The 68,968-nt window shown below is 36.2% G+C and overlaps 5 protein-coding genes across 5 annotated transcripts; 1 reads left to right on the plus strand and 4 right to left on the minus strand.

Moving 5' to 3' along the window:
• Positions 1-4,539: 4,539 nt before the first annotated feature.
• LOC117314566 lies at positions 4,540-12,918 on the minus strand. The gene is made up of 5 exons (XM_033868632.1): positions 12,876-12,918; positions 12,575-12,665; positions 7,185-7,337; positions 4,809-4,940; positions 4,540-4,619 (listed from the first exon to the last, which is right to left on the minus strand). The coding sequence occupies exons 1-5, from the start codon at positions 12,915-12,917 to the stop codon at positions 4,540-4,542; spliced, it is 498 nt and encodes a 165-aa protein (XP_033724523.1). The 5' UTR covers position 12,918.
• Positions 12,919-19,708: 6,790 nt separating this feature from the next.
• Positions 19,709-20,344, plus strand: LOC117314567 (zinc finger protein 233-like). The gene has a single exon (XM_033868633.1). The coding sequence runs from the start codon at positions 19,709-19,711 to the stop codon at positions 20,342-20,344; it is 636 nt and encodes a 211-aa protein (XP_033724524.1).
• Positions 20,345-27,260: 6,916 nt separating this feature from the next.
• On the minus strand, positions 27,261-32,960 carry LOC117344535 (zinc finger protein 595-like). Its single transcript, XM_033907306.1, has 2 exons — positions 32,879-32,960; positions 27,261-30,322 (listed from the first exon to the last, which is right to left on the minus strand). Exon 2 carries the CDS (start codon positions 30,043-30,045, stop codon positions 27,625-27,627), a length of 2,421 nt encoding a protein of 806 aa, XP_033763197.1. The 5' UTR covers positions 30,046-30,322; positions 32,879-32,960; the 3' UTR covers positions 27,261-27,624.
• Positions 32,961-36,127: 3,167 nt separating this feature from the next.
• LOC117344536 (ceramide-1-phosphate transfer protein-like) lies at positions 36,128-44,153 on the minus strand. Its single transcript, XM_033907307.1, has 2 exons — positions 43,973-44,153; positions 36,128-39,184 (listed from the first exon to the last, which is right to left on the minus strand). The coding sequence occupies exons 1-2, from the start codon at positions 44,107-44,109 to the stop codon at positions 38,671-38,673; spliced, it is 651 nt and encodes a 216-aa protein (XP_033763198.1). The 5' UTR covers positions 44,110-44,153; the 3' UTR covers positions 36,128-38,670.
• Positions 44,154-54,823: 10,670 nt separating this feature from the next.
• LOC117344537 lies at positions 54,824-58,789 on the minus strand. Its single transcript, XM_033907308.1, has 3 exons — positions 58,671-58,789; positions 58,211-58,427; positions 54,824-56,375 (listed from the first exon to the last, which is right to left on the minus strand). Exons 1-3 carry the CDS (start codon positions 58,761-58,763, stop codon positions 55,237-55,239), a joined length of 1,449 nt encoding a protein of 482 aa, XP_033763199.1. The 5' UTR covers positions 58,764-58,789; the 3' UTR covers positions 54,824-55,236.
• Positions 58,790-68,968: the final 10,179 nt, after the last annotated feature.

Below are 68,968 nucleotides of genomic sequence, written 5' to 3' on the forward strand. Positions count from 1 at the left end.
AATGTAACTTCCCTGCACCACTAGCCAATAACTAACCCCCTGAATTCCCATCCCCACAAAGACATATCTATTTCCTAATATGGTCCTGAAAATTACAAAAACATTTTCCCCAAAAATAAAAATATTTTGGGGAGGTTTTTTAAAAGATATATATATGTTGGGAGTGAAAAAACCCCTTTTTCCCCCGCCGGTATTACTGAAAGGGGGGGGGGATAAGTACGAGTTCCCCCCCAATTTTTCCTGGCCCTTAATTTAAAGAATGAAACAGTGGTGTATACCTTTCTTTTGTGTTCCGATATGCCTACAAACAATGGAACTATTTTTTTGTCAAAACTTTATCATCAGTCAGTTTTTTAAAAAAACTTTTGGGATTTTAAGGGCTCTATAAGCATTGTAGAAATTTAAACTTTAAATTTTTTTTTTTTTATAATCTTAAAAAAAAAATTTTAAATTTCCAAACGGGGAGGGCCCCCAAAGGCCCCCATCGTCATAAATTGTTGTATTTTTGAAATCACGATCATTCCCGAAATTTAAAAAAAAATGCCCCCCGCACATCCCCCTTTCCCAAACCCCCCACCCTTTTTACTTTTTTTTCCCCGTGATGTTATAAATTCGACACATATTATATTTTCAGATTGGGTTTAAATTTGCCCATTCTTTTAAAAACAAGGAACGAATTTGTAAATACTAATGTATGTACTTTTTTTGAACCCCTTTTATTTTTTTAAATGTAGAACATTGCAAATTTAAAAAAATGAAAAAAATTTTAAAATAAATCCCGTGGTAAAAGATCATTTTTGGCATTTTAAGGGACCGGGTTTATTAGCCATTTCGACATCTTTTCCCTCCTCAGAAGACGTTTGAAATGCTGGTAATTTAAAAACCCAAAAAGCCTTTTGGAAAATTTTTTTAAGATTTAAAACCCAATCATCGTGTGGTTTTTTTTTTTATCCGGGGTTTTTTTTCTGTTTTTTGTTTTGATTTCTGTTTGATCCCTGTGATTTTCGTTTTTATCCCGGGGCTTTTGTTTTTTCCGTGTATTTTTTTTATCCGTGGGGGTTTTTTGTTTTATCCCTTCCCTCTTGGATGCGTATTTTAAACCCCCAAGTTTGATTTACCAAAAGGGGGCGTGGGAATTTTTAACTCCAAGCTAAAAAAAATGTGGTTTAAAGCAGACTTCCAGAGGGAAATTTTTCCCTTTGTAAAAATTTTTTTTGTTAAAATTTTTTTTTTTACAAAAAATTGCGAAAAAAGGGGTATTTTAAATTTATTTAAACACGCGGGGTTTTGGGGCCCCCTGAAGGCGGAGGGGTCTTAATGTGGAGGAAAAACCGGGGTACCCCGGGGGAAAAAACAACCCCCACAGGGAAAAACCCCCTAAAAAAACCCCCCAAAACAAAAAAAAAAACCAAAAACCAAAACCCCAAAAAAAAAACGGCCAAAAAAAAAAAAGGGAAAAAGTGGCCGGGAAAAAAAGGGGAAATCCATTTTTATGGATGGTTTTTGGAAATTTTTAAGGCCCAAAAAAAAAACCAAAATTTCAAACCCCTTGTGGATAAAACCCAAATTTTTTAAATTTTAAAAATTGCTCTTTTAAAAATTTTTATTTAAATTAAAGACAATTCCTTTTGAAAGGCCAGAAGGTACAAGGGAAAACAACCATTAAAAAATTTTTTGGGGGGAATTTTGGAAAAACAAAAACAAAAAAAAAAAAAAAACAAAAGAATTAAATAAAAGGATAAAAATGCGAAAAAAATTTAAACCTCGCCAAAACCCTTTTTCTTCAAACCCCAAAAGGTATTTTTGAGTTTTTTGAACCCCACAAACAAACGAAATGGGATAAAAAAATGAAATTTGGGAAAAAACCCAAAAATCATTTCTTACAACAACCGAAAACGAATTTCCCCGTCCAAAATTTAAAAAACAAATTGTATTTTATCGTTTTTGGGAAACATAAAGAATAAGGTTGATAAACAAAAGCTTCGGGAACGGACATTAATTAATTTTTAAAGGGCGGGATTCCAGGAAATACATTATAATTTTTCCCCTTCGGTTTGAAACCGTTACTTATAAGGGGTCCCCTTGGGGATAGGTTCCCTTTTCGGTTAAAGTTTAATTCCCTTTTGAACGGATCCCCGGGGGTTTTTACGGTACCTATAAGGGTTTCCTCTTTCGGGACGTATAATTACCTCTTAAGGTTTCGGGACCTAAGGTTACCCCCTTTCGGTAAGTATAGGATTTTCCCGTTTTTATATAATTACCCCCTTTACCGGGCGAAGTAAACCTTTGAAAAGGGGGGATTAAGGAAATTTTCCTTCTAGTACAATGATTTTTTAGGTTCCCTATAAAGAACCCTTGTAAAATAGGTTATTTAAGGTATCCTTTGTTCAAGGGTTACCTTTGGAAGGGCTTTTATTTCCCCCTTTTTTTATAAATAAGGGCCCTCTCCCCTTTTCCCAAGGAACCAAAACCCCCGTTTTGAAAAGGTGAAAAATTGGGAAAAATTTAAAACCCTCAATAAAAATACTTTAAAAATTTTTAGAAAACCCCCACATAAAACTTAAAAACCAAAAATTTAATTGGGGAAAAATTCAGCAAAGGCAATTTATTTGAACTTTATTTTTCATAGAAATATTTTAAAAAACCTTCCCTTCCCAAAAAGGGGAACCCCCTATTAAAATATTCCTACAGCATTTCTAAAACTTTTAATATTTTTAAAAACCGTGAAAATATTAAATTTTTTAAAAGATGCTCCCCCAAAAAAAAAAAAGGGGTTTAAAAACCAAAAAACTTTTATACAAGCTTCCAATGTTTTTAAGAACCCTTGGGAAAATTTTTCCTGAAAAAAATTTTTTGGCCCGCTAAATGGCCTTAAATTGAAAAAGGGGATTAGCCCCTATTCCCTTAAAAAAAATTGAAAAACCTTTTAATTAGGTTTTTTGTTATAAATTTGGTTAATAAGTGTTTTTGATTTCTCAAAAAAACGAAAAGGGAGTTTTAAAATCAAAATTTCCTTAATCATAAAATTTGGTTTAAATTCCAAAGGAAAAGTAAAACCCCGGAAGCCCTGGGGATTTTGGTCCCCTAGGTCTCCCTTGGGGAAAACCCTTTAGTCCCTTTTCCCTTTTACCCAACGGGTTAAAAATAAATCCTCAGTCGGGCCTTTTTTAATTTTAAAAAAATTTTTAAAAAGCCCTTTAACCAATTTTCCGGGCATTTTTTTTGGTTTAATTTAAAGTGGCGGTTAAAACTGGGGGAAAAAAACAAAAGAACAACTTTTAACGGATAATTCGGGAACTCTCGGAAAAAATTGTTTTTCCCCCCTTCCCTGGGAAAGGCCGTGCGATTTTAGATTTGGGGAGGGATTGGGGTTTAACCAAAATTCCTCAAAATTTTACTTTTTTAATTTATGGGCCCCCAACTTCGGTTTTCCACAAGGTGAATTTTCCCTCATTTGCTTTTTTTTGTCAAAAAAACTTAGGGAAAACATTTTTAAAATCCCAAAAAGGCCTCCGGAAAAAATGATGGTTTCCCAAATTTTCAAAAAATTTTTTCTTTGGTAAATTTTAAATGGTTCACCGGAATTTGGGAAAAAACATTTAAAAAGGAAATACAAAAACGTACTAGATATATTTTCAATTAAAAACCCTTTCCCCGGGGGAAAAAGGTTCCAAATTTTAAAATAAAAGGGGCCCCGTTATAAATGGTTTCAAATTTTTTGTAAATTTAAGTTCCCTAGTATTGGGAATTTCCTTTGGGGGCAAATTTTTCCTTTTTTTTGGCCCGAACTTTTTAAACCCCATAGGTTTTTACCCAAAAAAGCCTTTATTTAAAAATCCCGTTTTTAAAAAGGGGAAAAAAAAAACACGAAATAACTAAAAGTTAAATAAACGTTTGGAAATGGGGAATTTCGAAGGCCTATTAGATGAAATTTTTATTAAAACCTGGTTTACAAAGGAAATTTTTGGGTTTTTTTTAAAAAACCCGGGAAAAGGATACCCGATTGGGGGAAAAAAATAATAAAGGGTTTTCAATCATTTATCGAAACCAAATTTTGGGGGAAAAATTCCTATTGGGAAATTGAAAAAACCTGTTTTGGGCCAAATTTTGAAAAACCCTCTTTTTTCCTCCACCCCCCACCAAAGCCCCCCCAGGAACCGAAAAGAGGCCTTTTATTTTTGCGAAAAAAGGGGCCCCAAAAAATTCGATTGGGGGGTTTAAGGGTTTTGCCTTACAGACGTACGGGATAATCTGTCAATTCTCTTTCCAGGGCTGTTGATTATAATTTGGACGTAAAATTGACTTCAATCATGTACATTAGTATAGATTTCCGTGGGGCTCAAATTTCTTGCTGCTTTTCCACTGTTGGCATTGAACTTTGTGTAACGATAGTTTTCACGAAATCATTAGCGTTTATTTAAAATCCTGTCAAATCGAAACAAATCATAACTACGTAAATACACTAGATAGTAAATCTAAAAGTAGCCACAAAATCGTGACCTTACGGTTAATAGTTCTAATTATGATGAAGTATTGTTATTACCTGGTGTGCGGCTGACAGAAGTCGTAGTTACTTGTGTTTTTGTACGTTCCATGTGGACATGGTATACACCGGCCACCTAGGGTATCAAAACAATACTACAATGGAATGCAGTAAACAATCTTACTGTACTAGTATATACTTATTCAATGTAAGGACGGACTTATATCCGTGATTAAAGGTTCATATTAGTCACAACATAATAGGGCACCATGTCATCAAATAGGCTATATAACTTTTACAGCCTGAAGTATTCAAGATTCCATACTTGTATTGGTAAGTTCCAGTCCAGGCGCGCAGCTTTTCACTTTTGTGCAGAATAGGTTATCCCCAATAAACCCCCTTGATAGGTCACAGGAACAGCGGACTGCCTTTCCATTTTCAAAGACAGGTGCTGTTTCTTTAGAAAAGAGAGAACAAAAAACACGAAAATATTATTGCTATTACAATTAAATGGAACGTTAGGAGGAATGTTATATTTCGAAAGCAGCTATTCAGAGAATGTAATAAACAATTGATTTACAAGAAATACACGTTTTAAATAACAGGAACAGATACAGTATTCGTCAAATAATAGAATAATAAAGCGGTTTCTCCCGTCAGTGATGCAAGGGACCAAAATTGTGAAAATCTATTGAGTCGCACTGTCGCATTGACACCCCTCTTCCTCCACGACAAGCGAGGAGCGACGAGGCTTTGCGACAAAATGAGCGTATAATTCGATGCAATAACGTTGCAGTGTGACGTATAACATACATTAAAGTTCTTAGTATACAGAACCCCCCCCCCCGACCAGTGTTAACCCGGAACAAAGGCAATAATTGTATACTGTCGCCCTGTCACATTTGCGAAATACTTTTGTCGTACGGCGCTTCGTCCGTAACGTCTTCAAAAGTAGTCGAATCAGAGGAGTTCCAAGTATTCGGCTTGACAACAACAATGGCTGCCGGCGGACGCTATCGTCTGCCAACAGGGAGGAAATGGCGAAATTATTGCAAGAAAAGGATTCTAAAAACACCAAAATGGTCATCAATGGGGCCGTGGATTCCTTTAGACATTTCCTATCTGCAACAGGTAGACCAAAGGATTTTGAAAACTTCGACGTCCATACATTGAACGTTCGACTTGGAGAATTTTATGCCGGGGTCCAGAAAGACGATGGGGTACCTCTTGAACGATCTTCGTTGAACAGTCTAAACTATGGTTTGAAGAAATACAACTTATTGATACCAAAATTGATTCACTTATGTCTTTTTCGGTATAATAAAACAATTACTGCCCTTGCTCCGGGTTGACATGAATATTCATGTCAACCCGGAACAAGGGCAATAATTGTATACTGTCGCCCTGTCACATTTGCGAAGTACTTTTGTCGTACGGTGCTTCGTCAACACAATGTACCATGCAAGAAGCAACAGTATACCCCTACGCCAAGCGAAGACCTACAGTGCGCAATGTGAAGAGCGACGATGCGACATTCAACAAAACTTCTCGCCCATGCGAGTTTTTGTGTCGCACCGTCGCGTGATTATGTCGTGCTGGCGCGTTCATTATGTCGCTGGACATATTGTCGCTCGGTGCATGGCGCACTATCGCTCATCGCTTGGCGGGAGCGCCAATCAGCCACACTATAAATCCAATTTATTATATCGACGGGTAATATTATAATTGCTTCTAACATTAAGTATCCAATCAAGATAAAAATAAAGATCAAACAAAGTAAGTAACCAAAGCAAGGTCAGTCTTCGTGCAATTAGAATTACACACCTTAGATTACTCAGTTAAATGAACAAATAGTGAGTGGGATCAGTACTCCCAATCCGTTCTGAAATAAAAAAAAATGAGGGGGGGGGGGGGGGGGGGGGGGGGGGGGGGGGGGGGAGAGATAAATTTGTTTGTGAAATATGTCGGTCCAATATCTTCTGAAAAGAGTTGACATGGTCCCCTTTGAAATAAAAAATAAATCCAAGAGTTAGTGAAATCAAATTACTCCATCTCTTTTGAAATAAGATAAATCCAATATATTGTGAAATAAGCTGGCCTCATCAATGAATCCAACAGTGTGTAAAATCAACCGGGTTCGCCCTTGACTTCAAAGCGAGAATAAAACAAAATCCCAGATTTTGATCCTTGATTCTGGTGTCCTCCAAACCACAGTGTTCACGCGCGATATAATAAAATGGTTTTGTCCGACGAAGAAACATTAACTTTAACGCCATTTAAAGTTTTACCAATAGAAGTCATCCCTGCAACTTTATAATATTGCTTCAAACTTAAACCAGCATATTTAATATACAAATGTCATAGCTTTACATCTTTAAGTCCCTTATAGGTTATTTGTATCTAGCAATCATGATCTTGACTTGATCCCGACGCTTTTTCTGTTAAAGAAATCCTGCAATGGCAAAATACAGCCTCAATATCACTCAAAATAATTTTCCAAAGATTAGTGTCATTTTGGTTTAACATATTGATATAAGGACAAGATCAGCTTTTAGAAAAATATCGTTAAGGCAATCCTATAGTTCTTCAGAAGTAGCCGACTAAAGTACAACAATGACGGACATGCTCATTTCACCCCTTTGGAGTTAAACAGTACGTACAGTAACTACATGCAACACAAATGTTGATATTCTAGGCATACCTGGCAAAAAACACGCGTTGTCTACACGAACGCATTTTGGAATGTCTTTCTCGTAATGGACGATTCCGGAGTCAACAACTTGATCCTGCTTGCTGCCTTGAGGGCACAAATGACAATAGTCACTTGTGCTGTTCTTTTTGCAGAATGACGCCTCTAGAAAATAGAGAAAAAAGCAAATTCTTAGATAATGATTGAATGTCATAAAACAATCGGCTATACCATACCCCGGAAGAGTCCGAGTTTTCCATGTGTTTATTAGTCGGCCGATAATTCAATTTCTCCCGCAAATATACAGTATCAATTATCAGTATTAACACCACTAAATAAATAAACAAACAATATTTCCAGCTCTTACATGAGTAGTGCATGTTCTTAAACGGAACACCTCGAGCTGTATAAACTAACTACCAGTGGTGTATCGTTTGTTATGATGAATGTCTCTAAGTACAATGTACATGCTGTACACATATACACAGTTTATTTTCCAATGGCCAAATCGACCTTCGACGACGCTTTATAATATCATATTATAACCTCAAATATATCAAGTATATCAAGTGTATCACAGGAGCTGGCCATATAAATAGATAAATAAATAGGAAATAAATGAATGAATGATTAAATGAATATTGCCTATTCAATTGATACACTGATTCTTCAAAGTACATTACATGGATATTCTAATAATCGTTTTGTGTGCATTTCTATCTTACCTTGTAAAGGAAACAAGCTGGGTATTTCTAAAGCAATGCATGTCACCTAACGGCCCCCACTAAAAATAATAACAGTGACCTTGACCTTGACCCAAAAACCCTGCAATTCGAACTTGAACTATGGTTACTCATACTGAAGTTACATACCAACTTTCACCAACATACCTTAAAGCAAGGCTTCTTTTACAATGTAATTAGCATTGAAATTACTAAATTTTAAGTTTAAACCACGCATTTCAGTGCGAGATGAAAAGAACAAACATATGTATCATTTTATATGGTCTATTGAAAGTTGTGTGGATTCCCTGTAGATACAAAAAGACAACCGCAGGAATGAAAAAACAAAAACAAAAACAAAAAAAAACAAAAAAAAACGGTGTGTTCTCCTTTCTCCAACTTTAAACAAGAGGCCAAGGGCCACGTAGTTCTCTGGGCATGGTATTAGTATTCAATTCATTGTTGTCAATTTTCTTGCATTTGGTAATTATAGTTATAGCATTTATTATAACTTTATTTAGGGCATATGCGGGTCAAAATGGCCTTAGAAATCGACAAGCCGTCAAACAATTTTGTTTTAATGCGCAATATACGTTATGTATATATCATCTCATTTTCGTCATGTATATTGTGAGAGTCAAGACGTACAGATTTGGAATTAATTACCAAACCAAACAAGTCCAGTTCCAGTATCCTGGCTGGTATGTGTCTGTCAACGCTGGGGCAGAGAAAGGGGAGAGTTTAGGTCACTATAGAGGTCAATTTAAACAGCTCTAGTGTGATTAAGACCCAGAGTAACCTGGCAGTTGATTTAGTAAATTTTAGATTTGGTGACCATATAGTTCTAAGTTTCGTATGTTTTGATGTTATGATGTTCTGATTAGGACTTGTTGATGTGCGCACTTCGGTGAATGTGGATATGTACTAAATAAACTGTAAATAGTGTATTAACGCTTGTTTGTGGTTTGAACCCCGTCACAATATTTTGATGCAAACCTTCATATTCCATATATTGTCATTTACCAACCATGAATATCTGGTTTCGACAGATTATACTTTACTTTCTTGCATGATATCTGTTGATTTGCACATTTAACTGATATTTCCCTTGACAACAATACTATGAGTTAAATAATAATTAAAGATAGCTATCTCCTGTTATATTTCACTCACAACTTGTAGTAAACACTATTATGATAAATATTGTATAGAAATTATACTATGTTATGCTCTAAGTATGATACAATTATTCTGATGCAAAATATATATAATATTTGTAGTATGGAATCATATAATGTAAGGTAGCAGTGTACAGTAAAAATGCCCAATTTTGAAAAATATGACACATGTCTTAGATATGTAAACATTGCCAGTTAACCCTACATATAAACTCTAATAAAGTATATATATTTGTAATCTGTACAACATTTGCAATTTTAATACAGCTCTGAAGGATAAGTTAACTGATATTTTCTGTGATTTTTAGAGCTGTGAATACCATGGTAACAGCTTAAAAATTTCTCAAAAATTGCAAAATATTATGATATTTGACCCAAAATACCATAATTCTCTACACAATTTTTTTTCTGAAACCTATTTAAAATTAAATATCTCTATCCCAAAGACAGAATTAATCTGGTTTTGACATATGTTGTGAATTAAGTTTTTTCGTTATCTCACCTTTATTGTGGGCATCCATTTTTCGCTGTAGGCAAAACTAAATTTCCTGTGTAAACACACTTGCGGAAAATCCGGAAATTTAAAATCCGGAACCAATTTATTATTTTTTGTTTTAACAAATGTGAAGCCTGTATGTACTTCTTCATACTGAATATACCAATTATAGTGTACATATATTTTTTTTCATTTTTTATGCATATCATAATACAGGGGTTATTTGCTTAACAAAAAAATTGCCCATGGCCAGGCTGTCCTACTGTAGTCTGCTACCTAATGTATGATACTGATTATATGTGAACCACATACAATAAATTCGCTATTTATAACTTTGTCACATAAAATTATATAAATTTGCTATATATAATTTTATGTCACATACATTATATACATTTGCTTTATATAACTTGATGTATTTTATTTTCATTAATTCTTCAATTTAGTTGTATCTGTATGTACCACGACAGAGGTATTTGTCCACAGACACATTCAGGACTTGTCCCTTCACTACACTGTAGACCACAGACACACGTGTGTGTTTCCCCTTCAGTGTAAACTATACCTTAGGGAGCAGTGATTGAAGCCCCCCTCGAAAAAAATAATTGATACTGTCAATAGTCCAGATAGCACCAACATACACAAATTGCACTTAATCTCGGCCCAACGATGCCGCCTAGTGGGAGGTATAGCTCGTATTTCACCGTTGTTACTAAAAATAGACATTAAAACTTAGTTTTTCTTAAATTAAACGAATTCCAGTTGATATTGAATATTGTGATTGTTATCAACACAGCAACTACACAATACCTATAATCTGGCATCACAACATACTGTCATGAATGCACAGTTAGGCTTAAAATCTGTTTACAAGGTGCAAAGCACATTTGTAGTTCTCGGGGCTATAAATAGCCCCAGAGAACTAAAAAAAACACCACAGGGACAGGTATGTTGTGACAGTCATTATAGTCTGCTTCACATCTTCCCTGAACACCAACTCTGGTTAGGGTGGAGTGTTTACATAGGGGTTAAGGTGTGTTGATAGGGAGTTATAGTCTGTTACAGAAATATCCTCAGTGTAAGAACATAGATAAATCAACTCACTTGTTGGGTGATCAGAAAATCATTAGCTGTTAATAAAATATTATTGTATTTCATTGTATTGTATTGATGATTGTCAAACTGTTTAAGAAAGAGTGTATAAAACTGAAGCACACTTTGGAAAAAAAACATCATATTTTGCTTTGATATTTGAATCATCTACATCTCGGCATACATATGTACTTACTGAATCTTGAATTGTAAAACAATTGTATCGTTGGATACTTCACAAAACTTTATCCTTTTGTTAAATTTTGTGCCGTTTTGATTTGTGCATCTTAAATATTCAATTCATACTGTTTCATTGTAAAGCAATATTAGTTAGACTTCTTATTTTTTTTCCTATTGATTAACTTTATGTTTTTCAGACTTGTATGAATAATTAAGTTATTGAAGAATTATTGTAATATTCTTTTAAAAGTTATATCGGTTTCATGTTTATATTTAGTTAGCAGTAACATTTTTGTTTATATTTTATCTTACTTAGAATAGCTATACATGTACATTGTATTTGATTTTTTTGATATTTGTTATTATATAACACAATATAGATCAGTAACTCATTTCTAATTATTTAATTATTTTTTTATTTGTACATTTAATCTGATATTGTCATTATCAATAGCAAAATATATAATTTGGCATAGTGCTTTTAAATTTTGATGATTTATTTATTTTATGTATATTTGTTGATTTAATATTGTCATTTCAATATTACTAGTAAAATATTCCTTATGATAGTATATCTGATTCAAATACCTGAGCTGACCCTATTTTTTTTTATCTGAGTTGGTATTTCATATTGAAACAGACTATAACTAAACTTCAAAGAACTTCCTACAATAACACCTCCCTTTGACTTTACCTGAGTTGGTGTTCGGGGAATGAGCCGTTTTTTTTTACCTGTGTCATGTGTTGACCCACAATACCTGAATTTTAAAAACAATGGCCCGTATAAGATACACAGAAATTGGAAACTAAAGCGGAAATCAAAATCAGATAAATTTGAAACACTCGTAACACCTGAAAATAGCATTACTCTAATATATTTACATTTAATAAAAATATCAAAACCGGATATAGATTGATTTTTTAAGATATTGATTTAATTAGCTCACACATTGCATTGGTGAGTCATCTGTTTTACATTACAATTTGGCGTCGTTCCAAAAGGACAACAAGTGTAAGTACAGAAATCCTGTATACTGTACAGTACGAAAATAACAGCACACTTATAATGTTAACGTTTTACCAAGGTCAAGGTATAGGTCATCAAAGGTCACAAAGGTCAAAGTGTCTCTTAATACGTGTACTGATATATATAGCAATTTCCATTTGCACATCTTTAACTGTTTTCAATTAGAATTATAAAATGTTAATATTTAAGTCAGCAATCGTCAACTTCATCATTGCTGTACTGTTCATTTACGTGTCATTGTACTTTAAATTAATTATAACAGGCAAATTGCAGGATGTAATTGCGCCTTATGATACAGGTTTAGGTAAATGGTCGATTCGCAACAAGCTGGTAACATAAAACTTGTTTTTAAATACCTTTATGACTGTTGTGCACACTTATTAAACCCCCCAAAGTTGTTGGAGTGGCACAAAGCCAGAATGTGTTTATAGATTATAGCGAACACGTCAAGTTTGGTAAGTAGCCAAAACAATCTAAGGAATTTCTTTTAAAAGATATAGACTCACTGCTATATCTTTATTGGTATTGCCATATGCACAATGTCAAGCAAAATCAAACAATAGAAAACGTATTCTATATGGTACATACATTTTGCTTACTGGCAATTAAACTTTGATGATACCCAAATGACGCAGGAAGCTTAAAAGAATACTAGCTCTTACTTATCAACCCTGTCCTCTCAGTCTTTAGAAATAGTAAATACTTACGAAATCCTATCCGACAAATTACAGGTTTGCAATAAATAGGTCTTCCAGATAACTGGTGTTGAACCAGGTGGACGGAAACTGTTTTGGAGACCTGCAAATACACGTGAAACAACACATAACATTCCTATTTGCAATAACATAAACGTATCGTGTCAATTCAAAATCCGAATCACTGTATGCTACACTGTACGATATACATTATGGTGAATATAACCAGTACCTGAATGTACAGATGTAAGCAGAGCCTTACAAAATCAGTCAATAGATGAAAGAGGTTTTTGATAACTGTTACTGAACTTACTTGCAGGAGCACAACACAAATATGCAAGGAAAACTGCGCCATTCTGATATAAACGAAAACGAAAGTAGAATATAAACGAAAGTACAGAAAAAGAAAATACCGTAACAGTTGCTAAATTATCTTCCATTCCTTTATGACTTCCTTATACAAATTTCTGGGTCATGAAATACTACATGACCGAAAAATGTCCGATTTTATAGCTGGACCCAACTGAGATCCGTTCGGTATACCTCGACGGGTTTGGTAGATCATTGTATGATGGAACAATCGAAACACCTCGCCTCCGTCTGATGATAGCATTGCATGCCTCCTACGTCGAATACATGTAAGGGAACAGCATTTTGATGTCATAAAGCTTGTTTTAGGCATTGTCACTTACATACTTACCTGTATTCTTAACGTGTACCGCATCGAGATGTAACAGGAGCGTGTCGGGCCCAGTTTGTTATGTACAAACTGCACCCGGCACACTACCCTGAATCGCACGTCAACCCAGGTTCGTTGGGTCTGCTTGTTAACGCTGGTGAAGGAGACTCGACACAATTAAACAGTTAACAATATTTATTACATTTCCACAAAAAGTACACAACAGAATCACATACAGGGTAAAGACAGTTATCACGTCTGCTAACCCCGATCAACGTCAGATCAGACTAATACATGGGTATACGTAGAGTGACACTAATTGCCGAAAAGATGTCTTATCGCGCAATAAAGACAGAGTATAATGTATACATTGGTAACGGTTGAACTGATACACCCTCTCATATTGTGGTATGATATTCAGCATGCCGGGTATAAATAAATTTATCTCCATACCTGGAACTGATTAAATACAAAATATTTAAGCATCTGTAAATCAAAAGCCATGGCTGAACATGTATCAGAAAATAGACAGCGCTGTCGATATCAAGGGGTGAGTAACACATTAACTCTCTGGACGACCTAGGAACTCAATAATGGGCCATTATGCTCTTTTTAGTAGGGCTATTTAATTTGAACAAATGATTTATCTTGACCTACTTTTAAGTTTACATATGGGTCAAATTCTTATCATTTTCAACAATAGGCCTAGGCCTACCTAAGTAACCAAGAGACATCGATGTTTAACAAGCTGCATGCAGGGATGAACATTGATCAATTATATTAAATTGAGGTCAAAGAAATAAGACCATTGTCTGATGTTTAAAATGTTATGTTAGGATTATATCGTTCATGAAATAATGTCCCGATTCGTTTGCCCGAGATGTCAAATCCCAATTATTCTGACTCATTAAAGGGTTTTAGGCACAAAAAGGTTACAGTTTTCTATAGGTTGGTTTTCTGAAAAGCCCATGGCGGAGTATCTGTTGTGTCATGGGTGCTTGTGGTTCGTTTTGGGTCAATTCTTTCCATTCTTCATTAGATATCTTATTTGCGAGTGCCCAACACACGGCTATGGATCGAGCCATACACATGCTATCCTCGTTGACGATTTGGACAAGAGACGTCTTCTTTTTGATGGAATCATCTCCGCCGGATATGTCCGTACTCCGTCTCCTACCACTCCCTTTGGGGACGTTGATCATGCCAATGCCAATATCGAATCCTTTCGTCACGGTGAGCTCCTCGTGACTCTGCAGCACCTTTTCGACATGTTCCATGACCAGTTCGGCAACAAGCTCTTCTAATGGATGTAATGGAACCACGATAGCTTTGTCCAAACTCGGGTGATGGATGAGGACACGCCCCACATCGTTGTCTGCCGCTCCATCTTTAGCTTCATCTAATACATGTTTAAACATGTCATGGATGTCGTCGTGTATATCTTTTAGTTTTTTATTGTTCCAAAAATCCTTGTCTAAATGAACCTGATATTTGATGTCAACGGTCGTCTTTGTTTTGAACTGTTTTTCTCTGACTTTTTCTAAGTGGTCAGGCCTGGGTAGTTGCTGGCCGCCATACTGGTCAATTCTTTGACGTTTTGGTAGTGGTGGTAAGTCCAGTTCCATTTCTATTTCTCTCCATTTCAATTCCTGGGGTTTTTGTTTCACGTAGTGATTGTCTAGGAATCCAGTAATCTCGGCAAATTCTCCCAATTCCTCGCTATTATCGAAGGAATCCACGATGTCTTTTAAGTCGGAAAAATGATTCAATTCTGAAAAAATACGAACACGTTCAAATAACAGTAACTCCAATATTTTTAATATGACCGTATACATAATTTTCGCGTCGTAGGCCCCTTTCATGTTTTGACTGATATGTAAATTTGGGGGAGCGTTAAGTGCCTTATCGTAAAACCGAGTGTGTAACAAGATACCCCCAATTACAAGTGGAGGCGCACGACACTACTGTGTGAAGTGCTAACCCGAGATAATGAAAAACACATTGGAATCTATTCATATGTTTATATGAAGGGATCTTGTTTGAGCTGTGTATTGATAAACTAAATGAAATATAAAAATACACGGATGGATTCACCGTATTTGTGATGTAGTATCAACAACCAATAGGTTGATAACATATTTATAGTAAAACCACAGCGTGAAATGTCACTAGAGATAATGAACAACACGTGGCATATTAGTAATCCTATGGACATTTATACATATGAAATTTAGGAAACGGCACCACTCTTAGTTAAAGCCCGGTCTGCGGTAGTCCCTACCGCCCAGTCCATGACTAATTGTTAGGGAGGAGCTATCTACTGGTGATAGCATCAGCTGACCAGCTGCAGTGTTTGTAAACACAGCCATGCCTGATCCCCCAGACTGATGGTGGTCAGATATTCAGTAGGAGATGTGCACAATTCACAGTAACTGTTTTATGCAAGTTTCAGTATGCCTTGTGATATAATAATACATCAAATTCATCAATGCATTTGTAAAAAAAGTTTTTTCTTCCATAATGATAAATTTGCTTAGTTGTTACCCTCGTATTTCTGTATAACTTTTGTTGTTAAAAAAATTTGCAGAATCTTGAGTGAGTGGCCAAATACTGCTACATGTGACAAGTCAGGGTTATTTCATTTAATTTATTTTTTGCGTGGGGGGGGGGGGGGGGGGGGGGGGGGGGGGGGGGGGGGATGGTGGTGGTGTAGGAGTTTGGATATATTGATATTGTATGATGTATTGTCAATTACGCCATTATACTAATTCTATATTTCTATACATTCTTATTATCTCAATTATATTTACATTTTAAGTTAACTATTGACAAAATACATCCTGCACAGATGTTTCAGCAATACCATAATACAGAAGGTTTTTCATCAAACACACAGACGTAAAAAATCCAGTAAGCCTTGGTTTACACGAGAATGTCATCTTAAGAGGTTTGATTCATAGAGCTAAACGCTGTTATAATGTCGAAAAAAATCTCACAAATAAAACTATTCTTAAAAATTCTGTAACAGAATATAGAAAAACTTTAAATAAATCCTACAGAACTCATCAAGAGAAAATGGAAAAAGAATTATGAAACGCTTCCAAATCAGAACCGAACCATTCTGGCATATTCTAGGTGAAATTGACGGAACTACAAAGGGGCAAAATATTGATAAAAAAATATAAATGAATTGTACAATTACTTTAAAGGTCTTAACAAGGGAGGTAACTCTAATGAAATCTTTGACACAATCGCAACATTTCGGGGAAATTTCCGGCAACACTCGGAAATCCATTCCAAGAACTTTGATAGTGAAATTAAATATGGAGATGGAAGATTCGATGATTTACTGAATGGTGAAATTACTGAGTGTGAAATTTATACTTTAAGCAACAATAAGGCTCCAGATGGAATCTTAAATGAATAGCTAAAAGCCACTGTAGAATTATTAAAACTATTATATTATAAATTATTTAATGCCATATTTAATACAGGCTGCATTACCAATTCCTGGAAGGTAGGGGTTATTAAACCCATATATAAACGTAAAGGTGATCCTGATAACTTAGACAATTATAGAGCAATAAGCCTTGTCTCATGTCTTGGTAAAGTGTTTACATCTATTCTTAATAGCAGATTAAATAATGAAATAAATCTTATAACTTATGCCCAGACTGGATTCAGAAAAAAATCATTCTACTACTGATACTAAATATTTTAATTCTTCATGTCTTAACATCCATCTTTTTCTCACTTGGAAAAAATGTTATTTTGTACATTTGTACACTTCAAAAAGGCCTTTGATTCGGTTTGGAGACTTGGGCTATGGAAAAAGTCCAGAAAAGTAATATAACCGGGAAATATTTAAAGTTATTTATACTTTATATGCAAATATCAAATCCTGTGTAAAAAATGGAAATGAGGTATCTGAAATGTTCAATTGTAATATCGGGGTACGTCACTGAAATAGGCGAGCATTTGAGATTTTAATCGGTCTGAACGAAGTTCAAAGTTAATCGAAGCTCACCCCGACTTCCGGTTTCTCGAATGTTACACCTTGTTGTTATAGTATGAGTAGGGTCAAATATTTTCTATTAATATTTACCAGAAGCAGACGCATGTGCATAGTGTGAGATAGCCGGTTTCACCACGTATGTGTAGTGATTATTCCTGTTTTTTTCTATATGTTCCAGGTTTGCTTGAACTACTGCAGTTTGGAGCAAATTTTCTTCGCCTTCGACATTTGAAATAAAAGATAAAAGAAAGAAAGAAAATAACTTCGTGAGAATTCGGTGAAGAGGACATGGATTTATATCAAAACTTATCAAAAGTAAATCCATTTGTGACAAAGGACAAATACACAACCTTGTTTATTCAGAGAAACGTCTAAGGTCATCGCATATTAAAGGTGGGTGATCCATATCTACGATGTCCGTGAGAGCTGAAGAGAATCCCAGTAAGTTGGATCACATAAAAAAGGCCAAAGGGACGAATCCTTCTTACAAATGCGATGTATGTGACAAGGAATTTAAAAACGCACCTAACCTACGGGTTCATCGAAAGATACATTTGGCTGAGAAGCCCCATACGTGTCGTTTTTGTAATAAGGGGTTCGTTACCAAACGGAACTTACAGCAAAACCTTAGGACACATACCGGAGAGAAGCCATACAAATGTGAGATTTGTTGCAAGTGTTTTGCTACAAAATTGATTTTAAAGAGACACTATAGGGTCCATACTGGGATGGTGGTGGTGTAGGAGTTTGGATATATTGATATTGTATGATGTATTGTCAATTACGCCATTATACTAATTCTATATTTCTATACATTCTTATTATCTCAATTATATTTACATTTTAAGTTAACTATTGACAAAATACATCCTGCACAGATGTTTCAGCAATACCATAATACAGAAGGTTTTTCATCAAACACACAGACGTAAAAAAATCCAGTAAGCCTTGGTTTACACGATAATGTCATCTTTTAAGAGGTTTGATTCATAGAGCTAAACGCTGTTATAATGTCGAAAAAAATCTCACAAATAAAACTATTCTTAAAAATTCTGTAACAGAATATAGAAAAACTTTAAATAAATCCTACAGAACTCATCAAGAGAAAATGGAAAAAGAATTATGAAACGCTTCCAAATCAGAACCGAACCATTCTGGCAAATTCTAGGTGAAATTGACGGAACTACAAACGGGCAGAATATTGATAAAAAAATATAAATGAATTGTACAATTACTTTAAAGGTCTTAACAAGGGAGGTAACTCTAATGAAATCTTTGACACAATCGCAACTTTTCGGGGAAATTTCCGGCAACACTCGGAAATCCATTCAGAGAACTTTGATAGTGAAATTAAATATGGAGATGGAAGATTCGATGATTTACTGAATGGTGAAATTACTGAGTGTGAAATTTATACTTTAAGCAACAATAAGGCTCCAGATGGAATCTTAAATGAATAGCTAAAAGCCACTGTAGAATTATTAAAACCATTATATTATAAATTATTTAATGCCATATTTAATACAGGCTGCATTACCGATTCCTGGAAGGTAGGGGTAATTAAACCCATATATAAACGTAAAGGTGATCCTGATAACTTAGACAATTATAGAGCAATAAGCCTTGTCTCATGTCTTGGTAAAGTGTTTACATCTATTCTTAATAGCAGATTAAATAATGAAATAAATCTTATAACTTATGCCCAGACTGGATTCAGAAAAAAAAATATTCTACTACTGATACTAAATATTTTAATTCTTCATGTCTTAACATCCATATTTTTCTCACTTGGAAAAAATGTTATTTTGTACATTTGTACACTTTTGATTCGGTTCGGCTTGGGCTATGGAAAAAAGTCCAGAAAAGTAATATAAGCGGGAAAATATTTAAAGTTATTTATACTTTATATGCAAATACCAAATCCTGTGTAAAAAATGGAAATGGGGTTTCTGAAATGTTCAATTGTAATATCTGGGTACGTCACTGAAATAGGCGAGCATTTGATATTTTAATCGGTCTGAACGAAGTTCAAAGTTAATCGAAGCTCACCCCGACTTCCGGTTTCTCGAGTGTTACACCTTGTTGTTATAGTATGAGTAGGGTCAAATATTTTTTATTAATATTTACAAGAAGCAGACGCATGTGCATAGTGCGAGATAGCCGGTTTCACCACGTATGTGTAGTGATTATTCCTGTTTTTTTTTCTATATGTTCCAGGTTTGTTTGAACTACTGCAGTTTGGAGCAAATTTTCTTCGCCTTCGACATTTGAAATAAAAGATAAAAGAAAGAAAGAAAATAACTTCGTGAGAATTCGGTGAAGAGGACATGGATTTATATCAAAACTTATCAAAAGTAAATCCATTTGTGACAAAGGACAAATACACAACCTTGTTTATTCAGAGAAACGTCTATGGTCATCGCATCTTAAAGGTGGGTGATCCATATCTACGATGTCCGTGAGAGCTGAAGAGAATCCCAGTAAGTTGGATCACATAAAAAAGGCCAAAGGGACGAATCCTTCTTACAAATGCGATGTATGTGACAAGGAATTTAAAAACGCACCTAACCTACGGGTTCATCGAAAGATACATTTGGCTGAGAAGCCCCATACGTGTCGTTTTTGTAATAAGGGGTTCGTTACCAAACGGAACTTACAGCAAAACCTTAGGACACATACCGGAGAGAAGCCATACAAATGTGAGATTTGTTGCAAGTGTTTTGCTACAAAATTGATTTTAAAGAGACACTATAGGGTCCATACTGGAGAGAAGCCGTATTCCTGTGACACCTGTGGTAAGAAATTCAGTAGTTCCGGTGGCTTGAAGGAGCACAAACGTACACATACAGGAGAGAAGCCATATAAATGCGATATTTGTGGTCACGGATTTACCTGTACAAGTAACCTCTACAGACATTTAAGGAGACATGCTGGGGACAAGCCACACAAATGTGACTTATGTAACAGGGGATTCCTACTTGCTGGTAGCCTAAAGACCCACATCATGACACATACAGGAGAAAAGCCATTCAAATGTGACATCTGTGGCAAAGATTTCAGAAAGATACAATACCTTCAGAAAACCTGACAATACACGATGGTGATAATCCACACAGATGTGAGGTCTGTGGAATAGGCTTTAGACGGGACTACGATCTGCAGAGACATAGACGATCGAGGTACGGACAAAAGCCCCCCCGGACATTAGCCCCCCCGGACATTAGCCCCTAGGACAAAAGCCCCCCCGGACATTAGCCCCTTCACACTAATCAAAAAGTGGACAAAAGCCCCTTCATAAAAAAAATTATTTTTATTTTTTTTATTTTTTATGTTTTTATTTATTCGGTTTTTTTTTAAATTACAATATATGTTTTAGCAGTGGTTATATTAAGTGCTACATACATATGTAAGTGACTTCAGTCACCAGTGGCTTCTGCAATGTAAACAACTACTTGAACTGTTACATAAACAATAAGCTGTTACACAGGTGTTTGGTAGGTTTTTCATTGATTTTACTGTTACATAAACAATAAGCTGTTACACAGGTGTTTGGTAGGTTTTTCATTGATGTTGTATTCTCCTCGAAGGAAATATATCATTAATGGCTTCATGTGTATCAACAGTGAAATTTCTATGTTTGCACAGGTATAAATTGTTTTTATATTGTTTCTTTGATTTTAATCATTCCTAAAATTAAAATTACAACACAGAGCAACATGTTTGGTTAGGTACTTATTATGTTATAATTTGAGACACTGCAAATAGGGATCAAATGTTTATTGCTTTTGTAGGCATTTCTTTGATTATCAATATTTGCAGTATATTAGGAGGTCAGAAATTATGTGTAATCAGTAACAATTTATTCAGCATGGAGATCATACGTACTGCCAAAGGTGGAGTGAAACTATGTGTAGATGGTTATATGTTTACGAAGAAAGGTACAAACAAAACTACAGTACGATGGGAATGTTCTCAGAGACGAGCTCAGTCATGTAAAGGTGCCATTGTAACAGATCTACAGATGCAAAGAATAGTTTCGTCAACTGATCACCGCCATGAGAATGACATCAATAGCGTAAAAGCGACAAAGATACGTGTAGCTATGAAAGACAATGTTGTAACAAATCGAGGACGACCAGGACAGATTGTTGCAGATGCCTTACAGCAATGTCCAGTGGAAGTTCGTGTTGCCATGGGGAAAATAGAGAGTGTTAAGAGGGCCATTCGTAGACAGAAACGTGGTACTCTTCCCAAGGAGCCAGCTACCCTTCGGGAATTCATCATTGATGGCGAATGGACGACAACAGGAACTGATGATGACGAACAATTCCTCATTCATGATAGTGGATCAGAGTCACATAGTCGTGCTGTTGTGTTTGCGTTTGCGTCATTATTGTGTTATACTCACAGACTAGTGTGTTATGCATGAATCGTGGTACCGTGGTACCAAAGACTTTTCAGATATTAAGTGAATGAACCTTAATGTGTTGTAGCCACATTGCTTGCAGACTATGCCCAGCTATGTTATGCTATTCGTGAAGCGCGTGAACTGTTTAGTACATGAAATATTTATCATTATGCAGTTTGATATCATGTGTTGTTATATGGCTGTGTGTGATATTAATGAATAATAACAAATTAAAAACTATGAAATCTACACCATGTTTTTGTATTCATTAATTGAAGTATGCAACATATATGACAGAAACTGTGAGTAAGTTTGTGGGAAAACATCATAATTTATTGTACAAACTTCAAGACATTTTGTTTTAAATGATAAGCTTTCCTGAAATGTTCAGCTTACTTAATAATATAAAGTTTGAACAAATAAATTATGATGTTTAACCACAGACATATAATGCAGCTCTGACATTGAACCAAGGACCTTCATTTTCCACACAATTATTCTCCAAATTTCAGAGATAAAAACAGCAGTATATATACAGTTTTTGTTTTTCAAAAGTACAGATTTATATAAAGTATACCAGCTAAATTTATAATGAAGGGGCTTTTGTCCGGGGGGGCTAATGTCCGGGGGGGCTTTCGTCCGGGGGGGCTTTTGTCCTAGGGGCTAATGTCCGGGGGGGCTAATGTCCGGGGGGGCTTTTGTCCTACACTCAGACGATCACATGCAGACTTAAATACATTAAGGTGTGATATATGTAATGAAAGATTTAACAATGTAGAAGACCTGCATGGTCATCTTAAAATACATACATGGGGAAAGCCATACAAGTGTGATGTGTAGTGAACTAGGAAATAGACAAGTTTTATATATTATGTGTTCAAAGTTACCTAGAGTAGTTAAAGCTGTACGCTATAGTCAGCCAAATCTATGCGAGTTGCTTCCCTTAGATTAGTTGTTAATTAACCCGTTTTAGGTTTACACCCTTCATTCTATATCAAGGTAAAATATAACCAAACGATAGAACCTGAAAGTCAGTCGTTATTAGGTAGCACACGGTCTGTGGGACCAGTGGTCAGTGCCTAGGGCTATATTTGGAAATGACGAGATAGGGGTTTAGATACGCCCATATTTCGGGTTAAAAGTCAGGATTGGTCAATTGACCACATCCTCAATTCATACATATTAATTAACCCTTAGGGGATATAAAAGGACTTGCGCGTTTTGCATAAGGAGTTCTCCAGCAGCTTTCAGTCTAAACGGACTTAGTGCCGTTTGGATGTACATATTTAGGATGTGAGGACTTAGTTAGTTTAAATGTGTGTGAACTGTTAAGTGTGAATGCGCCGGCGATAGCGTGGAAGATGGATGAAACTTCATTGGATTGTATTGTACCTTCGGGATTTTCCTGTGGATTAATAAATATAAGTAAACTTTATATCCAGTGTTGAATTATGTTTATCACACCACAACCATCCCAAAAAGAACTTTCACGTCCCGTGTTCATGGAGAGCGGACGTTACAATTGGTGGCAGCGGTGGGATGGTTTTAAAATGTGGTTGTGATAAACTGTAACTAACACTATGGATGTTTGAATTCTACGAAAAACTGTGATGTCTTTCGTTCGACGGAGTTTGGTACGATTGGATTCATACAACTCGTCAAATCCTGTAGTGCTATCGAGAGCACGAAAACTGTGTGTTTTAAGTCCGTTACTCTTAATTTACAAAGGAACGGCATATATTCGGAAACTTTGTTCGGAAATGGATTTTAACCCTAGAAGTGCTTGCCTCGAGCTTGTGGATTTATCTCCGCTACCCACATCATATAGTTGTGTGTTTCACAAAGAAATGTTGAGTAATGGAACGTTTTGAATGTGTGTTTAGCAGTTGTGTTCTCTATTATATTGAAGTTGTAATGAGATATCTATTTACTCGGAATATGATGCAGGACATAGGTCTGGGATTTTCGGAGGATATTTACCCTCGGGAAGCTGAGGATTTTTCTAGTGGTTTCCGAGTTACTATGGAAGTTAACTCATTGTGTTTTCTCGCGTTGATAGTGCCTAACGGAGAAGTATTTAGGAAATTAAAAGTGAATATTTTCGCTATTTGGAAGTTAAAATCCGACAATTTTCCGGGATTATATACAGGATATATACAGGACATGTATAGGACATTTTATCCAATGAACCGTGAGTACATTTAAAAATCATCGAAATATTGTCGAATAACGGTTATAAAAGCTATGACGGTGTCAAAGAACTTTCGGATTGCTAAATAACATAATTAAGCATTTTAGACACATGTTTTTGACCTTTTAGGAAACTATGATCGTTCAAAGATTGTGACAACTCTCGGACTAAGTAGTAAAATGAGCAGGAACTTGATCAGTGTATCGTGTGTCAGTCCTAGATTCGGGAAGGTTCAAATCAGGGAATAACCAAGGTCAAGTATCGCCAATTTCTGGACCTAAAACAGTAAGGTTGATGGGGTCGACCATACGGGGAAAGCGAACGGTGGTGCTAAAACAGACATTGGGAGAAAGTGGAAAAGTTTAAAATCTTCCGCGCAAAGTCGCAGACAGGAAGATGTAAAAGCTAAATTCGTGATGTTCGAAGCAACGCGGATAGAAAGTTGATAGCAAAATAGCCGTTAACTTAATTGGAAATTAGACATTTTTTCCTGACTTAGCTGTTACAGATATGGACATAATTTTAGCATAGATTTATAGTGCAATATTTAATCTAGTGGCAGAATTTTGTTTTGACACCATTTCCATGTTTGTTTGTGAGGCAGGACACGGGGAGTTATAAGGCTTGAGTAGTAATATTTTGTGATTTTCCGGATTTTCCTACAATATAGTAGGGTGGTTACACTTAAATATCAATATCTTTCTTAAATGCCGGTCATGGGGTACTTTCCAGCTCACTGTATGATCAGTTTGAACAGTTCTACACGTGATGTGAAAACCAGATTTTTTGCAAAATTCTGAAATATTTTAATTACGATTTTTCTTTGGTAAAACAAATAGGGAAATTAATTGTGGTCTAAGCCTGCATATACAGTGAACTGCCCCGCTATCAGTCTCTCCCAGAGTGCATTGCGGTAACCCTTCATAAAGGGGAATGGCAATGCACCCTGGGACAGATTGCCATTAGTGTTTTGCGACCCAACAGACATTTATTTAGGAGCTAATGGAAACTACGATACTTTGTAACTGTAAATAATGAACGATTGCATGGTACAATAATCCGAGTATGATTTTAGTAAATGTATGTATAAAAATCAATGTTACGACATTCCAAGTATGGTTTTGTGATTGTAAATATTCTCCACAATCATGTTTATGCCTGGAAATGTGATGGAACTATCGCAAGTTACAATATTCACATATTATATATCTATGTATCAAAATTAACTATAATTTAATCTGATTAACATTTCAAAATTTCCAAAAATATTCATTTATCTCTACGTTGACATAGCTTAGACTTAAATAAAATTGAAATAAATTGAAGACGCCAAACCGAGGTGAACATGACTCAAAAGCGTAAAAGTTAAAATTGCGCATTTTTCACCCCGGTTTTTTTGCATCATTTAGCTATTTGTATATCGAGTTTTCGTCTTTTTAGCCTTCTTGTCTGGCATCTTTTCGCGGGCAACATAGATACATGTATATATTTGTTTCATTACCAAAGGATTGAAAGGTTATTAGCGTTGATTTTGTATTTGGAAATACATATGTATATCTTTAAAACAGAACAATGTTTAGTATACAAAATTGTAACAAAATTCAGAGATAAACTGTATCTATACAGAAGAGATACCGATATACATTTCTTGGCGAAACTGATATATTTTTATTGAATAAACATATTTTTCTAACTGAAAGAAATATTTCAATAGATTGCATATGGAATATGTCTATTTCACATAAGATTTCAAGATGAATCTTTGTTGTATAAATGTATTTATAGATGTCCATGTATTTATAATGTAGTTGACAACATTCGATAAAATAAATCTGCGCTGTTAAATCTGTCGTGTGTATGTGTTGTTTATGACGAAACCTGGAACTTAGTATTTTAGTGCTCAGAATACACAAAACAAATTGATATATGACTATTTTTCTCCCGATCAGTAAACACACAAAAAAGAACATATAAACACGTATTTTGAGAAAGACATCAATACTTTCGGGAAAAAGCCTTGAACAAAATTGAACAAAGCAAGTAGATGTTGTGTATCAGATTATAGAAGTTCCAATAAAGTATTTTCCGAGACATCGTAATAGCAAATATCAACCGTCAAAATCCAAGATGGCTGTCTCTCCGCCATTTTGTTTAAACAATCGGTCTCGTAACACCCATAAGTTGAGAGACCAAGAGTGGTCAATGTATGAATTCTGAGAACTTCTCTACAAATAAAGATAACATGAAAATGAGCATTTTGACAGTTCACCATCTGATGACTTGGGATAACAATGGGCCCAGAGGGCCTGTACCGCTCACCTTGTTTTATTTGACCAAACATAAACATAATGTTTATGTTCTATTTGTTAATAGCTTTACTTGGTGATCTTGAACAATGCTACACGTGGTTATGACGTGAGGATCACAACAAGAGATCCTAGAGGGATCTTCGCGCTCACCATTTAATGATCTCTATAGGTTCCATGTCGGATTGATCTCTCTATTTTTCCCTTTCTCTTACTAATACCGTATTTGACCTAAAACATCCCTGCAGTACTTTTCAAACAAGGGGAACCTATATATGAAATTGGAAATTTAGCGATTAATGACTGTCTGTTGGCGATGTTGCTTTCAGATTCGTCCCAAAATGAAATACGAGGCACCAAGGGGAACCGATATATGAAATTTGAGAAAGATACCTTCAGTGCTTTCTGAACAATAGCGATAACAAACTTCAATTGTCAAAATACAAGATGGCTGCCTGTCGGCCATCTTATTTCCGATTGGTCTCAAAAATGCAATATGCATAACAAGGTACCAGGGGGGACCTACTTTTGAAATTTGAGAAAGATCCCTTCAGTTATGTTTGAGAAATGTCAATAACAAGCTTCAATTGTCAAAGTCAAAGATGGCTACCTGTCAGCCATGTTTTTCCAATCGGTCCCAAAATGGGATATGCACAACTAGGGACAAATGGGAACATGCATGTAAAATTTGAGAAAGATCCCCCAAGCACTTTCTAAGCTTTAGCGAAAACAAACTTCAAATGTCAAAGTCCATGATGGACACCTGTCGGACGTTCTTTTCTGATCGCTAGCGACCACGGGAAACCTGCATGTGAAATTTGAGAAAGACCCCTTAAGTGCTTTTTGAGATTTAGCAATAACAAACTTGTCGTCAACAAGTCAAAAGCCAAAAGCCAAGATGAACGTCTGTCCGCCATTTTGTTTTCCGATCGCTAATTAAATCGAATATATAAGGACCAAGGTGAAAGTGCATGTGAAATTTTGTAATGATCCCTTCAGTACTTTTTTGGAAATAGTGATACCACGGATTCAAGGCGATGTGAATAGCCCACCATCTGATGATGTTGGGCTAAAAGAAAAAACAAAAACTCAACACAAGTTAACATAACAATCATTAACAATTTATTTAACAATATTTCAGTTTGAGCACTTGTGGTTTTTAGATGCACCTTATACTTTAGGTTACATGTGTACATGTATAAATTGTGTCCAGATAGGTATACAAGACAATTGTACATGAGTACAAGACCCACAGTTCCATACATGTAGCTGTGTGTATACACATGTATACATATAAACTTTTTTTTTCATTTGGAGTATAATTAAAGGCAAGTATTAAAATAAACACTTATCCAGTATACATTATGTATTGTGTCTTGTCTTGTGCAAAATGTGTTTGACATTCTATGTGATGCTTTTGGCTCTTCCATTTTTATTTTCCATTTTATACTATATGTTATCATCTACAGATTTTCAAGTAAGCTGTCTCCAATAACATGTGTACTTAGAACTGATGGTAGACTATCTTCTATATCAGGTGTCATAGCATGTGGTTGTACTAGTGATAGGCTGTCCCCTGTAATATATGTCTCAAGTTGCTGGTTGTCCCCTATGATATGCGTATCTAGGTGAGATGCCACTTGTGGCAACTTATCTCCTATGATATTTATTTCTAGAGGTGATGCCACTGGTTGTTGGTTGTCCCCTATGAAATGTGTCTCTAAGTGAGATGCCACTTGTGGCAACTTATCTCCTATGATATTTATTTCTAGAGGTGATGCCACTGGTTGCTGGTTGTCCCCTATGATATGTGTCTCTAAGTGAGATGCCACTTGTGGCAACTTATCTCCTATGATATGTGTTTCTAGAAGAGATGCCATTGGTGGGTGGCTTTCCCTTATATGGGTTTCTAGATGTGATGCCACTGGTTGCTCGATATCCTCTATGATATGTGTTTCAAGGTGTGTTGCCACTGGTTGCTGACTTTCCCCTATGATAGGTGTCTTTAGATGCGATTCTACAGGAGGGTGGCTATCATCAATGGTATCCGTCTCAAAGTGTGATGCAACCAATGGCTGATCATGACCATCTCCTGTAATATGCACCTCGAGGTGGGGAGCCACTGATGAATGGCTGTCATCTATATCATATTCCATGTCTCCTGTAACCTGTCTCTCATTATGAATTTTGCAGGATTTTTCGAACGTCTCAAAATATGTGAGTAAACTCTCTACTGTATATGTGATATGTGTATCAAGTGTTGGTGGTAAGCTGTCCCCTTCATCATGTGTCTCAATGGGTGGTGAAACTAGCTGAATGCTTTCACCAGTAAAGAGCGTTTTAATGTTTGTTGTCACAGGTGACTGACTGTCCTCTATAAATATAAGTGTCTCCAGATGTGGTGCCAGTAGTGTTCGACTGTTATCTGTTGTGCGTGTCTCAAAGTGAGGTGCCATCAATCGAATGTTTTTCCCAGTAATATGTGTCTCCACTAGTGTCTTGCTATCTCCTGAACCTTGTGTCATGTTTTCAGTCACATAGGTTATTTCCTTGGTTTTATGTGTCTTTTCTTCTGTATCTTGTATCTTATGTATGAGAAAGCTTTCTACTGAGACAGGCATCTCGGTTTGTGTTTGTGGACGGTCTTCTGAAACATGTGTCTCGAAGTGAGATGATACACTGTCTTCTGTAACATGTGTCTCGAAGTGAGATGATACACTGTCTTCTGTAACATGTGTCTCGAAGTGAGACGATACACTGTCTTCTGTAACATGTGTCTCAAGTTGCGTCTGTAGACCATTCTCTGTAACATGTGTCTGGAGATGTGTCAGTAGACCGTCACTTGTAACTGGTGACTCGAGTTGTATTTGTGGGCTGTCTCCTGTAACATGCGTCTTGCGTGGAGTTTGTAGGTTATCTCCTGTAACATGCGTCTTGCGTGGAGTTTGTAGGTTATCTCCTGTAACATGCGTCTTGAGTTGTGTTGGTAAACTGTCTCCTGTAACAGTTGTCTCTATGTGTGTTGGTAGGCTTTGCCTTATATTATGTATGTTAAGGTGTAACTCTAAGCTTTCATGTTTTTTAAATCTTTTACCGCAGATTTCACACTTGATTATTTCTGATGGCTGGTATGTATACATCTTGGATATATTTCTTGTATGTGTTCTAGAATGTACCTGTAGATATCTTGATAGACTAAACTTATCCCCACAGATTTCACACTTGAACGGTTTTTCTCCAACATGCACTTTGAGGTGTTCTTTGAGTTTGTCTGCACCAGTAAAAGTTTTCTTGCAAACTTCACAAATTTTCTTCTCCAAATGTGTCTTGCTATGTCTCTTGAGACTTTGTGCCATTCCATATTCTTTTCCACAGATGTCACACTTGAATGACTTCACTCCTGAATGTAAGCCAACATGTGCCTTCAAGCTAAGTGCACAATTCAATGACTTACCACAAATCTCACATTTGTACAACTTTTCCCCAGTATGAATTCTTTTATGGATAATAAGATTCCTTGCCATAGTATATTTCTTTCCACAAACATCACACTTGTGTAGCTTCTCCCCTGTATGTGACCTTGAATGCCTGTGTAGGTCGGTAGATCTAGCATACATCTTGCCACAGATATCGCATTTGAATGGTTTCTCGCCTGTATGTGTCCGTAGATGTGGCGTCATGTAGCTGGCTTGTTTAAATGCCATTCCACAAATGTGACATTTGAACGGCTTTTCTCCTGTATGTGTTCTAGCATGATCGTGTAGGTCATTTGTACGACTGAACAACTTCCCACATATATCACACTTATATGCCTTCTTGCCTTTATCTGTCCTAACATAATCCAGCATAGACGAATGTTTTAAATGAAGAACTACCGGCTTCATTGTAAAAAATATTCTTGATAAAGTTTCTCTTTAAACTGAATGATGCCAAATATCTTCAAAATCCCTGCAGGATGTGAAGAAATTTTATAGAAGTGTTTTCCAGTCTCAAATTAAATTTCTTGCCACTTTATTATGTATGTCTTCTGATAGATAGCTCACATTTGATCTCATCAATACCAAAGATTTCAATTTCATTCCCTTTGAAGAAGTCAAGATCATCTTTACATCAACTAAGGAAATCTGTTTCTGTAGTGCAACATTTCTGTCAAAGCCATACCTGAAACACAAATAAGAAACACTTATATTACAAAATCAACTTATTATGTTCACAAATTAATGGCAGAATATTACAACCTACTGGTAAGTGACCTAGACCTACATTCAAGGTCACAGAGGTGATATATATGTTAAACTACTTAAATAACTTCTCACTAACAACAAAGCCTATAGCCTAAGGCCATGATACTGGGCCTATAGCATGATTGCTAGTTTAATTATGTAGGTTGAAACTCATTTAAGAGGATCAACTGGTGTCAGTTAGAAAATAAACATCTTACCAGTTAATTAGGCTAATGAGAATTTCCTCTTATCCTAGTGGTAAGATTTTCACTTAAGTACAGAAATGTGGCTAGTAGCAGTCCAAGTGATATTTTTCATGGTTTCATCTCCCAGATTGGTGCTGTTGTTCACTGTTGTACATGATAAACATAAACTATTTGACCACAAAATGCAAAGTGGGTCATTTTACCCTAACTGGCTGTACATGTGTTACTACATATAGATCTGACTATTGGTCATTCTACCCTAACTAGCTGTATTACTCCCTGTAGATCTAACTATTGGCCATTCTACCCTAACTAGCTGTCTTACTCCATGTAGATCTGACTATTGGCCATTCTACGCTAACTAGCTGTCTTACTCCATGTAGATCTGACTAGCTGTCTTACTCCCTGTAGATCTAACTATTGGTCATTCTACCCTAACTAGCTGTCTTACTACATGTATATATGACTATTGGTCATTCTACCCTAACTAGTTGTCTTACTCCCTGTAGATCTGACTATTGGTCATTCTACCCTAACTAGCGGTCTTACTACATGTAGATCTGACTATTGGTCATTCAACCCTAACTAGCTGTCTTACTACATGTAGATCGGACTATTGGTCATTCTACCCTAACTGGCTGTACATGTGTTACTACATGTAGATATGACTATTGGTCATTCTACCCTAACTAGCGGTCTTACTACATGTAGATCTGACTATTGGTCATTCTACCCTAACTAGCTGTCTTACTACATGTATATATGACTATTGGTCATTCTACCCTAACTAGTTGTCTTACTCCCTGTAGATCTGACTATTGGTCATTCTACCCTAACTAGTTGTCTTACTCCCTGTAGATCTGACTATTGGTCATTCTACCCTAACTAGCTGTCTTACTACATGTAGATCTGACTATTGGTCATTCAACCCTAACTAGCTGTCTTACTACATGTAGATCGGACTATTGGTCATTCTACCCTAACTGGCTGTACATGTGTTACTACATGTAGATATGACTATTGGTCATTCTACCCTAACTAGCGGTCTTACTACATGTAGATCTGACTATTGGTCATTCTACCCTAACTAGCTGTTTTGTTACAATACATGTAGATCTTAACACCAAACGTTGGTAACATGTTAGACCATTGTAGAAAAGATGCATGACTGACCATGCTCTATAAAATTATGCCATAGCAAAGTTGCCATACACCTAGTTGGCCGCGACACCATGGATGTCCTGGTGTAGTGCCAGAGAGCACTACTATATTAAAACCATCAACCCTTAAAAATCTGGTTCCCACATTAAGATCATCAAGACATGCATACACTCCTCAAAATTATTTCCAAGCTATCCTATGTAAAACGTCCATGAGGAAATAATCACTTTCCCCTGACAATCATCAATTGGAACCCATTACCGCCTGAAAATTTCATCAGCAGACACAGTATCCTTTAGAACGAATATTGATACCCTGCCTACACTGCTCTGCAGGCAGGTGACGACAACTATCTGTCACAGGTACTTGGGGTAAGAAATTATATATATTGTATACAATATATAGTATACAATATATATACTATATAGCCTCGTATTACTATACAATATATAATTTCTTACCCCAAGTACCTGTGCTATCTGTCAGAAATTGTCCGTAAATTATCTTCTACTTCTACCATATAGTGACAACTTTCAATCAACCAGTTGAAGATTTTGTCACGTGAGGGGTTTGGTTTTACAAGTGACAGACTATGTTTATACATAATAAATGTATTATCTGCAATCTTATTCTTCAAATATTTAGTTCTGTTTTCTCCATTTCTGACCACAATCATTTCATATATGATATGTTGTGGAACTGGACTTGGTCGATCATCGGTGACCAGGTAGCTCAATTGGTAGAGCACCCAGCTAGTGTTCGGAGGTCCCTGGTTCGAACCCCTGTCTGGCCGCTACATTTTCTCCTCTCCTGTTACAGACGTAGTAAACGTTAACCTGTTGTAGTCAGTTATTACTAGTAAGTAGAAGTAGAAGTATCAGCTGTCTGTTAGCCAGCCTATCGTAACTGTTAAGTGATGACTAGCCCGAGTTTCCTCTGGTCCTGAGTCCTGACACCATATCTGGGCTACATCATCATACATGCAAGTGATGGCGAGATCAGCTGTTAGTTGACATTGCATCAAGTTGTTAACATGCTCAACGCCATTGAATATAATCTACCTCTTCATCAATTTCATATTTTCATATACGTTTGACTATCTGAAGCACGTTTTGTGGTTTCGTTACCTTTCATATATTGTTTCAACATCCTTAAACATGATTTGTACTTGTTATCATCGTGGTCAACATGCTGTGGACACCATCTTTATTACTACTTGGAACACCTTCGACTGATGCGACTCTTGGAATGGAATCATACCGAAAGTTCCGAATGCATTCGCAGGTATCACTAAAGTACTGCACGTAAATGATATGATTATGCGACAACAAGCGTCTAAAAGCATCGTCAAGAAATATCTATTAGAATTTATCGAATAAAGTAAGAAACATAAAATATGTGATGTTCAAATAAAAACAAGATATACATCCGGACAGAAGGACCAAAGAAACTGTTTTTTATAATGGGAGTTTAATTTTATTTTAAAACACTGACTGTACGTACATTATGGAAAATCCCGGAACTTTTTAACAGGTATATTTGTCATGCATGTCATCATGTGATGGTACTCTGTAGGTATTTTATAATAATTATATTTTTCATGATTTTTTTTTCTTATTTATTTATCTATTTATTTGGTGGGGGGGGGGGGGGGGGGGATGATTATGCATTGATTGAAATACATGAATAGGCAATAAATAAGTTATTAATGTGGGTTTTTTTTGTGTAAGTTTATTCATAAATATATAAAAAGTCCTTACACGCATACATTATTTTCTTCTTTGCTTTTGGATTGTTATCATGTGTCAGTTTGATATTTTTAAGAAGATAGAATGTACAGTTTTGATAATGGGACGTCTTCTGACAAAATCTCTCAACAAACAGAAGTCAACGACACTAGAACATTTTAGTGAAGATCGTGATGTGTCAGTCATGGTGTGTACGCATAGTACCGTAAAAGGTATAGATTTTATGCAATCTAATTAAGACTTGTAATTTCCGCTCTTCTACAACACTCTACGATACACTTCAATACAGTGTATTGCAGTGTATCGTAGAGTCTAATTTTAATTAGATTGAGATTTTATGTTTTATCTTAATGTAATGTCTAACTACTATTAGTTGAATGTTTTTCTTGGTGGTATTGTATAATACTATGAACTGAAGGAATTTCTACTATTACTGAAAATTTTAACACCATGGTTTATATTATTTGACTTTAGATTAGTTACGATATAGTTTACATATATGTATTTCACACTTCAGCAGCGTTGATACACGAAATACATGATTTTTTTTGTAATCATATTAATATAATCATATTATAGAAAAAATATTGAAACCATGAAATCATAGACAATGACCTGTTTCATCCCAGGGCATTTCGAACCATTTTCTGTAAATAATACTAGAACTTGAACAAAGGGAAGCAACTCGTGCTAATTATTACAGCATCTCCGATGGTGGCTACCATAATATGAATGGATGCCTATGAACTAATTGGCACTAGTTTTTCGGCATAAGCCCTATAATATTATTTTGGCCCGGATATGACGCGACAGGTGGCGTTACTGGTCAAGATGAAGTATGTGATTGATCAATGTAGCGGTAAATGCAAAACGCAGATATGCAATTAAAAACGAAACAAAGTTAAGATATTAAAATGACACATTAATAAAATTATATTCCTGATTCAAATGCAGTCTTATTATCACCAAAAATGATTCAAACTGATATAATTCTGTTATCCTTGCTGAAACGCATTAGTTCGTTATTTTTTTTCACCAACAGTTTAACATTATAACCACCAGCATTAAAACTATGGCGTTTATCTTTTGTACAGATATTTCTTATTACTTTTGAAAACATTAAACCTCTAGGTCTTTTGCTGTGTGTAATGTAGATGAAAATTCCGTCAAACTGTTAGCCAACAATTCTTAGTTGTAATCGTATTGGTAGGCAAGCAGTTGTTATATGTAACCTTTGTTTTCGGCATAGCCGTATAATATTCTTTTGGTCCCGGATATGACACGACAGGTGGCGTTTCTGGTCAAAATGAAGTATGTGATTGGTCAATGTAGCGGTAAATACAAAATGCAGATATGCAGTTAAAAAACAAAGTTAAGATTGAATGCAAGCTGAATTGATAAAATTATGTTCCTGATTCAAATGCAGTCTTATTATCACCAAAAATGATTCAAACTGATATAATTTTGTTATCCGTGCTGAAACGCATTTAATTTAGTTCGTTAATTTATTTCACCAGTAGTTTTACAATAGCATTAAAACGATGCCTTTTATCTTTTTAAAGATATTTCTTGTTATTGTTGTAACTTACTACTAGCCATAGTATTGTTTGTACTGTATGGATTTGTGTAGCAACGACAATTCTTAGGGTCACGAAACAACTATAAATCATATTCCTGAAGTTTTTAACCAATCAGCCAACACCCTAGACATGCATTAAAGTGACTGTAAGTTCATGTAATTAGATTATATGCTCATCAAACGGCGATTTCTTTGATAAATAGTGAAATTGGTTTAAGATACACTGTACAGCGTCACACAAGCATAAACACGTTTTCCCGGTTCTTGTTAGTCATTATAATGAACATAATGAACACCGGGGGTGTCATATTTACCGAATTTTAATCTAGCCCTCCAAAACGCTAGGGGAGGTCCAAATACATGTAGACTGTAACTAGTTCTCAAGTCCCTGTGCTTTAGAGTACCCGACTTGTAACATTCCACCTTCCTAATGTCTCTCTTGACACGCCTCACCTTTGACCTTCAGTTGAGCGTTTGACCTTCCGAGGAAGGCTTTGGGAGTATACAATGTCAATGGTAGTTGCTACTCATGATTATAGTACTCAGAAATATTGGGAGGGGGACTACTGGTTCGCCCGTTGTCAGTATAATGTGACCGGGTGGATTTTTTTCTTAAATGTAAACTTTATTTATTTTACAATTGCGAAACAAGTTAAATCAACTTATATCAATCAAGGAAGCGCTCGAGGGGTCTTACAGTTGGAGCAAACCGGAGTACCCGGGGGAAACCCACGTGATCGGGCAGGTGATCCCATACCTTTTCACGTTCGATCAGGGAATCGAACCTCAGCCGCCTAGGTGAACGACACGTATAGTTCTTTGGTAGTATGCTACAGTGAGGTAGCACTATAAAGTCAGCATCACTTCCGCACTATCACAGGAAGACAAACACGAATATACCTCCGATCTCTCTTCAGTCGTGTAAGGATGGATTTTTGGCTTTCATTGACGCTTAAAAATTAAATGTAGACTCGTCATGGCGTGATCTGATGCATTGCCATCTTAAAATTGTAAACATTGTAACCAAATGAGAGAAATTAACACATTACTCAAAGAAGGACTCGTCATTTTAATCAATCTGATACAAAATGTTTGTCAAAGTTGCTTTGTAACTATTAGAACCGGTCTTTACAACACACATACAATTTGACCGTCCGTTCAATATATGGATATTTTTAACATTTGTGGAGGTTTGAACACCACCATATATACATAGTGCTAGCTTCATCAATTACGTAGTATGTATGTTGTGTAAATATAAGCAACTACAATGTGCTCCCATCATATTCCTGAGCTACCTTTAAACCAGGAGGATTTTGGCGCCTACCATTGAATTATCCTTTCTTATGCAATATTGTTCTTTTCTTTATTTTAATTATTAGGTACAAGAGGAATCAAGCAGGAAATCTAAGATAGATCTAAGGAAACATTTCTGTCAATTAAAAATAGCAATGCCAAACTTCAACTGTCAAAATAAAAGACGACCGACTATTGGCCATTTTGTTTTCTGGGTCAGATTGAACAAAGGCACAACATAGGGACCATTGGAAACCTTAGTATGAAGTATTAGAAATACTTCTCAAGAAATAGCGGTAACACCTTCAACTGTCAAAATCAAAAATATCCATCTGGTGGCCATTTCGTTTTCAGGATCACAATCAAAATCAAACGGGCAAAACTACATTTGCCCACCATACATCTTGCTGCCATATCGACTATAACAACATTAAAACCACTGTTCAATATTTATATTTACATTGTCTTATCATTTCCTTCAACTTTGAAAAAAATCTAAATTATCACAAAAAAAACCCGCCTCTTTTCAACTGCCTCTTAGCATTGTGTCAATGGGGAAATGGGAAGCAAATGTAAATATAGAAATATATCGCACAAAACGATGCTGGATATGCAATTGATTGATTTATTATGAATAATATTTGAAACAAGTATTTCTATCATCCAATAACAATAAATGAGTCAGTGATTGTAACATCTGCATTTTATCAGAGTACCGAGTCCGTTATAATGTACCCGGGTATATCTATATGTATAACAAATACCGAGTCATATCAATGTAGATCAAAGTATTAAAAAATGGTTTATATATTTTGGCACCAAACCGCAGACAATCCCCTCTGAAGAGAGTATAGTATAGTCCACATGTTTATGTTAGGGCTCAGTGATGTTAAAATCACTTAGCTATACAGTATGTAAGTGATGTTCAAACATAAACATCTGGCGGATGTAGTGAGACAATGACAATATATGAGTGAACTCTGGAGTGTTTTGTAACGAGGCAAATAAGTCGTCCCCGAATTTAAAATAAAAGCCAACTCATCTGAACACCAAAGCTGTCAGACTGTGACACGAACTGTATATTTGGAGTTCACAAGTGACAGAATATAAAGAACGACAACTCTGTAAATGGATGACTCGATATAAGGAACGACAACTCTGGAAATGGGTGACCCGGTATAAGGAACGACAACTCTGGAGGATAGATATTGATAACCACATACAATAACATTTCTCTTTAAAAAAAAGTTCATGTCACGAGCTTGAATTTAATAAACCATCAACCCTCTCAGAGCATTACTGTGATTCGCTCACTTTTGAAAATCTTGTTAACAAGTGTGACACTAGAATTGTCTCCAGGATAACTCCAATGTCAACACAGATTGCCTTCCCGCCACAAAAGGAACAAAATACAATAAAATAAAGAAGTTTTCAGAAAGAAGGATTAAAATTTATCAGCATTCTAGAACACCCAATGCTTCAGCACATAGCATTTGGAATGGATTTAAAATGTTAATTGTAAAAATATATCAAAGTTTGAGACAAAAGTAAAAATGGAAATGACATTTTGGTAGCAGTGAATGGATGGTCTGTTCCATTCTGGTGCCATAAGCATCTACAAATCTTTAACTTTTAGATAGAGTCATAAATTGTGTTAAAGTCTGAAAAAATAACACCATTTGGCAATATTGAATCAACGTTGTACACTAGAAGAATATGGACGCTCTAGTACTGGCATTTCCAACTGACAAGCCTTCACAATACTTGCTAAAAATCGACGTTGCGTCTGCCGAAAGAAGAACGAACAGCCTGAATCCAGTAAATCACCCAAACATTCGATTGTCATGCGGGGGTATAATGATTGTAAATTGGAGGCATCAAGATACATGTTTGTAAAGTTTAGTACGGAATTTTCAATAGCGGATATCAAAGCAAATTCTGAGTGCGGCTCTGGGCTTTTGGAACATCCATATAGGTATTGTATTGTACTTTTCCAATCGACAATTCGAGTAATTTTGAATCAAATCAATATATGGTTGTTACTCTTAATTTTCTTTATGGTGGATAATATGAATTCAAGAACCCTTCGCACATGCATGATCTTTGACAAAATGGAGGCAATTGCAAACAATATCATCTTTCATAACTATATATGTATCTTCTTACAAGTTAATACTGCACGCGAAAAAACACAACATTACGGCAGAATTGAAAAAAATAATATTGTGAAAAATATCACAGAAGACTCAACAGATTGCTAGTTTCGCACAATTTAAGAAATAACATTTTAAAGCTATCATGGTAAATTCAACAAATCGTTAGTTTCGTACAATTCTTGAGTTATAGAATAGATTGGCTTCATGGTTGCGACAACATGTGGTAATGTATTTAAGGCTTTTTCATAGTTTTGTTTGCACATTGTGTCAATGAGTTGTCGTCTGCTCGGTAGCATATACATCGCTAGACCAGCCATTTTTTGTACAACCCACGGGTGGTACAGCCCGAGCGTTTCTTTGTACACTTCCGAAGCTATGACTGAAGTTTTTGCATCATCATCGCTCTTTGCAATTCTGTCCATGAATTCACTGATGAATCCAAGCGCCCTGTGGAGACGCAAGAGTGTTCGGGACCCAGATGGGGGAGTTCTGGATACCTTTGTTATTCCGTTCGTCACTTCAAAGTCAATCATGGACTGAATTGTTTCATAAGCATTTCCGTTTTCTGACTTCCGATGGGTTTTCAGGATAGTTATCTTGGATTCCAGGTCACTTGCTACAAACCCAAACAGTTTCCCAGACAGTTTGAAAAACCTGCAACAAACAAAATACAAATAATTAATGAATGAACAATTAAAACCCCATCGCTTTAACGAAATTCAAAAGAAAAAAATAACAATAACGAAGCTCTAACTTGATAAGTTGACAAAATAACTACAAATTAAGCTAGGTTATAAACACTACCTATGAACACGCTTTCCTTTCGTAAACAGTGCGATAATTTACAACCAGGAACTTTTTAACTTGCACATTTCCGTAAGTTTTTAAAATACAATGTAAACTGTGCTATGTACAGTATAAATGGACTTAAGCTTATGCTAGTCCGTGCGCTTTGATATTACATGTACTTATTACAGTGGAACATTGTTAGTCAGGAGAGAACTTAGTTGCCATGTATAATATTACTCAGAATTTCTCAGGTCCCTGTGGCCCATTCCACAGCAGAATCATTAAATCAAAATCACGTGAAAAGTAATGTCTATGCCTGTACACTAACCGAGTATCGTGACTGTATTATGTGTATAATATGGGTGTGTCATGTACCTATAACCGTCAGGGATGAACACCCACAAACCGGATGTATCTGGTTCGTATCTGCCGATCACACATCCCATTTTGCGTCAAAACAGATGCAAGCTTGATGATTGAGAAAATGAATGCATTGGTTGTTATCGATAATTATTTATTAAACGAGCCATTTTAATGTTCACACGTCAAGTGCTTGAAATGTAGGCTTGTCAAAGAAAATGTGAAAGATATCAAAATACATGTTATGTAATTTTACATTAATTTTACATATAATTTTGGACCAGAACATGACGTCATGGATTATATTTTGCATACATCATAAGAAACTCAGACTATGAAATTCAATCCATATCAAGAAATCTAACAGCGCAGGTGAAATATCGTGGGATTTCATGCATAATTTATTACCCTTTGAAATGCTACCGTATATATCGTGCCTGACGCCTCCATTTCAAGGAATGATAAAAGAATACATTTAAAAGATTGCTTCGTGCGGGAAACCCCCTGATTCGGAAATTCGGCTTTCTTTTTCTGACAAGCAGGCGACCAAATCTGCTGTACATATATTACAACAATATAGATATTAGTGTTGTCCAGATGATCGATTATAATCGAGATCTCATCGATAAGACAACCGACTCCTGACAATCAGTTATGAATTGAAATGTCAACATCGTTGACTCTTTTCAAAACCAGAAGTGTGAGTTATACTTTCATTTTCACTAAGAGAAAACGGGAGTTTTATGTTACTTAACTCTAACTCCAACTTGTAACCAACCATGTTATCTAATCATAGTTAATTGCAAAAAAAAATTAAAAATACATTGCGATCCAGGTATTCTATATCACCTTATAGACGACTTACACAATGATCATGTTAGGGTATCGGGCCGACCATCACTGCGCCATTGAAACGTTCTTTTTGAACGCCGATGTGGCGCAGCGGTATAGGCTGCCGATATTTCTGGCTAGGCGATTGGGTGCCGTAGATCGTAAGTTCGAGGCCCGGTCAGGGCACGAGTCAAAAGTTGTCTTCCTTCGTCATTTGTGTTTCTAAGCTATATATATATATATATCACATATATAAATGTAACTATTTATCAATATGATAAAGATAAAGAACTATAGGATTTAGTTTAGGTACTATAAAATCTAAATTATTTGTTGACAACGTCTTCATAATTGACATTATTTGTTCCGGGGAGGTATAACCCACACATTAACAAACACTTAGTTATAATACTCACTAGTATCTATATAAAGGTGACTACCGGAGACGTAATATGATGCTTACCATTTGTTATTATTCAAATAGCACTCAATATAAAATTTAACATTCTACGTACATGTACATACTCGTAGGCGCGTTTAGCCAACTAAAACCTGACTGACTTATCCAATAAAGCGATGGGGTTACCTAGTAAAGAGTGTCAACGTATCCAATATTCCTTAATGCGGTGTATATTACCGATATACACCCATGCACTATCATTGTATCAGAGCTCTCACACGACGTCAATTTGAATCTTCTTTTTTATCAGTTAAATTCGGGCGCGTGATGAAGCAGACATAATTCACGCGCTCTTGTACATGATTTCCTAACATTATATAGTACGTACACGTTACCGTTTTGACAATCAAATTTTCAATGTAGCATGAGAAAGGAATATGTTGCATAATTTTAATTCACTTCGAAAACAACAGTTCAGTAAAAATATTTGGTCCATTATACCATATTCCGGAATGCCCTGACCCGACCCATGGACTACTTTCGCTGTTTTGTACGGGACGTCATTTTAGTTTTTAATTCCATTTAGGGATGTCACTTGGATATTTAAATAGTTTGGTTTGGTTTGGTTTATTTTGTTTAACGTCCTATTAACAGCTAAGGTCATTTAAGGACGGCCTCCCGTGCGTGCGACATGCATGCGTGTGGTGTGTGCGTATGTGTGTCTTGGGAGGCTGCGGTATGTTCGTGTTAAGTCTCCTTGTGATAGGCCGGAACTTTTGTCAAGGGAGACATTAGGAAGAAGAAACTTGTTCAGAAAGAAGAGAAAAGATAAGATCCCAAGTTTAGTCGCCTCTTACGATCATGCAATGGGGGCAGCAGGTACAATTCTTACATAGGCGATGTCACTGTGTTTTGAATGAGTGACATCACATCATAATATGACATCACTCATTCAAAACTTTTACGAGTTATAATTTAGTGGTTTAAGTCAACACAATCAACACTTGAATAGGTGATATCGCTTAGTGATTAAATGATACCACTTACACGACTAATTGATGTCATTAAATGGGAATAAAATGCAAAATGCGTGATACCTAACGTACGAACATTAATATTGTCAGATAACAGGTGTATCTAGCCCCTGAGCGTAGAGGGCGTGTACCAAACCTCCATCGCCACATCTCTGACAAATGGTATGGGAGTGAAACCCTTGTATTCCGATAATATACAGTATATTTGATTAATCAGTTTTTGGAGTGGACTCTATAAATCAATATATCCTAATCAATACTCTCATTAATTACTACAGCTTGGGGTTGTGTGTTTTGCGTCCCATGGTGTCTGTGATCGTCGGGTCAATAATTATACATGTGCGTTATACGATTAATTATTCATTCGGCTATAACGATTGTGTATTTTTGTTATTGTTTTACGTCATTTTAACAGCTTTGTCCTACGTGGAGGCGATGCTATTGTTCAAGACTCCTTACGAACCAAGGGCAAGCCACCTTCGGAAAAGAGGCAATACAACATTAGCACAACGTGTCACTATCAATATAAGTAAACAAATGCTGTAAACAAATAGATAAGGTTGTTAGGGAGAACGATAACGATACCTGTCCAGTTTGTTTTGAATTGCATTAACATAAATCAAATGTAATTCTATGTAAACCCACCATTATACATTGCGGAAGTCTGCTGTTGTTGGAATATCATGTTTCAATTATACTCCCGAGGTGTATTGGAGATCAAGTATAAGATGGAATCGTACTGGGTTATACGGAGACCTTGTGCTAAATTTACAGGCGCCCAATCAACTCGTAAAATGTTTATCTTGTGAATTTTTTTTTTCTTATTAACTACAAATTGTACATGTAGTGTACGCGATATTCGTCCATGTACCTATTATATGCCGTACATCTGGGAGAAACTTACATGAAGTTTTAAGTGTAATTAAATTTTTATTATTATTAACTATAAATTGTACATGTAGTGTACGCGATATTCGTCCATGTACCTATTATATGCCGTACATCTGGGAGAAATTTACATGAAGTTTTAAGTGTTATTAAATTTTTATTATTATTAACTATAAATTGTACATGTAGTGTACGCGATATTCGTCCATGTACCTATTATATGCCGTACATCTGGGAGAAATTTACATGAAGTTTTAAGTGTAATTATTTCTTTGATTTGGTTTTACATCCTGTGTTTAATGTAACACAGTTATATCTGTTAAGCCGTGGTAAAAGTAGTCTGTTTAAAAAATAAGAAAATTGTTCAAATTATTATTTTCTTTATTGATTCAAGATTTTTCAATGTTGTATTGATGTATCGCTCTGACACACTATATAACGTGTGTAACAAGCTGGTCACATATATACAATCTAATCAAAATATATATATGTCTAACGACATCGCATAAGGGGTCACGTCAGGATGACCTTTGTCACCTCAATATTTCACTTTCAGGTCGAATTGACTATTTTTCGATGCCATCGATCTCACCCATTCGTCACATCATTCATCCGAAGCTAGCATGTATATATAGCTATATGCTTTGTTGGACGAAATGACTTGTTCAGATTGACAGATTACAAGCCATGCAATCTAATCATGCTATTTCGTAGATACGAAATTCACTCCTAAATTCTATAAGTAGTAATTTGATTGGTTAATCCAAAAGGTCATCTTGACGTGACCCCTTATGCGATGTTGTTAGATGTTCATGTCAATAATAAGTGATTAACGGGTCGAAACTTGGGGTTTATTTTTCATTGGGGGTCATCAAGCACTAGCCCGAGTTTCCTCTGGCCCTGACACCATGTCTGTACATCAGACACGGTGTTGGGAGTCAGAGGAAACTCGGGCTAGTCAAGCACCTGCACCCCATCCTTTGGTCCTAGGTATCCGAGTCAAGTATAGTGATATTGAGTTAGAGGAACTAGTCAAGCCCCAGAGAGACTATATCGCTAAGTACATGTGTACCTACACGCGATCAGCTGATCTGAACGTGACCCATTTCTCAACCTGTTTTAACAACACACACACATTACCTGCATAACTCCTGATACCCTGTCACATATGGGTCAAGCTTTAAACTGTTGTCCTGTGAACGACAGTTTTTGAAAGAATCCAGAACAACTTCTAAATCGAAATCATGCTTCACATCCGTCCTGAACTCCGCGGCCATGGCTGTGTGTTGTTTACCTTCTGGTACGAATGTATACACACATGTATTCGAATCAGTTATACAACGTACAGAAACACGTGACACTGTGTGACCCTTGATGACCCTTGGATTGGTGTAGTAGGATGTCAAATACAACAAAGCAAACAGCAGATGATCACATGGGCTCGGTTTTATCTATCGATAACCGCGATTTGTATAAGGTTTTAGAACGAACAGTATATGAGTTCCTAATTGATAGTATTGTGGTCGTTAATTGATGTCGTATATGTTTCCTTCAAAATCTCGAAACCTAGCCCCTGTGGTTCAAACAAGCGAGGTAATTATAAACAAATGTAAATTTTGCGACTTATATCATAGAAAACAATATATAATGTACAACTACGATCTTATGTATACATTTTATTAAGATAAAGTTGTGCATTGTCAACTTAAGACGCCATGATGTTGTATTATCAACGCGGATTTCTATTTTATGAACCTTATGTAATGCCCTCAACGGGTTTGTCTCCATTATTTGTACATTTATATAACGACGTACTCCTTGTGTGGCAAGCTCCACCGTGTGCTTCAGGTAGAAAGATATCATATTAGCAGATAATTTATACATTTTCTTAACACCAGAAACATATTTATTAGGTTATATGTTTCTGATAACACGAAATGTAAATTTGTACAATGGTTTGAATTTATTTTAAAATCTTCATGCTCAAGGGAAAGCTTTTTATTCGGGTGCGGATACAAACATCTGATTAATTATGTTCCGTGTCTAGACGGAAACCTCTCACTATTTCTTTTTTCAATATCTAAAATGACTTAGAAGAGTATCTGGCGTCTGAGGGAGTTAGCTCCCTTGAAACCATTACACAAAAATTATCTGATAATCTACGCATATTTATGAAAATCTTTATACTGCTGTACGCGGAGGATATTTGTTTCTGACACACCAGAAAACATACAAGATGCGCTAGATAAATTTCAGAAATAGAGTGATATATGAAAACTTCAGGTAAACATAAACAAAACAAATAGTAAAAGGAAAACCGACGAGTCTTTTAATTTTGTTTCAAATCACAAATATGTGCAGTGTATATGAAATCAGACGATTTAAAGTCAAGACAATGTTAGTCACTTGAGGACCAGCACTAGCCTATGTTTTTCCTTTGTTAGATTTTTTTCTTTTGTGTGTGTGTATGTTTGTTTGTTTGTTCTTGTTGGTTTTTTTTTGTGGGGGGGGGGGGTTGTGTGTGTTTTGCCTTCTCTTTTTTTTTTTATCCAAAATTATTATCATAATAATTTTGGATAAAAAAGAAAGAGAAGGCAACTGTTGTCTCTACAAATAAAACACAAATGTCATTAAAATACCTTTCATGACAGCAATATCATCAGCGATGGACAGTGATAATAATTAAAAGTGTGTTATGGTCCATTTTTATTAAAACAGTGACGAATCGATAAGATATTGGAGATTACATACATATTCATCGACAATTCTTTTTTTTTTTTTGTTCTCCTATGTAATTGTTTTATGGCAAAAAAGTTGATGATACTCAAAAATGGTGACAAACGCCCGAAACACAGTATACATTGTCTGTGCACTTCGCTTTTGTGTTGATATACTTGCCTATTAAGCAAACATGCAGTGCTTTGGAAACAAATCTATAATTTTTAATCTGCGACACACAACCTAATATCAGTTAATAACACTGGGATATATGTTGTTTTCCAGAATTGATAAAAAGATTTTCGAAATTCAAATATTTGTCTAGTAGAGTGACGGAAACAAGTTGTACAGTATGTAGATATTTATATATATAATACTTGTCCTCATATGGGATAAAAAGCCTAAATATTTCATCACATTTTTTTATTTTGATTTTGTGGTTTTATTTCGTAACTAGACATTAATTTGACTACAGAAATGTTTTTGATGATAAAACCACAATCCAACATCCATCAATTATCGTTTTAGAGAAAGAGTCAGTACGCCATACAAGACGATATAGTTGGCGAAGACAGACCACTGATACTGTCTTTGTACATGTATAATGTTCTATTAACTCAGCATTCTTTAACAATAATGTATGAAAAAAACACAAAACAAAAAACAAAACAAAAATAAATAAATAAATAAATAAATAAATAAATAAATAAACAAATTAAAAAAAAAATTAAGTACATGTTTATGCTAAAGATAAAACAAATGTTTCATTTGATACCAAACAATTTAACATCACAAAAATGTATATACTAGTAGTAAAACAAAGTATCTCGATATCACCGTACTGCTGTGGTAGGTATAACTGATGTCCATTTAACATTTGTAAAGGCTGATGTACAAATAAAACAGGAAACTACTCGTTACCGTAAACTGGATGGTAAATAGCAGCTAATGAAGAAAAACAGAAAAAAAATGTCGATGAATGTGACAAAATAGAAAGAATGTCATTCTCTTTTATATTTCATTCTTACTGGGAAAAAATAATATGAGAAAAAAATATTTAAATATTTGTATAGACAACACAGCATTAATTTAATTAAGAGTTTTCTCGCATATAACGGATATCCCATAATTGCTTGGTTCAGATTCTTGGTTTTGCCATCTGAAATCATGTGCTCGTCGAATGATAAGGAAGTTGTATATCTTATTTTCCCTTGGCATACCAATATACCAGTTAAAATATGTCATGGCGGTTCCGTCATCAAACCTCCAGACTCCGTCATCTAGAGTGCTATTTCCCTGGATATAGGCCCTTTTCAAGTCCTTACCTGTAAAACACGTACAGTAGTACAATTATGATATATATATAAAGTAAAGACCTTGGTAATGTCTCATGATAGTAGTTGTATTATATCATACAAAGTGATCTTGCCTTATTGTGCTGTCATTAAATGACAATAGAAAGACGCGTCATTATTCACTGCTATTGTATTACCATTATGAAATGTATTATAATCATGCGTATTTCAAGAATTACATGAAATAACGTATTTTCTGCAATGTTTGTAAAGATTTAAGTTCATATGAAATTCATAAAAACTCGCAAGAGGCTCGCTAAAACGAAAAAAAAAGGTAAAATTGTTTCTTTTTACCGAGGAAAATGGAAATTTAGGTAAAACAGAGCTTTTTAAAATTGCCGATTAAGGAGGGAAACATTCCACGAAGATGTTGGTTTACTCACACTACATGTACGTGTTTCATAAACAATTGATGACGCTGTGCATTACCTGTCATGTCATAATATTATTATATGACGAATTCAATTGTTTCACTGTTTCTCTCACTTCATGAAGCACTTGGCGATTCAAATCTATTGTTTCTGGTATGCTGAACAATGAACCAGGCGACGCTTTGTGTATTGTTGTATACAAGTTATTTACTTTTGTATATATTAGGTGTGTATGCTACTGAGTATTACACTCCATTACATAATGTGTTTGATTTTCCTTAACTATAAACATAAGCTATATTTTGAACTATTGCATGGCTAATATGATTATTGCACGGTCACTCTGATGTCAACACTGCCGACGACAGTCAAGCTGAATTCTAGGCCTACAGGAAAGTTGAGATGTCCAACTGTGTTTTAGTGATTATGTAATAAAACAAGTATATCACGGGTGTCTGTGCAATAGTCCAGAATATTTGACACAAGGAACTGGTATTTTACCCTCGGTAATGGTAATCGACCGCTGTTCTATTGCACTCGGCCTTCGTCCCAGTGCAATAGAACATCTGTCGATTACCAGTACCTCGTGGCAAATATTCTGGACTATATATTGCACAGATACCCAAATATAGTTGAATATTATAGGAAGAATGCATGTTTATGTGTTCTGTCTAGTGATTGAGTGATACTCTGTAGTGTTATCTGGTTTACCTACATTTTATCTATATGCTTATCATATCTAGGTTATGGCACTGCCGATATCTCTTTTTTCTAACACTTGTCTTAATTTGTATTCATGAATATGCGAGTGAAAACTATCAATTGTCCATTCATATTGTGGAAGCAAGGGAGGAATTGATAGTGGGAGGATCGATGTATTTATTGAATGTAAGAACGATAGGAATGCTCAGCTTTTGGTTCTATCTGATTTAAATCAGATATGGTATTGCATTCCGTAATGAAGTGCCATGAAGTTTCTAGATTTAACCTCTTCGAAGAATTTCAGAAGGTTACACGAGTGTTTCAGAACTATCTTTTTGACGTTATACCATGACTTATATAACAAGATCTTGTAATGTTTCAAAACATACCCATCAGGTCCTCGACAATGAACTGCTTCATGTCAGAGTCAATTCTAACTAGATGACCACCGTTATCCGCACATATATCGATGCTTTCATAAACAGAATAGAATCCCTCGGGAAGGTGCCAATAGCATGTGTTCAGCTCCCTCACATACATCTGACTGTTGGAGGTCGAACAATCATCTGCATAAAAAAGAAACACAGAACAGCATAAGGTCCCTTGGGTACGAGGTAATAATAATAACAAAGCGAACAAACGTTTTTATCTTTATACTGTTAAGATTACTTTTACCCACAAATGGATAATCACCCTAAATCTACTAGTCATTGATTTTTTTCTCAATATATACCATCATCACTCTCATCTACCCGTCGAGTGTATTTTTTCACTGGAAGGATGAAAACGCAGCACCCACCCAATATTCCGAAAAGGACCGATGGATTAGCTTCAAAGTTCAGAAGATGTTTATAATTAACTTATATGAAAGACCTTACTAATTCGATACTCGTGTTACCGAAAAGCGAGTACGTGCCCTTCAACGAGGATCGAACCAGAGCTATACGTTACGATGTATGGTGAGGTCTCGTCGGGAATGTGAGAGAATGTCACAAGCGTACATATATCTACTCGATACTAACTTTTCTGCCACCTCGTGTCATCGGGCTATTTCTGCACCAAATTCGGTTACAATGCACACCAACCTAGTACCATTCGATTCAAGATGGATATTTTGCTTTAGTAGTTGACTTCGTTGTTCTCCTCTACAACTACTCTATATAACTGTTGGGGCTAATAATTGTATCTACTGCCTTCAATGCATGATCCTAAGATGCGACTAAACTTGGAATATTAAATCAATCCCAATGTCTCCCTTGCCTCAATTTTGGCCTTTTGTTAAGCGATTCGCCCATGTAACGAAGGCTTTGGGTTCTGTCTCCTGGCCAAGACATCCTCCTTAAAGCTCAGCCTTTCCGGGAGTGGAACGACTGGTTCGCCCTTCATCAATATAATATTATCGATGAGGTATCCAGCTAGGCTGTCTTCAGCAGTATACTTCAGTGAGGTAACACTATAAAATCTGCATCAGTTCCGCGCTATCACAAGGATACAAACACGAACATACCATAGCTTCCCAAAATACACACGCACACACTTCAAGCCTGTATCTCGCAAACAGGGGAGGCCGTCCTAAATGACTTCAGTGGTTGATAGGACGTTAAATAATACTTAACCAAACCCAAACAGGGGAGGCCGTCCTAAATGACTTCAGTGGTTGATAGGACGTTAAATAATACTAAACCAAACCCAAACAGGGGAGGCCGTCCTAAATGACTTCAGTGGTTGATAGGACGTTAAATAATACTTAACCAAACCCAAACAGGGGAGGCCGTCCTAAATGACTTCAGTGGTTGATAGGACGTTAAATAATACTAAACCAAACCCAAACAGGGGAGGCCATCCTAAATGACTTCAATGATTGATAGGACGTTAAACATTACAAAAAAAACCATTCCTCTCTACAATATATATAATGATCGTTCATGACGCTCTTTTTATCATGGCATTATCAATATTCTTATGTTAAAATCTTCTAAGGTAGCACACCACAGTAAGACAGCCTGGCCATGGGCAATTTTTGTATTAAGCAAATAACTCCTGTATTATGATATGCATAAAAAATGAAAAAATAAATGTACACTATAATTGGTATATTCAGTATGAAGTAGTACATACAGGCTTCACATTTATTAAAACAAAAATCAATAAATTGGTTCCGGATTTTAAATATCCGGATTTTCCGAACGTGTGTTTACACAGGAAATTTAGTTTTGCCTACAGCGCAAAATGGAAGCCCGCAGAAAAGGTAAGATAGCGGAAAAACTTAATTTACAACATATGTCCAAACAAGATTAATTCTGTCTTTGGGATAGAGATATTTAATTTTAAATAGGTTTCAGAAAAAAAATTGTGTAGAGAATTGTGCCATTTTGGGTCAAATATCATAATATTTTGCAATTTTTGAGAAATTTTTAAGCTGTTACCATGGTATTCACAGCTCTAAAAATCACAGAAAATATCAGTTTACTTATCCTTCAGAGCTCTATTAAAATTGCAAATGTTGTACAGATTTCAAATATATATACTTTATTAGAGGTTATATGTAAGGCTAACTGGCAATGTTTACATATCTAAATCATGTGCCATATTTTTCATAATTTGGCATTTTTACTGTACACTGCTACCTAAAAGGATAGTATTACTGCAAAGTTACTTTTCAGCATTTTGTTTCTTCCATAAGTAAGGTTAAACTTTGTTGTAAATTCTTACCATGTCCGGCTTCGTAGTTAATCCACCCAGACCCTCCGACGTGTGGCGATCCTTGCGTTGTCCGCGTCAACATCATACAGACATTGTCGCTGGTCCTTACAGCTAAAGTAGAACATAGGGGATTCATCAAACACCGTCTGGCACACTGCAGCTCCATATTTGACGTGAACGACCCAATGATATTTTGAACATGATCTAAACTACGATTACTAGTTTTGAAATGAAAGCTTGAACTGTTGTATGCTGGACGGATTAAGTGAACTATTATGTAAAAAACACAGAGAAATGTACGTCCTGTGTGATAAAACATCATAGCATTTCACTTAACTGGTACATTTATGCTGTTACGTCCATGTAGTACAGGCCATCTGTTCAGCAGTGTTGAGCATGTGAGACAATAATTACAATTATAGACAGAAATCCAGAACCGTACACATCTCTGTCCTGGCCGATCGTTGTAAGGATCCTATAAACACTGCCTCACATTCATATCGTCAATAAATCAACTTATACATACATCCATGGCCTGTATCACATTATAGGCACAATAACCCTGAATTGAAAAGGTATTCACTTGATCGTGCTTCCGTTGTATTAGTGCATTGTGTTGCAATAGTGTATTATGTTGTAATTGTGTATTGTGTGAATTTCAAATATTCCCTTTTTGTGCAAACGCTGATTTGGTAATTTATTGGTATTCATGAGTATAATCTAGTTTTACCTGAAATTGATTCATTAAACAAGAACTGCCTTGACACATAATTATTATATTTGTGCTTACTTTGCATATTTTACTAAAGTATAACGTTTCGTGCTTTATAATAACCAGTCAGATGTCTTATTGACGTCAACTAGACATGTACAATGCTACCTTTTGTTTGCGATCTTAATCGTCCAGTGAACAACTGCAACGAGAGAAAAAGTACCAGCTAGACAGGGGTTTGAACCTGGGACCTCCGACCACTAGCCGGATGCTCTACCAATTGAGCTACCAGTCCAGTTCCGCTACACGACCATGGTAATTTTAGGCTGGTGTCCTTGTAGTAGTTGATGACTACATCCCTGGCCGTATGAGGCGTCTCATGCTTAACACAGCAGTTCGTATAAAGTGTTTTGTCTAAGGACAACTACGAATACACATACGCATTAGTATAAAGAGTAAATCATAACAGTCACCTCTGATATTTAACTAGGGTCTTATTGTCTGAAATTGATCTTCTGCCATCTAAAAAGAACAATAAACTCAAAATAGTTACAGATAATCATTTCTCTTCAATTTAAAATGTTTTAAATAGACGATTTTTTAGAGAGTGTCAAATAAATGATTGTTTAGTTTTATATGTACTAACAAATATATGTATTGCTAACGTTGTTCAGAAATTCTAGTTGCATTGCTCTCTTATTAGGTATAGATGTCAAAAATATATAAATGAGACATGTGTCTTATGAAAATTAACTAGTCACGTGTCTTATGACAGTTAATCAGTCACGTGTCCTATGACAGTTAATCAGTCATGTGTCTGATGGAAGTTTACTAGCCATACGTCGTATGGAAGGTTACCAGCCATTTGTTTCATAAAAGTTCGTCAGTCATCTGTCTTATGAAAGTTTGTTAGCCATATGTCTTATGGAAATTTACAAGTCATTTGTCTTATGAAAGTTTATTAGCCATATGTCTTATGGAAATTTATAAGTCATTTGTCTTATGAAAGTTTATCAGTCACGTGTCATATGAAAGGTTATCAGTCACGTGTCATATGAAAGGTTACCAGTCACGTGTCATATGGAAGGTTACCAGTCACGTGTCGTATGAAAGGTTATCAGTCACGTGTCGTATGAGAGGTTATCAGTCACGTGTCATATGAAAGGTTATCAGTCATGCGTGTTAAAAAGAACGTCCTGTGCATGTATACATTTTGAAATGTGTCACTATTCCATTGAATTAAAACACGCACTTGATTTTAGCACCTTACAAAAAAATGGTAGTTAGATACAATCGAGAATTTAAACTGTATTGAACATCTACAATGTATGTCGTCCTTCTAGAAGACTTTCAAGTCATGATAATAATAACAAAACTGTTAATATATGTATATCAGGTTTTGTTCAACTTTATGTGGTTCTATTATAATTCAATCAGAGGGAATTTTTTATCGATTTCCTTCAGGAGAATTGTGACTCATCTCTTTGTTGGTTAACATCTTTAGAATGCAAATATACCTTCCGTTACATATTATTAACATTCAGTGCTTATTTCAAAATCTGTCATGTTGTTAGTTACATAAACTCAGCTACATACAAAAGTTCTCTGATAACCTTTGGACCGGAATTCAAACAATCCAGAGAATTAAGAGTCAATTTACAACAAAAAAACCCATCAATAAACTAGTATTACACAACGATACTCACGCGGTTGGCGACCTTAACTATTCTACTGAACGCTTTGAAGGTTTGAATACTTACGTTATGTTTTGGACCAATCAAGGCCTCACTGTTGTGATTATTAACTGTTGATGGTGTTATAAATGTTCTATTGACCAGGGCAAAAAAAAGTCGTCGTCCGAGGTCGATATTTTTTCAATGGAAAAACCCAACAAATTTAAACAGAAAAGCAAAAAATATACACCATGTTTATCTTTGATGTAGTGGTATGAATGACAACGACCTAGTTTGTAAAGCTTGATGGACTATGACTATTCAATGTGGCCACGTGAGGCTTCGAAGCTTTGCAAAACAATCTATTATCAAACCGATTGCTTGTAAAGGACATCTTTTTAGTCCATAATTTCATTAAAATTATTCGTTTTATTTACCGAGGTGCATTGTAGTGATATAAACAATTATGGTAATTGGTCTTTTTGTTATACTACGACATTTTATTTCCAGGACTAAGTTAAGTCCACTTTTATGTTTTTTACTTCTAACGAGTCTCCGACGAGCTAAACATATTACAGGTAGTAATGATAAATGGCATTTATATCAAATATTGTTTTTATTTGTATAAAAACCCAAGCATGAAGATGAAATACGAACACACACCACGTGTTGGCTCAAAACCAGTTTTTTTCGTTTTAGATGTCACAATGTTTACATGACTATTTGTAATTATCACAAGTCAAGAAAAAAAAACCAAACAGTTATACATATGAGGATTTTGGTCCACAGTGAAGGACATTCCAGCATGAAGGTATAACCCCGACGCTCTAAATGCACGGGAAATACATGTTAACAGTTCGATATGCATGTGAATAAATTGTCGCCGGATTTTGTTGAATAGAATGTAAACGTGACAATTATACATTTCTATCTAACAAAGGAGCTTCAACGTTAATATAAAATAACATTCAAAGAAGACAATAGTTGAGTAGCACAATCAATATTATTAGAGCATTGTAAACAACGTTGTCATCAGTATTATTTTTTGAGTACTTTGGTTGATTGACATACAATTGCATAAGAGTGTTTTTAAAGGTATGCTACCCTTTTATACTCGACTATCCCGATTCATCCAAGGTCGTCTAAGGGCTTTTAAGTAGCACGTATTATACATGTTAAATTATTAAAATTGGCTAATGTTTGCCATAGTTATGCTCTAAACAACTGCACCAAGGTGAAATTAAATTATTATTTTATTTCAATGATTTTATCCTGATTTGAAAAGTATGGCTAAAAATATTTTGTGATCCGGTTTGTGCGATTACCATTTGCTTTGTCGATAACTTGTTCAAAGGACCCCTGAGGGATAATAATTTTAATATATTAGTGTCCTTGGTCGCTGTCCGTTTGTCGATAGATTGTTCATGAGACTCCGGAGGAATATCATTTTAATATATTTATGTCGAAAGATTTTTCAAGACACATCGGGGAAAGTATGATTTTGATATATTTGTGTCTTCGGTCGCATATCACAAGATAATTAGACATTCGGCACACGGGGCAGTAAAGTGATGCATGTGGTTTTATAGTTCGATAGGCAGAGGCAGATACATGTAGTAGTTCAGAAGCAATTAAAGGTGGAGAACCCCTCAGTACAAATGACAATGACAGAGTCTTCAGACAAACGAAACCACGGGGCCAGCCATGGTAGACATTAGAAAATTGTATTAACAGAAGAGGAACTAATTTGTTCGTAACAAGATTCAAAATTTTTATTACTGTTACAATTATAACATGACAAACAAGAACATTGATTACTTTAAAAAATGTACGCAATTAACTTTTATGCCTGCAAGCGTTCGCGTCTGGTTTTTGCAATTGGTGCACTTATTGAATTTGTAAATAAAATGATATCAAATCATTCTTTTATTCCAATACAATATGCTTCAAATCAAGCTAGCAGTTTTAACAGTTATATGATGATATGATAGCGAAGTGTTTTAAATAAAACCGCTGAGGTTGCATTCAATTTTTTTTTAATTAGGTACCCACTTCATATCCCCAAATTTAACATTCATCAAAACATATTTCTGTCAATGTCGGTGAGGTAGAGGACAGGCCCGGCATCCATTGGAGACTTTCCAAAACAATGATAATTCCACTATACATATCATTTCGTGGGAATATCTACATGTTTCAAAAGCAAGTTATTATAACCGACGACTCCAGTTAACGATTCGAAAGACACAGAGGATCCGATATACCAAATTCCATATTTCCCTTGCATGTCGAATATATCCCATAATATTCCACTAGCCATGTCAGGAATGGAAAACCTAGGGAAGTAGTTATCCCACACTATTTGTTTCTGCACTTTCAAAACTTTTGCCTGATTCACATTTTCGATGTGATTTCGTAAAATCCGTTTAGCAGTTGCCCTGTTTGGCCTCGATTGGGGCTCCTGGTAGTATATGGACGACTCTATTTTCCTACCGTCGGTTCCACCCGGATATATCCCACTGGAGTAGTTAGTTCCGAGAATATCACGTAACGAGGCATAGGAGTCTCGAAATCCCCAGACCAGATTATCAATTTTACTGTTGATGTTGTCGACGTAATACCCCGTCGGAGCCCCACTCCGTCTGCCGTAAGTGGTGTCCACCAGAGTTGATATGATATAGTAGTCGAACGACCTTTGGAAATATGAATTCTCTTCTCTGTTAAATTGAATGATATTTGACATGGTTCTCAAAGTTGGAGTTAAGATAAGAAAGTCAAACTTTTCAAAACGAAAGAATTTGCAATCTCTATAGATAACGCGAAAGCCCTTTCTTGTTCGTATAATTCCGAGAACTGGGCTATTAAGTTTGACATTCAAATTGTTCTGTCTTTTCATCTCCTGCCAGAGAAATTGAAATCCTTTACTGAGAATTTTTATATTTCTTGTTCCATCAGTTCGCGGAATTATGCCCAGTAGGAATTTTGGCGTTAACCACATCATTGCGTACAGAGCGGAAATCTCATCCACGTGACCATACCCTTGCATTGTGGCAGCAGGAATAAAGAGTGCCTTCAAAATTTCAATGTCATGTTTACGTAAAAAATCCAAAAAAGTCATATTTGTTGCGGCTAGTACCGTCCGGTCTGGGCGCGGCATTAGCATCCCTTCATACTGGCCGAATAGCTCCCCATGTAGTCGAACATATTTCTGAATAGCCGCCATGAAAAACTGGAGCTCAGTGCCATTAGCCAGGTCGGGTCTTAACTTTCTAGCCTCCAATCCATAGTACTGGGATGTTTTCAGTGGTACTGTAAAACAGAGACGAAGTGTTCAAGCTTTGAGCTGACTCACATAGAAACATGCCAATTTCGTTTAACTTTAAGATCTGTTCATGGGTAACGTCAAAAACAGTGTATACTATGGTGATATAGATAAGTCATAATCAAAATAGTAAGATTTGGTTGTGTATGGTTTTGTACTATTTAGCATCTTTTCAACAGCTATGGTCATTTAGGAGGGGCTCCGTTGTATGCGAGATGCATGTGTGTTTTGGGAGCCTGTGGTACGTTCGTGTTGGTCTCCCTGTACAGGGTGGAACTGATGTCGCTACCTCCCTGAAGTCTGTGGTACGTTCGTGTTGGTCTCCCTGTACAGGATGGAACTGATGTCGCTACCTCCCTGAAGTACATTGCCACTGCCTCTAAGACATCCAGTAAAACATCATACAACCAATATAATGACAACGAGCGAACCTATCGTTCTATAGTAAAATATCTCGACAGGAGAATACAAAACCTCCATCACAGAGCCAAATATGGCCGATTCAAGGAATTCTATTCAGAAATTAGAGTAATTAAATACGGTTAGGTTTGTTTATACTACAAAATTAACATTTCTGTTTTATCTCTCATCAATACAATGTTAATCTTAACTGTCTTAACTAACTGAATTATTGGTAGATACAGTCTAGTCCAGTTAAATTGTAGTTTATACCCCCGGGGTATCTACCATCCCATATACAGTGTCCCCACTCACCTGTATCCCCGGGGTATCTACCACCTTATATACAGTGTCCCCACTCACCTGTATCCCCGGGGTATCTACCACCTCATATACAGTGTCCCCACTCACCTGTATCCCCGGGGGATCTACCATCCCATATACAGTGTCCCCACTCACCTGTACCCCCGGGGTATCTACCACCTTATATACAGTGTCCCCACTCACCTGTACCCCCGGGGGATCTACCATCCCATATACAATGTCCCCACTCACCTGTACCCCCGGGGTATCTACCACCTCATATACAGTGTCCCCACTCACCTGTATCCCCGGGGTATCTACCACATTATATACAGTGTCCCCACTCACCTGTACCCCCGGGGTATCTACCACCTCATATATAGTGTCCTCACTAATCCTGTACCCCCGGGGTATCTACCACCTTATATACAGTGTCCCCACTCACCTGTATCCCCGGGGTATCTACCACCTCATATACAGTGTCCCCACTCACCTGTACCCCCGGGGTATCTAACACCTCATATACAGTGTCCCCACTCACCTGTATCCCCGGGGTATCTAGCACCTCATATACAGTGTCCCCACTAATCCTGTACCCCCGGGGTATCTAGCACCTCATTTATGTTGTCCCCAATCACCTGTACCCCCGGGGTATCTAACACCTCATATATAGTGTCCCTATTAATCATGTACCCCCCGGGGTATCTACCACCCCATATACAATGTCCCAACTCACCTGTACCCCCGGGGTATCTACCACATTATATACAGTGTCCCCACTCACCTGTACCCCCGGGGTATCTACCACATTATATACAGTGTCCCCACTCACCTGTATCCCCGGGGTATCTACCACCTTATATACAGTGTCCCCACTCACCTGTACCCCCAGGGTATCTACCACATTATATACAGTGTCCCCACTCACCTGTACCCCCGGGGTATCTACCACTTCATATATAGTGTCCCTACTCACCTGTACCCCTGGGGCATCTACCATATCATATATAGTGTCCCCACTCACCTGTACCCCCGGGGTACCTACCACCTCCTATATAGTGTCCCTACTCACCTGTACCCCTGGGGCATCTACCATATCATATATAGTGTCCCCACTCACCTTTACCCCCCGGAGTATCTACCCACATGTCTGGGCCCGGCATGGGGAGGATGTCCCCAGCGTCATGCTCTCGGACCAGGTCGTATATCTCGGTGTAATCTGGTTGTCCGTAACATGTCCCAAATTCATGCGGAACACCTCGGTGGTATATCGTTCGTGACTTCCCGCCAACGTCTTCTGATCCCTCAAATACTACCACATTTTCAAATCCAGCATTCTGTCAACATTCAAGTAAGATCGTTAACATACATTGTACTTTAATGTGACATATACAGGATCTTAGAAATGGCGACGATCAACATATTTCTGTAGTTTTTTTCTGTTTTTCATTAAAAACTGACATAACATTAAATCAACCTCACAGTGGTATCCTCTACACTGTTATTGTTTTAATTCTTGTTCCTATGTGCATACATCGTATGTCATTTAATTTACATATAAAACACATTAACCTCCATACCTTAAGCTTGTAAGCCATGTGAATCCCGGAAGGTCCCCCTCCAACAATAGCTATTTTGTCTTTTAGAGACTTAGGACCTGGGATCCTTTTCATACTCTTCGGTATTTTTTCAACATGGACTGTAAAGGGAATCATATCATGTAAGTGTATAAATATCAACGTTACAGAACTAACCGTTATCAACATTATGATTCACTATTTTAATTATTCATCAAAGAAGAAAACAAGACATAGGCTTAAACGAAAACAAGTACATTGTATATATATTTATGTAGCAGTAAATACATTGAAAATCTGACAAACAAATTATATGATAAGGAAGGAAATCCAGCTTAACCAACATGTCGTTTAATATAAAAAAAAATCATTTAATAATTCTAAAATGATATAAACTTAGCGCAGTTTGCAAACAAAACAAAAGCGGTAAACAACAGTAAAAAGGTACAAAAAACACACACACACACACAAACAACAAAAAAACGAAAAACAAACAAAAAACAAACAAAAGAAACGTTAACTCTTTGTGAAATTCATAAATGCATACTTTCGGAATATTTTACCTTTTGAAGTGTACATCTATTTTGCATACAGGGAGTTATCTCCCTATCCACCAACTAGATTCTATGTGATTCCGCTAATAACAGTAACAACAGTTTTAAAAACTAATTTGAGAGAATTTCATGAAAACTCATGTTTTGGAGCAAAGGAGAATTAAGATTTTCGCTAACAAGTGATTAAGCTAAGCTCCTTTGAACAGATCGGCCCAGGTAGTAATTTATATTAATTAGCCTTGTCTGAATAAATAAGGTAATGGATGACTGTTATGGTAGTTATTTCCCTTCCCTCACGTTTAACGTAAGAATGTTATATATCTGCCACAATTAGACAACATTGCCTTACTGTATAATTGATTTACATTGTACGTTTTTCGTCTTGTGTATATTTTGTATGTTCAGCTTACGACAGTCATCTTAACTTAGCAATATAGAGAACATGCCGAGTAATGGAAACCTTCAGTGAATCTGCTGTGACATTAGGATTTGCATGTCCTGAACTGGTACAGCAATTCATAAGTGTATGTAACCTCGAGATACCGTGCTACGGTAAACCTCGAGATGCCATGCTACGGTAAACCTCGAGATACCATGCTACGGTAAACCTCGAGATACCATGCTACGGTAAACCTCGTGCAATAAATACTCCTCATAGCAGAGTCTCAACCTTGTAAATGTTCTTTAACTTTCAAGATTAATTATCATTTCAAATGTTAGCAAGCTGTACAATCCAAGAGCTAAAACTTCATCTCTGAAGAGAGTTGACCTTGTTAATTAGGTGCTGTACAAGACACCGATACCTATTATCTAACATATACATATATAGTGCTTCTTAAAAGATAACCTTGTTTATGATATATAATATCATAAAATACCTTCATTGATTCATAACAATGGAACTTTATATGTATTACAATATATATAGAAGGCCATCTCCGGCTGCCACTGGGTCATCTCTTCGTTTTACTGCGTCTAACCCATGGGAGCAAGAACTTTTGAAATCGGTACCTTTCCTATTGTAACTACAGTATGTAAATCACATGATCGATTAAATTCCAATCACTGCCTCCGCTAGGGTTCAAACCCAGGACCTCTGGCTTACTAGTTTTACGCTCAACTGATCGAGCTAAAAAGGTGTCTCTCTAGCCGAGAGATATTTACCATGGTTACATAATTAAATATGATTATATTCTCTGTCTGTAAAAACAGGAACGTCATACAGAAAATGGAATATATACTCGTGGGGACTTCGGTGTCGCATTGCAACTCCGAGACCAGACGGACAACTCGTCCCAGAGTTGATTTGCTGTAGAGCGTGACAACCATCAGGGTAGTTTATACCTGTTCAAGCTTGTTTACAGACTATTTACCTACCCTGGCGTGATCGAATACCACACTTGCCATTGTCGGTATATTATACTCGTGTATATATATCGTATTCGGTCATCCTTCACAACATTGATGTCAAAAATTGAAATCGGTGTTTTACCTGTACCGATAGAAATTTAGAGCCATATTGACGGGTCGCTTACAGACGGGTCGCTTTACCTGTCCAAAAGCTAGGCCAGTGTCTGAAGTGAGAGGAATTCGCGCAGTGCTGTTGTTGGGTACAAGGTAACACCGTGCTTTTTCAGTGTATGGAGGTGCAGGTACTCTTTCATAAGTATCCCCGGCAAATGGAAATTGGGCGGGGGAAGGTTCCCGTGAAGAAAATAGATACTAAACATATCTAAATTATATTAATAACTTATTTAAAAGATATATTTAACATTTTAAAATGATTATTAGATACGTGTAATTCGATCTTTGTCCATTCAAATACAAAATTCAATAGTGGGTATCTCCCTTATAACGATAAATGTTACATGTTAAAATTGATTACGGATTATCATGACACAATAACATGTGCGACACAGATATTAGAAATAAATAATTAATAAAGTAAAAATGGATTTTTAATAACTAGGTAAACATTGTGTTTGTTTTAATTTTCTGTTCCAACGGGATTAAGTAAAACGCATTATTTACCACGTGTGAATTAATACTTTATAATCTGTATCAAGTCCAAAAACTCAACGATTGTTTAACGTTATTGAACCAATAGTTGTTTGGATAAAATTACGAGCAACAGTTGGTATTATAATTGATTGATTGCACAGCTTTGGAAATAATGTTTTCATGTTGTGAAAAAACACATAACGCCAAGTTTTTGATAAGTCAGACTTTCCGGAAATAATCATCTGATCCAATCATGAATAATTCAGGATTTCAACACTTTAGGTGTAATTCTTGGGACTCGCGGATTCATAATCTAATAGTAAAGGCTAATTTAGTGGATATTATTTCAGCACAAAAGACATTAAACTGGAAAATGAGAAATATCAAAGAAAAATTACAAAATATTGATGCTGACAGTTGGCAAAATCTATTGTGGAATGATGATGGAAATGTTAATGGTAATAAATTACGTCTATATAGAACCTATAAGTATGAGGCTACAACAAGCGATTATGTGAAATTTGTTAAATTTAGAGAGAGAAGAGGTCTGTTGTGCAATTTCAGATGTGGGTCACCTTCCCTAGAATTTGAAAAGGACGACATACCAAGCCGATTTTACCCATAAAAAACAGAATCTGTAAATATTGTTTATCAAATGAGGATGATGACAAATATGTTGATTTTAATAGTATGAACAGATTTAATCGGTCCAAATATCTAGTAGATAAATCTCCCCCAAATCTTCTCGCCAATCAACTTTATGCTATGTGGAGGAGAAGAAGCAACTCTTTGAAGCTTTTTATTCATGTAACAACGTAGCATGGATAACCTTACCTTATTAACTTTTAGCATGCGATATCTTTATTGTGTTTTATAGTGTCTAAATAAGTCATAAATGGCTGGACATATCTTACTTTGAGAGAGATATTTTATGGTGTATTTTATATGTTGTAAGATGTTTGCCACTCTAATAAACAATTGAACTTGAACTTGTAACTGCCCCTACGGAGTCCGTCGGATACGAAGATAGATCACGTGGCCGCCACCAACGATGAACAACTTTATACTACATGCATTATAACACTTACCTCTGAGTCGGTTGATACGGTTCGGCGGCTGCCCATTTCCACCCTTTAAAAGTAATGTGTTATCTTCAATATATAATATACTGACAGTATCCATAAAATTCAAAATATAATCTCTAGCTTCCATCCCACAAACCGAAGTGCAAATATTATAATATTTTTTTTATGCGAAACCATCAACATGTTCTCTACCGTCAGTGTTGATACAAAATCAACGTGTTCTCTACCGTCAGCGGTCATACACAATCAACGTGTTCTCTACAGTCAGTGTTGATACAAAATCAACGTGTTCTCTACAGTCAGTTGTCATACACAATCAACGTGTTCTCTACCGTCAGCGGTCATACACAATCAACGTGTTCTCTATCGTCAGTTGTCATACACAATCAACGTGTTCTCTACTGTCAGCGGTCACACACAATCAACGTGTTCTCTACTGTCAGCGGTCATACACAATCAACGTGTTCTCTACTGTCAGCGGTCATACACAATCAACGTGTTCTCTACTGTCAGCGGTCATACACAATCAACGTGTTCTCTACTGTCAGCGGTCATACACAATCAACGTGTTCTCTACTGTCAGTGGTCATACACAATCAACGTGTTCTCTACTGTCAGCGGTCATACACAATCAACGTGTTCTCTACTGTCAGCGGTCATACACAATCAACGTGTTCTCTACTGTCAGTGGTCACACACAATCAACGTGTTCTTTACTGTCAGCGGTCATACACAATGAACGTGTTCTCTACTGTCAGTGGTCATACACAATCAACGTGTTCTCTACTGTCAGTGGTCATACACAATCAACGTGTTCTCTACTGTCAGCGGTCATACACAATCAACGTGTTCTCTACTGTCAGCGGTCATACACAATCAACGTGCTCTCCACCGTCAGTGGTCATACACAATGAACGTGTTCTCTATCGTCAGCGGTCACACACAATCAACGTGTTCTCTACTGTCAGCGGTCATACACAATCAACGTGTTCTCTACTGACAGCGGTCATACACAATCAACGTGTTCTCTACTGTCAGTTGTCATACACAATCAACGTGTTCTCTACTGTCAGTTGTCATACACAATCAACGTGTTCTCTACTGTCAGCGGTCATACACAATCAACGTGTTCTCTACTGTCAGCGGTCATACACAATCAATGTGTTCTCTACAGACAGCGGTCATACACAATCAACGTGTTCCCACGGTCAGTGGTCATACACAATCAACGTGTTCCCACGGTCAGCGGTCATACACAATCAACGTGTTCCCACGGTCAGTGGTCATACACAATCAACGTGTTCTCTATTGTCAGCGGTCAGACACAATCGATAGTTTTTATTTACTGTCAGTTGTCATACAAAATCAAAATTAATCATACACTTTCAGCGTTTATAGAAAATCAACATGGAATCTCTATCGTTGAAAGGATAACAAAATTAACATAGTTCCTATTACACAATTAACATAGATCCTATTACACAATTAACATAGATCCTATTACACAATTTACATAGTTCCTATTACACAATTAACATTGTTCCTATTACACAATTAACATTGTTCCTATTACACAATTAACATTGTTCCTATTACACAATTAACATAGTTCCTATTACACAATTTACATAGTTCCTATTACACAATTAACATTGTTCCTATTACACAATTAACATAGTTCCTATTACACAATTAACATTGTTCCTATTACACAATTAACATTGTTCCTATTACAAAATTAACATAGTTCCTATTACACAATTAACATTGTTCCTATTACACAATTAACATAGTTCCTATTACACAATTAACATTGATCCTATTACACAATTAACATAGTTCCTATTACAAAATTAACAGAGTTTCTAATTACAAAATTAACATAGTTTCTATTACACAATTACCATAGATCCTATTACACAATTACCATAGATCCCTATTGTTAGGGGTTTAACAGATTCACATGTTTACGCAATAATCATCCATACAAAGTTAAACATCCGAAACAGTGTTGATACATTCAAAACTCGTAATGCTGCAATCAGAGTGTCAACAGCTGTTTTAGTTTCCCGAAAAAGAGCAATTGATGTGAGCCGTATTGACAATTCTGGAACAGCTAGATGGATTATAGCTATATAATGTATTTCTAAAGAGTTTTGAATGTTTTTTCTTAAAAGTACAGAAACAATTTAGCTTATGCTGCTTCATATAGATGTTCACTCCATGTGAGTGTGAAGTTGTTGAATAAAATTGATTATCATACCATAGTTTTATATAGAAAATGTGTTAATTTTGTTGGTGCTGTATGTAAGTTCAAACAATAATTACAACATCAATGATAAATAAAATTAATATTAATAATTACATATGTGAAATTTCTAGAAAATTATATTATTTCTTTCTGTCTGACATGGCTCGTAAGATATTTGAGAAAATAGATGATGTTTAAAACACAACGTAACACTGATCACTGTCCATTTTTTTATGAGAACAAATTTGAAATATGAAGTTACATCAACCAGCGGCCTGTTTCATCAATATTCCTAAACCTAAGGATACTTCTTAACAGAAAATCTTTTCATAGAAAACCATTACAGAATCTACGGATGATTCCATAAGGTTTTTCCCTTTCAATTTGTAATGCTTTTCTACCGAAAGTTATCAGTCAAAGTGTTTCCTTTACTTACGGAATGTTGATGGAACCAGAGCCGGTTATATTAACGTTCTTATCATAAGGACATAATTAAATTCAATGGAAATCCTAGTTGATGATTAACCATAAATTCTTAAATACTTTCTAAATAAAATGTTAGGTCGAGGAAAATTCCTAAATGTTAAGGAATATTGAGGACGTTTTGACGAGACTGTTGTTTTACTTACCTGTATAAGTATGTACACCAACACGACCACACTCCAGGGTCCCATCATCGTGTCTGATGTCACGGCGGTCGATCGGAGTGAACTTCTGTAACGGACCTGACTACGCAACAACTGTTACAATGTTCATCCATCACACCGAAGTTGTTTTGTTCCGATCTAATTAATTTGAATGTTTAATCTGATTAATTGTAAAGTGCGTCACGCGACCTGTTTTTATTGTCATTATAGTGTACTGAGACAAAGATGTTGACACTGATATTTGGTCAGTAACGCTGGATCTACGAATCATTATATCACAATATGTCACACGTTTGGTTATTTCGTTTTATACTTACAGCTATTGAACTTTCTTCAGGTCGATATTATTGAATATGTCTCACCAGAACCGGAAGGTTCATGACACAAAATTTAGGAATATCATTATACTCACTTCTGGATGATGAGTTGATTGGAAACCCAAATAAATCGTTTCACTAATTAATTAATTAATTAATTCAATGGTTTTATCTTTGGATTAACCGCATTCGTCGCTTCCTACAATTTAACCATTACTCGTATAAAGGCGAAAATCAATTTACCTACCATGATTTACATTTATAAGTATAGCAGTCATGCTTCACTCGCCACCGATGTAAACATGTTGTACGAAGTTTGATACTCGAGAACATGTTTTAAATGTCACAAAATTTTGACAGTAATCTCCTACTGCTAGAAAAAAAGTCAAAAATGGATTTTGAGAAATGTTTGTTGGTGGAGACTCATCATCAAACTTTATTTCCTCCCAAAGGAGATAAGTGGAATACAACAAAATCGACAGAAAAAAAAAATAAATAAGGAATATCAAAATAAGTGAAGAGTTCATTTAGCGCGCTTTCCATGAGTAGCTACTATGTAGCTTACTCACTATCGCGTACTTACATCAGAATCAGGGCGAGAATAAGCGCGTGACGCTAACGACGAATCGAGCCGCCTTCATAAGGAAGCGATTCCTGCAAATATCATCATCAAATGGAATGTTCTTACTAGCGCCTAGTAGGACTTGAACAAATCCGTTGTTCTCGCATGTCACAATGTTGAAAACACGTGGGCCAAAATCGTTCAGAATATCTTGTAGGAAACGTTCACGTGATTCCCTGAAGTAGGGGCAGATGGAGCTGCTATGCACGATGACATCGCTGAAGGGCTGGTTGCACAAGACACACAGTGCCCTAACATGGCTTGAGGTCAATGTTGCACATAACGATTGAATTATCTGGGTGTCTGGTAGAGATTCCGCGACTTGCCACATAACGTAAGGTCCATATGAGCAGTGGCACGCGCGAAACAACTCAAACTCGCGATCAGATGCCATGCGATCCTGTAAGGCTTTGTTTTCGGTACTGGATATAGCCGCCTTTACTAGACGTTTCCATTGCCGTTTCGGAGGAAAGACGTAGGTTTGAGTATATGTAACAAGGTACGGAAATAGTTTATCTCTCTGGAGCACATTGGTTATATCTGGGAAGTACCCGTTGGCGCGAGAACATCCAGGTTTGAAGGCATGCGCGCTCAGAAACGAATATAGTAGCGCTAAGAAAATCCTTTTAACCAGAAAAGAGCAGTCAAGGGAGATAACTTTCTGTAAGAAGCACAGCTTTCTCCTGTCAATTTCCGCAGATATTCTAAATAAACCAAGCATTGATTCTACCATATCCGATCTGGCCCGCCGATGAACACAGAGAATAAGTTTGGCAGCGTAGTGCTGGAAGCGTGTTAGCTTGGTAATATCACTTACGGTAAGGTTTAACCAATACTTACAACGAGTGGGGCCTTTAAATTGCTTCAGAGCCCGCCAGAATATTTTACTGTAACAATCCGCAGCGTCATTCAAATTTTGCTGCAGGGAACGTAAATATTCGTCATACGCAGAGCACTGGACATTCTTGAAAGCGCGTTTTGCGTTTTTGTACAGTCGGTAAGATGGATGTTGAAACCCACGCGGTTTCCCGTCAACGATCCACCCATTTCGCCTGTCACGAGCAGTGTTATGAGCTGCCTTCACATCATTATTCCAATAAGGTTTCAAACGAGGGTTATATCGCGATACTGGGATACAAGACTTTGTGATAGTCCCTCGTCAGATAGGAAGACCGACGATGTATACCTTTGTATTCATTATCACAACTCCATACCAAATTCAAACAGGGGCGTTTAAAAATGAATGTATAACGATATGTATGGTTTTACAAAGAATTATGAATACTAAGTAGTTTGACATGAAATTTGGTCTATTTAATGTTCTGTTGGTTGTTCACCTTTACAAGTGTCTGTTTGAGTTCATGTTTTGTCGTTTTAAGACTTGACCTGGAGTTACGTTTACACACAGAAATCCTCCATTTGTTTATATTGTTGTTACTATAATGTCATTACATAACGGCGTTAGCTTCCCCATACACTGGTTCTAGTGTGTTCTGTGTAACTTCATATTATAATATGAACATTCTTATGCTAATTTTGTCATTATCTTTCGAATATTACGAAAATTAATAACAGGAAGAAAACAAAACAATAGACAATGACGTCACCATCTCGCACGTAAATGCAGGGAGTAACCTATATTTTTTTCTGAGGATTAAGCGTGAAAATGTATCATCTTTAGACAGCTCATTTATTGCTTTGTTAGTACTTTAGCGACTTAGCTGCAATATACAGGCTATATCCGGTGTCGAATGGAGACCAGTTCAATAAAAAAGGTAATATAATAGAGAGGGGGACAAGTTTAACCTTTTAGAGAGGCGTTGTGGTTCCATTAGTCTTAAAATCCATACGATAAGGTATCCAACATTGCTTTAGGTTGAACGCTAAGTAAATAACGAACAGGTGCATAACAACACGGATTACAGGTAACGTTCTGTGTAGGTTTGAGTGTCGCTGGATCACCGATCAACTGTAACTTCGTCATTTATATCGACCTGACAAGTAATCCATCATTGTATAGTACATGTAGTAGGGCAGTGCTGCACTGAGTAAACATCGAGTTTACAGTCATCATATTGATGATATCACTGAAGTAATCTTACAAATACAAAAAACCGATATCTGTTTCTGGGAATTGGTGTGACATCAGAGTGTCAGGCTAGGCACAATATCATTTATAGGAATGACGTATCTTTAGTACATAGTAAAAAGACAAAAAGATTTTAATCAACGTTGGTGACAGTCCTAGTAAGACTTGACTGTGTCCTACAGAGAAGGTCACGTTTGTACAGCATAGATAACAAACTACCATACTGTAGGCTTACACATGTATCTTTTACAAAAGAAAATTTCTGACAAATTTAGCATTCACTCCAATACTGTTTATTCCCCTCTTCTGTTTTCATTGATTTAATGTAATTATATGCTGAGTAATGAATACTTAATGAATCGATACAATTATTATTATTATTATTTATCATCCTTACCTCGATCTTAACTTGCAATACAACCAGCTTACAGCTAAGCTTTATGATAAAAGTGATGATTTCAATATAGAAAATGTTGATATTCCTCCACCACCCACGGTGTTTACATGTCGTAGTTACAGGATGTGTTTCATTTTCCCAATTTCTATTACATATATCGACTGTGGAAAAACACAAAGTTTCGAAACCAAGGAGATCATATTAGAAAATATGCCTTATCCTTGATGTTTGGGATAAAGTCAGACTTGGTTTTTTGATACGCCTATTTGTCCAGTATGACCACAATAGTTTTCGTTTAAGACCTATAAATATGTATGGAGAAAAATATGCCTTACCAT

Source organism: Pecten maximus, chromosome 16 (assembly GCF_902652985.1).
Source record: "Pecten maximus chromosome 16, xPecMax1.1, whole genome shotgun sequence".
Classification (NCBI taxonomy): Eukaryota; Metazoa; Mollusca; class Bivalvia; order Pectinida; family Pectinidae; genus Pecten; species Pecten maximus.

Coding starts and splice junctions, on each gene's coding strand:
- LOC117344536 (XM_033907307.1), bottom strand. CDS start 44,109: ATGGCCGCGGAGTTCAGGACGGATGTGAAGCATGATTTCGATTTAGAA. Junction 39,185..43,972: donor GGGTATCAGGAGTTATGCAG/GTAATGTGTGTG, acceptor TGTTTGTTGCAG/GTTTTTCAAACTGTCTGGGA.
- LOC117314566 (XM_033868632.1), bottom strand. CDS start 12,917: ATGGCGCAGTTTTCCTTGCATATTTGTGTTGTGCTCCTGCAA. Junction 12,666..12,875: donor TTTGTGTTGTGCTCCTGCAA/GTAAGTTCAGTA, acceptor GTGTATTTGCAG/GTCTCCAAAACAGTTTCCGT. Junction 4,620..4,808: donor ACTGGAACTTACCAATACAA/GTATGGAATCTT, acceptor TTGATACCCTAG/GTGGCCGGTGTATACCATGT.
- LOC117314567 (XM_033868633.1), top strand. CDS start 19,709: ATGTCCGTGAGAGCTGAAGAGAATCCCAGTAAGTTGGATCACATAAAA.
- LOC117344535 (XM_033907306.1), bottom strand. CDS start 30,045: ATGAAGCCGGTAGTTCTTCATTTAAAACATTCGTCTATGCTGGATTAT.
- LOC117344537 (XM_033907308.1), bottom strand. CDS start 58,763: ATGAAAAGGATCCCAGGTCCTAAGTCTCTAAAAGACAAAATAGCTATT. Junction 58,428..58,670: donor ACATGGCTTACAAGCTTAAG/GTATGGAGGTTA, acceptor GAATGTTGACAG/AATGCTGGATTTGAAAATGT. Junction 56,376..58,210: donor AGATACTCCGGGGGGTAAAG/GTGAGTGGGGAC, acceptor TCTGTTTTACAG/TACCACTGAAAACATCCCAG.